The sequence below is a fragment of the Pongo pygmaeus genome, chromosome 22, assembly GCF_028885625.2.
Source record: "Pongo pygmaeus isolate AG05252 chromosome 22, NHGRI_mPonPyg2-v2.0_pri, whole genome shotgun sequence".
NCBI lineage: Eukaryota > Metazoa > Chordata > Mammalia > Primates > Hominidae > Pongo > Pongo pygmaeus.
In genome coordinates this window covers 21,542,553-21,614,641 of record NC_072395.2, presented here as the reverse complement: position 1 = coordinate 21,614,641, position 72,089 = coordinate 21,542,553, and the positions used below count along the sequence as shown (strand labels likewise).

The 72,089-nt window shown below is 40.3% G+C and overlaps 1 pseudogene; it reads right to left on the bottom strand.

The window, feature by feature from the left end:
- Positions 1 to 22,885: 22,885 nt before the first annotated feature.
- On the bottom strand, positions 22,886 to 55,393 carry LOC129027757 (protein FRG1-like; annotated as a pseudogene).
- Positions 55,394 to 72,089: the final 16,696 nt, after the last annotated feature.

Below are 72,089 nucleotides of genomic sequence, written 5' to 3'. Positions count from 1 at the left end.
GTTATTTTTATTGGTTTATTGTTTACTCTTTGTATCTGAGATTTTTGCACCCCATAATTACCACGTTATAATATTCAGTGTTTTTCCATATGCTATTGCTGGAGAGTTCTGTACATTCAGATGATTTCTTATTGCTCACTAACTTTTCTCTTTTAAGTTAAGATGTCCCTTTAGCATTTCTTGTAGGACAGGTCTGGTGTTAATGAAATCCCTCAGTTTTTGTTTGTCGGAAAATTCTTATTTTTCCGTCAAATTTAAAGGACGATTTGCCAGATACATTATTCTAAAGTAAAAGTCTTTTTTTCCTTCAGGTTTTTTAATATGTCATGCCAGTCTCCCAGCCTGTAATTTTTCCTCTGAAAAGTCTGCTGTCAGATGTATTGGAGTTCCACTGAATGTTATTTGTTTCTCTTCTCTCGATGCTTTTAGAATCATTTCTTTATCCTTAACCTTTGGGAGTTCAGTTAAGTGCCTTGAGGTGGTATTCTTTTGGTTAAATCTGCTTTATGTTCTGTAACTTTCTGTTACTCGAATGTTGATATCAAATGTTGAGGAATTGTTTAATATTATTTATTTAAATAAATGTTCAACTCATCTCTTTTTCAACATCCTCTTTGAGGCCAATAACTCTTAGATTTGCTATTTTGAGGCAATTTTTCAAATTCTATAGGCATGCTTTATTTTTTATTCTTTTTTGTCTCCTTTGACTTTGTATTTTTAAATAGTCTGGCTTCAAGTTCACTAAATCTATCTTCTCCTTGGTCATTTCTTTTAAGTAATTCTGATCCATTCTTCAGTATGACAATAGCATTTTAACTTCAGAATTTCTGATTTTTTCTTTTTATTTCAATCTCATTGTTAAATTTATCTGATAGAATTTTGAATTCTTTCTCTGTGTTATATTGTACATTTCTTTGAATTACCTCAACCAGCTATTTTGGATTTCCTGTATTAAATGTTACATATCTCTTTTTTTTTCCAGGATTTGTCCCTGGTGCTTTATTTAGCTTGTTTGGTGAGGTCATGTTTCCTGGATGGCCTTGATACTTGTAGATGTTCATCTGTATCTGGGCATTGACGAATTCAGTCTTTGTTGTAGTTTTCACAATCTGGGCTTGTTTGTGCCCATTATCTTTGGGAACACTTTCCAGGTATTGAAAGAGACTTAGATCCCAAACCCAATAGCACAGTAGTTTATGCAAACACGTAGAGGTACTGCCTTGGTGGCCTTGGGTTAACATCAAGAAAAATTCTCTTGATTTATCAAGTAGAGGCTCTTGTTCCCTTCCCTTACTTTCTCTCAAATCAGCAGTCTCTCTTTCTGTGTTGAGACGTGTGAAACTGTGGTTGGCGTAACATAAGCACTCCTGTGGCCACCACCACTGAGACTGTGCTCGTTCACACCTGAAGTAGGCACAGAACTTGGTCTCACCCAAGGCGCACTGCAACAACTACTTTGCTAACATATGAGTTTATTCAAAGCCCTAGGACTGTGATTAACAGGTGGCAATGCCAGCCAGGTTTGTGTCTCTGCCTATAGGGTGGCAAGTTCCCCTAGCCATGAGTGGGTCCACAGATGCTACCTGGGAGCCAGAGATTAAAGCATAGAATCTTCAAAATTTAGCTGCTCTTCTATTTTACTTTAGCTAACCTGGCACTTAGGGAATAAAACAAAGTATTTTCTACTCTTCCTTCCCCTGTCTGCAGCAGGCAGAAGAGCCTCTTCTATGACTGCCAACAGTACTAGCCCATGGGGGGTTTCCACCAAATCATCATCACTTTCTCACTTAAAGCCCAAGGACTCTTTATTTAGCTTGTGATAAATTCTGCCATGTCTGGGACTCGACCTTTGGCCCAGGGCAAGTGCAGAAATGCTGACCAAGAAAGACCTAGGCCTGGACTCAGGGACTCTAAGAATCTGCTTTGTGCTCTACCCCACTGTGTTTGAGCTGGTATATCAGGTGCAACGCAGAGTTTCCCTTACTATTCCCCCTGCTTTTTTCAAACAGAAGTCTTTCACCGTAGCTACCACAGCTAAAAATGTATTGTGTCACACCTGAAGTTAGCACTTCTCAGAGCCCAGTGCCCATGGGGTATTACCTGGTTGTCACTGTTTTTTATTCTGGGTACAGGGGTTCTTTAGTCAGCAGGTGATGAATTCTGCCAGGTCTTTACTGACATGGCAGCATTGAGTTTAATGTAAAGTCCTCCAGTCACTGTGCTCTCCCTCTCCCAAATTCACAGGTTTCTCTGTGTTGTGTGGCTGCTGCTAGGTGGGAGTGGGGGAGTGGTGTTGTGAGCACTCCCTTAGCTTCTCTGGCTGCTGTCTCAGTAGACCCCATTCTCCCCACCCTCCACATTCCACTGGCTCTGAGCCCAGCTCCGAATGTGCCTTGCCTAATAATTGAAGTCCTTGTGGCCTAGACTGCCCCTTAAGTTCTCTTAAAGTCCAATAGCACATCAACTCATGATGGCAAGACTTGTAAAACTCAAGCTCCCAACACTAGCATGGGAGGTTTTCCTCTTTCTCAGGCCAATACAAACGCACCCCCCATTGGCAGATGTCAGCTGATTACAGTCTGGTTCTGCTTTTCACTGTGACAGTGTAGTACTGAGTTTATTGCAAAGCCTCACAAACTATGCTCTCCCTCTCCCAAACTTACTATCTCTGCACCATGTAGCCACTACTGGTGGTTGAAAAAGAGGTGGCATCCGTGCTCCTAGGCCGTCTTTTATTTTCTTTGTCTCCTCTAATGTCTCTTTCAGTAATATGAAGTTAATACCAGGTATTGTGATTGCTCACACAATTTTTGGTCCCTTTGACAGTGCTTCTTGAATGTAGGGAGTTGTGGAAATTTGGTGTTTTGTGTGGGGGATGAGAGTGTAGGCTTCTATTCTGCCCTCTTACTCTGTCTCTGCCTTAAATTTTTTAGATTCAGGGAGTATATTTGCAGGTTTGTTACATGGATGTATTGTGTGATGCTGAGCTATGTGGGATATAATTGATCCCATCACCTAGGTAGTAAACATAGAACCCATAGTTTCTCACCCCCTGCCCTCCCACTTCCCTCCTTCATCTAATAGTTCTCAGTGTCTATTGTTGTCATCTTTATATTCATGAGTACGCCATGTTTAGATCCTACTTATAGGCAAGAACATGTGGGCATTTGGTTTTCTGTTGCTGTATTAAATTCCTTAGGATAATGGCCTCCAGACGTATGCATGTTGCTGCACAGGACATGATTTTATTCTTTTTAATGTGTGCATAGTATTTTATGGTGTATATGTGGCACATATTTCCATCCAATTTATTGATTCACACATAAGTTCATTCCATGCCTTCCCTATTGTGAATAGCAATATGACGAATATACAAGTGTGTGTGGGGTTTCTTTTTGTAGAATTTTTAATTTTCTTTTGGATATATACTCAGCAATGGAATTGCTGGTTGAATGGTACTTCTGTTTAAAATTCTTTGAAAAATCTCCAAACTGCTTTTCACAGTGGCTGAACAAATTTACATTCTCACCAACAGTGTATAAGCGTTTCATTTTTTCTGAAGTCTAACCAGAATTTATTTTCTAATTTTAATAGTAGCCATTCTGACTAATACGAGATGGTATCTCACATTGCTTTACATTTCTCTGATAATTAGTGATGTTGAACATTAGGAAAACAACCCCATTAAAACATTGACAAGGGACACAAGCAGACACTTCTCAAAAGAAGACGAGCCGGGCACAGTGGCTCACACCTGTAATCCCAGCACTTTGGGAGGCCATGGTGGGTGGATCACAATGTCAGGAGATTGAGACCATCCTGGCTAACACGGTGAAACCCCTTCTCTACAAAAAATCCAAAACAATTATCCAGGCATGGTGGCGGGCCCCCATAGTCCCAGCTACTCTGGAGGCTGAGGCAAGAGAATGGCGTGAACCCTGGAGGCAGAGCTTTCAGTGAGCCAAGATCGCACCACTGCACTCCAGCTCGGCCGACAGAGTGAGACTCCGTCTCAAAAAAAAAAAAAAATATATATATATATATATAGAAGTGGGATTCTAATTCTATCACAATAAGCTGCCTTTCCTTTGCAAATACAAAATCAAACCATTCGAAAAATCACTATAATTGTTGGGATTGACAGTATATTTCCCCTTCTCTATCTTCTTTCCTCTTTTGTGATTTTTTTTCTGATCACTATGAATCCACTCAGCAGAGTAACCTCCATTCTTAATCTGTGTGATTTGTGATGATGAGCTAGTCAGCTCACTTAAAATCACTAACCAAAAAGTTTTAAATTTCCGAGTTAGTAATACATTTTTAGCATGCCACAGGATACTCTTAGAACAAGGACTTCTGGTCCAGGCATTATGGATTATGATGATTAGTTCTCTGGATTTCTATAAGCTTTGAAATTAACAGGTAAAAATCTAAAATAAATTTGGGCTTCATACTATTTATACATTAATTGGGTTTGTTAATTATTCCATAGGAAAACAGATGAAAGACTTTTGTAGAATTCAATTCTGTTTCACCATATTGAGGGTTACAATAACGGAATTATATAGATGTAATTGACAGGCTGAATTAACCTCAGTAATCACATGTGATTTTTCTAGAGTTTTTTTAATGGTGCTGACATTCTCTTCAATATGTCCATGCCTAGCTTGGGTTTCTGGGGGAGAGATGAGTAGCTAGTACCACCCATCTAAAACATAATGTTCATTAGCTGGAATAATGGTGTGATATGATAGTCTTCAATATGTCCGTGCCTAGCTTGGGTTTCTGGGGGAGAGAAGAGTAGCTAGTACCACCCATTTGAAACATAATGTTCATTAGCTGGAATAATGGTGTGATATGATAGTCTTCAAGATGATGCCCTCAATTTCTTTCCTCCCTGCATGCACATGCTGCTCTCTACATTGACAGGTAGAGTCGAATCTCCCATTTCTTGAATCTGTGATCGTCACAATGACTTGCTTTACCAATAGGATGGAGCAGAAGTCGTATTCTAGGACTTCCAAGGCTAGGTCCTAAGAAGCTTTGTAGTATTTTCCTGTGTGTCTTGGGACCAACTACCACGTTGTGAGGACTCCAGGTAAAATGGAGAGGTCAGATAGGCATCACACTCAGCAGCCAATATGCACTGCCAGCCATGTGAGTGACCCCTCTAGGTTCTTTAGCCTAGTTGAGCTTTCAGGTGACCTCAGCAGCAGCCAACCAACCTCAAGTGCAAGAAAGACTCTGAAAGAGAACTTTTGTATTGCCCGTCAACCCACAAAACCATGAGAAATAACGTTATTTAAAATTACTTAACAAATAATAACAATAAACAATATTAAAAAATAAATAATTCCTTCAGTTTTGGAATGGCTTACTACTCAGCAAGAGATAGCTAGAACAAGTACTAAGTATTGCACAATACTGAATAAGTGTAAGTTTAGTTGTATAATATACTTCCATATTTTAAAGCCATTGACATTTCTGGAAAGAGTGAGAAAGTGAGGATTGATTAAATGATTCCCAAGAGAAGTTGTCTGTTGTATCTCAACATCATGATTTACCAATGGGAGCTGTATTTTGTTTTTGGAAAATATACATTTTAATGTTCATTTTAAAAAATATACTAACAATTGTTTAGAAAGGATTATACTATTTTGAAAAAAATTTGAGCGAAACAGAAAAGTGTAAACTTAAAGCTCTAATTATCTTTATATGCTATTTAACCCATAAATTCAAAGTCTGATGACAAATATGTTTATGTAATACTGATATTTGGATAAATAAGTTAAACTAACAGTTTTCTTTTTAAATGATAGGCCTTATAATTGGTGTGATGTTGAGATGGCTGCAGTGGATGGGCTCAACACCATAATAATATTTTATCTTTAATAATTTTTTATAACATTAAGTGACAACCAGAGAGTCTAAAACTGCATTACACAACAGTAATAAAATCAGAGTGACACTTACTTTGCAGCAGCAGGATTGGAATTCTTGCTATTGGGGTTGGTGGCAGCAAACGCAATTATGGGTGTCTTCTGCTTCATGCTTAGATGGTGTGTTGGAACATTTCCTGTTTAGAACTTTCTAACACTTCCTGACTAGAGCTGTTTAAAATAGAAACAAACCCCTCTGATTTTGAATTTATCCTATTTATTGTTATAATTTGTTCATATGTTTCTACTTTTTAGACTGTGGCTTTCTTGTAGACAGAAATTGCATCTTACACCTCTTTTTCTTCAGCAGCGATGTGCCTGGAACCTAGTTGAATTCTCGGGTTCGTTGAATAAGTAAAGTAAAATTATACTAGAAGTAAACTATTAAATTTATCAATTTTACTCAGAAAATATATAGCTAAGTATGACCTATGAATCAATTCACTCGCTGATTCAACAAACATTTTTAAATTGACTACAGTATGCTGTGAGCTAGGAATATGGCAGTAAACAAATCTCACCTTGTCTCAAACTTCAGTGGATCCAGGAGTCTCTACAAGTTTAATTCTTCCTCAATCAGCAATTCCTTTTCACTGAAGACTTGACAAGAAGGTTTGAGAAGGCAAGAGTGTGTGAACTCAGCAGATGTTTGTGATGCACCTATTGTGTGCCAGACCCTGCAGTGCCACAGGGTCTGCCTGTGTCTCCTAGGAAAGGTGAAAACTAAGGATAATATTTTAAACAACAAATAATGCCAAGTATGCCACATGATGGAGAAGGAAAGCACTGGGTCCCAAGAGTATAACAAGCACTGAGCCTAGCATGGGCTAGGCTTGGGGCAGCGAGGCGCCGCTGCTGGCGTCTAGGCCACACCACCCTGAACGCGTCCGCTCTCCTATGATCTGTTGAAGCTAAGCAGGGTCCGCCTGGTTAGTACTTGGATGGGATTCCGCCTGGTAATAGCGGGTACCATAGGCTTTTGGCTTCCCGCTCCCTCCCTCTTTCCCCCTTTTGTCTCCGTGCTTCCCAACCACCCCCGTCTCTGCTCCCCATTGACAGCCCCCGCTCCCCAGCCGAAGCCCAGGACCTCTTCCTGAAGATCCGCCACTGGAGCACCGCCAGGCAGAAGCATCCCACTTCTTCCAACTCGCAGCAGCCCCACCAGGAGACTGGCTACAAGCCGGGCTGGACGGGACCAACCCCGAGGGCGCAGGCGCGGGTTCCCTAAGGTCCCGGGTGTCTTCATGCTCCCCGGACTCCCAGGCTATTCTATTCATTCATCCAGCGACGCCGCAACCGTCCAAGCCAGCGGAAGGGGCGGTCAGGGGCAGCGGGTCCCACAGACCCCAGCCAATACCTCTGCTCCAGAATCCATGGGCTGCTTTCCCCAGGGGAAGGACATTGTCTTCGCCAGCCACTAGGAAATCCGTCCCTGTGCACCCGGTTTCCCAATTCCACTGACTTCGTGTGAACTCCAGTCCTGAAGACAGGAGACAGACCCAGGCCTCTTCCCGTGGACAGGCTCAGCGCTTTGGCTCCTGCCAGACAAACGAGCACACTCTACAAATCTCGGGGCCCACCGCACCAAGGTGACAGAAAGAAGCAAACAAAGGAAGGACCTTATGAAACGCACCCCCAAAGCAACCAACCAATTCAAGAAAAAAGAAAAACACATCTCAGGGCTCCGTTGGTTTTCCCGGGTGGGGGGCCCTGACCCCCTGTTCTAGCCCGGCTCAAGCACCCTCCACCCCACCCAGGCCTGCTGAAAGGTGCCCTGTCTACCTGAGCAGAGCCTCCCTCTCCAAGGCTCTGTCGCTGTCGCTGTCGCTTTACAACTCCGTCACCCTCTCCCTTTCTCTACTTCCCCCTCCACCTCGCGCTCTACTGTGGCTCTCTCTCTTCCCCCCTCCCTGTCTCTCCTCCCCCTTCTCTGTCTCTCTCTCTATTGCTGTCTCTCTCTCTCCCTCTGGTTCTATTTCTCCATCCCTCTCTCCCTTGCTCTCCTTCTGTAGCAGGAGGAGCTGCAGACAAAACCCCTCAGACACCGAGTTGTAGAAGGAAGGGCTTTATTCAGCTGGGAGCATCGGCAGACTCACGTCTCCAAAAACCTAGCTCTCTGAGCAATTCCTTTCCCTCTTATGGTCTTACAACTCTAAGGAGGTCCGCGTGAGAGGGTCGTGAGGGATTGAGGAAGCAGAGGTACCTGACTGTGGGCTGCATGCAGGGGTAATTAGATCAGAACAAAACACGACAGGGATTTTCACAGTGCTTTTCTATACAATGTCTGTAATCTATAGATAATATAACCGAGTAGGTCAGGGGTCGATCTTTAACTACCACGCCCAGGATGTGGCTCAGGGCTGTCTGCCTGTGGATTTCATTTCTGCCTTTTAGATTTTACTTCTTCTTTCTTTGGAGGCAGAAATTGGGCATAAGACAATATGAGGGGTGGTCTCCCTTCAAGCTATCTGTGTCTGTGTCTTTGTGTGTCTGTGTCTGTGTGCCTGGTGTGGTGTGTGTGTCCGTGTGTGTGTGTCTGCGCACGTGCACCCGTGTGTATCCGTGTGTGTGTCAAGGTGGGTTTGCTCGTGGTAGTGGTGGGGTGTGTCTGGGTGTCCGTCAGCCCCTCTTTCCCGGGATGAGGCTGCCGGGGCTCTAGTGCTAGCGCGGGGCAAACAGAGCCTTCCTACCCCATTGGCCACAGCATGTCCTCATCAGAACAAGCGACGATGGTGTGGGGGTTGTGAGAAAAAGCGCCCGCGTGGCTGGGCCGGCTGTTCGCCCCTGGGCAGCCCTGGTGGCTCTGGGTGTGTGGGGCAAGAGGGGGCCTTGCAGGAGGGGCGGCGAGGAATCCAAAATAATTTTTCCGTGGCAAGGCGGAGGACCGGAGCAGATCCCAGGACCGTGGGCCCTAGGCCCTGACGCCTCGGAGCACACCCAGTCCTGAGCGGGCCCCAGGTGTTGGAAGCTCTGGAGCTCAAGAGCCGGGGGAAGGCCTGGAGTGTCAGCGAGAGAGTAGCCACCTGGAGAGTCCAGAGCCCTGACAGGGGATGGAGACCTCTGGTGCTTGGGCGGTCTCGTGCTTGGTCTGGCCGCCAGCAACAGCGGGACGCTCTGGGAGGTCAGCGGAAAGCGCAGTGCGGCGACTGGTGGTGCTTGGGCGTAGAGGGGGAGAGCGGCCCGGCCATGGGCAAGAGGCTCCGGGGTGCCTGATCTCAGCCTCGCGGCCCCGGGTTGGTGGTGATGCCTGGAATCAGGCGGGCGTAGCTGGACCGGGCTCTTGGGCCAGCCAGGCGCCACTGCCATTGTCTATGGCTATACCACCCGGAAAACGAGAGAGACCCAAGCCGCGGTCCGTGGGCACGCTCAGCGCCACTGCTCCTGCCACAGTGAGGGGCGCACTCTACAACTTTCAGGGCCCACAGCACCAAAAGGACAGGGAGGAGCCAACAAAGGAATGACGCTACGCAACGTACCCCCAAAGCAACCAACCAATCAAAGTAAAAACACGTCTCAGGGCTCTGTTGGTTTTCCCGCGTGGGCGGCCCTGTCCCCCTGTTCCAGCCCAGCCCAGGCACCCTCCACCCTACCCTGGCCAAAGGGCCCCCTGTCTACCAGATAGAGCCTCCCTCTCCAAGGTTCTGTTGCTCTCCCTCTCTAGCTCCCTCACCCTTTCCCTTTCTCTTCTTCCCTCTCCACCTTGCTCGTTCTCTCTCTCAATCTCCCCGGTTCCTCTCTGTCTCTCTCCCGATCACTGTTTCTCTCTCCTTCCGTTTCTATCTCTCCATCCCTCTGTCCCTTGCTCTCCTTCAAGCTGTCTGTGTCTTTGTGTGTCTGTGTGTGTGCCTGTGTTCTCCCGCGTGCACCCGTGTGTGTCTGTGTGTTTGGGAGTGGGTTTGCTAATGATTGTGGTGGGGTGTGTCTGGATGTCCATCAGTACCTTTGTCCCGGGATCAGGCTGCCAACTCTATTGCCAGCGCGTGGGTGTCACAGTTGCCGTGATAGTCTCACACATGCAGGTGTGTGGATCTCGTTCATTTTCACGTAGACAACGAGAGCGAAACCACAGAGAAAAGAAACATCCCGTGCATCACGGCCAGATGATGGATTCCTGTTTCCTGAAAAATGGGTAGTCTCCAATATAGCCTGTTTGAAAACTGGAAAGGAGAGCACCGACATGATGCTGGTCTTCCACGCATTCCTGGAAGTTTCTGGGGCCCCACAGAGCTCGGGTAACAAACAGTCAACATGGTCAAGCTTTCGGGGGGCAGAAACTTGAGAAACAGGCACCTTTGCAGAGGGCAAAGAAATGTGGAATCCAGAATCACGCTTCAGTTGACCTGAGTGTGACTCCTGTGTGGATGGGACTATCCGCCTTGCGCTGTGTTGCAGGGCTCAAAGTGGGGATATGTCATCTGTGAACCATGTGGATGAAAAACAGACAACCACCTGAGTCTCGGCTCATTGCTCTCTGGGGAATTTGCTCATTCGTTCGGAAATGGAATTGGTCTGAATTGTTCCGGGATGAAGTAACCCAGGCTGGCGATCCAGAGGGCCGCTGAGCACCCCGCGGCCAAAGGGGCTGTGGGCCCAGCACTTAGCCTGCACTGAGCACCCAACATTTTCCCGGAGTGCTGGGTCCTGTTGGTTCTGGAGGCAGAAGACCGTTTTTCTCTCTGCCTTCCGTTCTCTGTTTCTTGCTCCTTTTGTACCTCGGTCCATCCTTCCCTGTGTTCTTCCTTCCCTCCTCCGGTTTTTTCCTCCCTTTTCCCTCCCTCCCTCTTTCTCTCCCTTCCGGGGTCCCTCCTTCCACCCATCCTTTCCTAGCTCCATCCTTCCATCTCACTCTGTCTCCGCTCCTGTCCTCATCTCTGCCTGCCTTCCCTCTTGCCTGGAAAGGGCAGCACCGCGGTTTGCACGGGGTCTCGGGTCTACATTTAGTTGCAAGGCCCTCCATGGTACTGGCAAGGAGGCTGGCGGGACAAGGGTTGGCAAATGATGGTTAGCGAAGAGGCAGAGGAGGACAGCCGCAGAAAGGATAACTGGCCTGGCTTCTGCCCCGGCCCAGTGTTTCGCGGACTAAGGTCTCCGTCAACCCGACTGAAGAACGCGGAGGAAAAAGGGATGAGAGCTCCGCCTGGGCTAGTTAGAAAACCTAGGCTGCTGCCAGGAAACCCGCGCATGCGCAGTAGACAGCCCACCTCACAGTACCTGGACCGGCCCTGGGATCCCCGGGATGCTCAGCAGTTCTGTCTTTTCATTCTTGACAGCCCTCCTCTGTGTGGAGTCTCTCCCTGGACCTGGAACTCAGGGATCCTAGGCAGGTCAGCTGGAAGGGAAGATACGCCTCTCCACACCAAGCCTGAGGTTCACCGCGAAAGAGAGGCCGCCACTCTGCCCCCACCCCGCCCAAACCCCGCCCCAACCTGCTCCTCCAGCAGAGCCCTGTGTTCTTCCTGGCTGAGTAGTGGTTCCAGCAAAGCGGGCTCTTCCAAGTCCTTCAGCTCCCCCAGTGGCGCCGGATCTAGGAAAGGTTGTGCCTTTTGCTGAAACTCTGGGGTTGACAGGAGCTCATCTAACAGGCTGGAGGTGAGTACAGATGAGCACGCCGGCTCCTGGAGCTGTTGTGAGGTGCCTGGATGGCTGGCATCTGTGCTTGACGCGGAGGCCTCCGGGGTTGAGAGCTCCGGAGGTGGAGGTGCCTCGTCTTCGGGTTCCTATGCCGCTCTGGTGACTTGGGGCTCCAGTCCCCCTACGGACTCCGGTGGGACGTGGGTGGCAGAAGCACACCTTGCCCCTGTGACTCAGCTTGAGGGGGCCTAAGCTATCCCACTGAGCACGCGCCCAGCAGGCCGTCACGCTGCGGGTTCTGGTCTTCCTGTCATTTGTTGGGGTGCGGAGGCCACCAGGGAGTCTGAGGATGGGAGAGCCCCAGTTCCGGAGAAGCCGGGGCAGCAAACACAAAGCCCTGCATGCCCAGGCAGGTTGGGAGAGTCCTTCTGCCTGCGCAGCCTGGCTGGGCTGGAGCAGGGGGATGTCCCTTGCTGCCTGGCTCACGAAAGCCCCCTGTGGGAGAGCCACAGGGAAGCAGGGCATGTGGGGTGTGGGAAGCGCCGTTCCCCACGCCCCAGTGTGAGTGAACTCCATAGAGGAGGCAGGAGGGTGACACCCACCGGGGTTGCTAATTAGTAACCACAGTGGCCTCAAAGAACTCAAATGAAAGGAAGACTTGCACGTCTCACTCTTTAAGTCCAGAGCTAGAAATGATTAAGCTTAGTGAAAATGTAGAATTTTCATAGCTAGAGAGAAGTCAACGCTTGGCTTCAAAACTTTAAAGGATGGGCTGACTCTCTGTGAGGACCACTGCAGCTGGTGACTTTAAGTTACAGCGAGTGCTCATTGACCACTCTGAAAATCTCAGGGCCTTTAAGAATTATGCAAAATCTATTCTTTCTGTGCTCTAGAAGTGGAACATCACTGTCTGGGTGACAGCACGTCTGTTAATAGCATGGTTTACTGAATATTTTAATCCCACTATCGAGACCTACTGCTCAGAAAAAAAAAAACCAATTCCTTTAAAAAGATTGTTGCTTGGCCAGGCATAGAGGCTCACACCGGTAATCCCTGCATTTTGGGAGGCCAAGGATCACCTGAGGTCAGGAGTTCAAGACCAGCCTGGCCAAAATGATGAAACCCCATCTCTAATAAAAATACAAAAAAACTAGCCGGGCATGGTGGTAGTACCTGTAATTTCAGCTACTTGGGAGACTGAGGCAGAAGAATGGCTTGAACCTTGGAGGCAGAGGTTGCAGTGAGCCGAGACTGCACCACTGCACTCCAGCCTGGGCAATAAGAGTGAAACTACAAAAAAAAATAAATAAATAAAATAAAAGAAAAGAAAAGAAAAGAAAAGGAAAAAAAGATTGCTGCTTATTGAGAATTCACCTAGCTACCCAGAAGCTTAGATGGAGATGTACTTGGAAATTAATGTTATTTTCATGGTTGCTAATACAATATTTACCTTCAGCCTGTGGATCAAGGAGTGGTTTTGACTTTCAAGTGTTTTCATTAATTAATAAATGCATTTTGTAAAGGTATAGCTCTCATAGATAGTGATTTCTTTGATGAATCTGGATAAACTGAATTGAAAACCTTTTGGAAAGGATTCACCATTAATCCTTTCATGATATTTGAACCTCCTCCCGTGAATCACAAATGTCCTTAATAGCAATCCTTAAATGCCATTAAGGACATTTGTGATTGATGGGAGGAGGATGAAATATTAACATTAACAGGACTTTGGAAGAAGTTGATTCCAGCCCTCATGGGTGACTTTGAGGGCTCAGGATGTCAGTGGAGGAAGTCCCTGCAGATGTGGTAGAAATTGCAAGACAACTAGAATTAGAATTAGAGCCTTAAGGTGAGATGAAATTGCTGTAAACTCATGATGAACCTTGAACAAATAGGGAGTTGCTTCTTATGGACGAGCAAAGAAAATATTTTCTTGAGATGGAATATAATCCAGGTGGAGATGCTACAAACATTGTTGAAATGACAACAAAGGATTTAGAATATTCCATAAACCTAGTTGATAAAGCAGCAGCAGGGTTTGAGAGGGTTTACTTCAATTTTGAAAGACGTTCTACTGTTGATAAAATGCTGTCAAACAGCATCACATGCTACAAGGAATCCTTTTGTGAAAGGAACAAACTTCATTGTTTTAAGAAATTGACAAAGCCACCCAACCTTCAGCAGCTCCCACACTGATTAGCCAGCAGTCATCAATATAGAGGCAAGATCCTCACCAGCAAAAAGGTTATGACTTGGTAAGGCTTAGATATTCATTAGCATTTTTTAGCACTGACGAATTTTAATTTAAGGTATGTACACAGTTTTTTAGACATGCTATTAATTACTAATTAATAATTATTAAATAATCATTAGACTACCATATAGTTTAAGCATAACTTTTATAAGCACTGGGAAACAAAATGTTTATGCAACTAACTTGATTGTAACATTTGCCTTATTGCAGTGGTCTGGAACCAAACCCACACTATCTCTGAGGTGTGCTTGTAGGTTTTTGGTTGTAACATTTGCCTTATTGCAGTGGTCTGGAACCAAACCCACACTAACTCTGAGATGTGCTTGTAGGTTTTTGGTTGTAACATTTGCCTTATTGCAGTTGTCTGGAACCAAACCCACAATATCTCTGAGTATGCTTGTAGGTTTTTCGTTGTTCTTTGTTTTGAGATGGGGTTTTGCTGTGTCACCCAGGCCAGAGGGCAGTGGCATGATCATAGCTCACTGCAGTCTCAAACTGCTGGGTCGAGTGATTTTTCTACCACAGCCTCCTGAGTAGCTGGGACTACAGGCATGCAGCACTATGCCTGGCTATTATTTTAATACTTTTTTTGTAGAGACGGGATCTCACTATGTTGCCCAGCTGGTCTTGAACTCCGGGGCTCAAGCAATCCAGCCACTTCGGCCTCCCAAAATGCAGCCATTACAGGCTTGAGCCACTGCACCCAGCTTGTCTGCAGTTCTTAAAACAAAAACGGCCAGGTGCGGTGTCTGACGCCTGTAATCCCAGCTCTTTGCGAGGCCAAGGCAGGTGGATCACAAGGTCAGGAGTTTGAGACCAGACTGGCTAAGATGGTGAACCCACTCTCTACTAAAAATACAAAAATTAGCCAGGTGCAGTGGTGGGCACCTGTAGTCCCAACTACTCGGGAGGCTGAGGCAGAAGAATCGCATGAATCCAGGAGGCGAAGGTTGCAGTAAGCCGAGATCGTGCCACTGCATTCCTGCCTTGCAACAGAGCAAGACTCCATCAAAAAAAAAAAAGTAATTTAAAAGATTAAAAGTTAAGATAGATTTTTACAAATGTATATATCTACCATTACAGTATCATACAGAATGGTTTTACTGCCGTGAAGGTTCTCTGTGCTGTGTGTATCCATCTCTTCCTTCCCTTTGGTCCATGGCAACCACTGATCTTTCTACTGTTCCCATAGTTTCACCGTTTCCAGAACGTCACATAATTAGAATCGAACAGTATGTAGACTTTGGATTGGCTTCTTTTAGCAACATGCATTTAAGTTTCCTCCATATTTTTTTGTGGCTTCATAGATCATCTCCTGTTAGCAGTGAATAATATCCCATTGCCAATGTACTTTTGTCAAGACTCAGAAAGTACAATGTGAAGAGTAAACATGAATGTGCACTGTAAGTTTTGAGTGATAATGAAGGGTCAATGTAGGTTCTTGGTTTTCACAGGTGTGATCCTGTAAGGCAGGAAGCTGTAGAGGGGAGGCTGTGTGTGGGGAAAGAGACATATGAGAAGTCTGTACTCTCTGTTCCGTTTAGCTGTGAACCTGCACTCCTCTAAGAAATAAAATTAGTTAAAATTAAAAGCAAAAAATTAGAAAAATTAAAACCTTACAATGTGTCATATAGTTTTCAAATCACAAGACAGAAAAAGACATAATAAAAGAAACTATAGAAAACAACAAGGATAGGAATAAAACATCAGTGATAGAAGGCAGAAGACAGAAAAGTGGAGCCAAACACATTAATTTATTTTAATCATTAGTTATGCTCATTTATACTAATTTATATTGATTTAACATATTAATTTTGACTAAATGGCATTAAAGGAGGTTTGAGGAATTTGCATGTCACATTCTGGATGAGAGCACTCAATAATATTAACTCTTTAGTTTGCTGTAAATAATTTAAAAATATGCTCAAATTCCAATAAAAATTCCAAGAAAAATATTTTCGAAAAAGAAAATGTGATTTTAAATCCACATATTGAACACACACGAGAGCCAATTTTATAAAATTTACTATAAGATATTTAAGATTGTTATTACTATTCAAAATTAAACAAATTTGAAATGGCACAAAAATAAACACATTAATGAAAGAGAATCAAAAACACAGAAATTGAGTGTAGTTTTATCTAGTAATGGTAATATTTTAAACCCACAAAACAGAGTGATTTTTCCATTTATGGTATTAAAATATTAGGTAATGGTTTGAGAATATAAAATGATAGAATTGAATCATGGTCCTACACCTTACATAAAATTCCAATATTAAATGTAAAAAAAAGAGGAGAGGGAGAAAAGAAAATAAAATTAGATGTGTGTGTGCTTTATGACCTTGAGAATGAATGAATATCTTCTAAAATCAAAATTGCAAACAGAAACCATATAAAAAGGAATAAACCTAACGTACCTAGAATGTAAATTCTTACACATTTCAACACCAGGTAAATAGCACAAAACAAACTGGGGACATTTTAACAATTATGTTACATGAAAGTTAAAATCCTTATGACATATACAATGTATAAAACAGTATTATTACCACTATTATTAATACTATTATGATTACCTGGTCTTCCCAAGCACCAGTCTTCTTCTGGTTCCCTGTAGTGAAACAGAGCCCTCCCTCTCTGGCCACAGTGAGGGATCCAGCAGGAACCCTGCCTAAGCCCTCAGAGGGTGTGAGCCAAGCCAGGACATCACATTCCCCCCTGCAATGACGCAGATACCCACTCACGACAGAGATTTCGTCCCTCTCTGGAAAAGTTGTGTAACAATTATTGCAGAAAATTGTTTCTTATGTTCCCAGACACATGGAGAAAGCTGGTCTGGAAGACTGATGTCCACATGCTAACAGAAGCAGTCACTCATAACACACACACTGCACACACCACACCATGAGCACACACACACACCCCCCACACACAGGCACCACACAAACAGCACACACACCATGTGCACACGTCAAGGGGTGTCCTGCCCCTTCACACTTGTGGGCGTTTCTCGTCGAGTGGAACAAGAGACTTGAGAAAAGAAAGAGACACAGAGACAAAGTATAGAGAAAGAAAAGTGGGCCCAGGGGAACGGCGCTCAGCATACGGAGGACCCACGCTGGCACCAGTCCCTCAGTTCCCTTAGTATTTATTGATCATTATCGGGCGTTTCTCAGAGAGGGGGATGTGGCAGGACAATAGGGTAATAGTGGAGAGAAGGTCAGCAGGAAAACATATGAACAAATGTCTCTGCATCATAAATAAAGAAAAAAGTGCTGTGCTTTTGATGTTCATATACATAAACATCTCAATGACTTAAAGAGCAGTATTGTTGTCAGCATGTCCCACCTCCAGGCCTAAGGCAGTTTTCCCCATCTCAGTAGATGGAATATACAATTGGGCTTTAACATCTGACATTCCATTGCCCAGGGACGAGCAGGAGACAGATGCCTTCCTCTTATCTCAACTGCAAAGAGGCCTTCCTCTTTTACTAATCCTCCCCAGCACAGACCCTTTATCGGTGTCAGGCTGGGGGTCGGTCAGGTCTTTCCCTTCCCACGAGGCCATATTTCAGACTATCACATGGGAAGAAACCTTGGTCAATACCTGGCTTTCCTAGGCAGAGGTCCCTGTGGCCTTCCGCAGTGTTTTGTGTCTCTGGGTACTTGAGAGTAGGCGGTGGTGATGGCTCTTAACAAGCATGCTGCCTTCAAGCATTTGTTTAACAAAGCACATCCTGCACAGCCCTTAATCCATTTAACCTTGACTTGACACAGCACATGTCTCAGGGAGCACAGGGTTGAGGGTACGGTTACAGATTAACAGCTTCTCAAGGCAGAAGAATTTTTCTTAGTACAGAACAAAATTGAGTCTCTTATGTCTACTTCTTTCTACATAGACACAGAAACAGTCTGATCTCTTTCTTTTCCCCACACACGCATACACACCCCACACACAGACACCACACACACTGCATACACACCCCAGACACCACACACTATGCACACACCACACCATGTGCACACGCACACACACCCGACACCACACACACTGCACACACACCACACACACTGCACACACCATGTGCACCTGCACACACCAGACATCACAAACGCTGCACACACACCATGTGCACATGCACACCCCACACACACACCACGCCCACTCCACACACACCATGTGCACATGCACACACTCCAGACACCACACTACACACACCACACCATGTGCACACACACCCCAGACACCACACTGCACACACACCATGTGCACACACACACACCACACACAGACACCACACACACTACACATAGCCATCTGCACATGCACACACCCCAGACACCACACACTTTGCACACACCACACCCTGTGCACACGCACACACACTCGACACCACACACACTGCACACACACCATGTGCACAGGCACACACACACCCCACATTGCACACACACCTCACCCACTGCACACACCATGTGCACATGCACACCCCAGACACCACACACCACGCACACACCACACCATGTGCACACGCACACACACCCGACACCACACACACTGCACACACACCATGTGCACATGTACACACACACCCCACACTGCACACACACCACACCCACTGCACACACCATGTGCACCTGCACACACCAGACATCACAAACTCTGCACACACACCATGTGCACATGCACACCCCACAAACACACCACGCCCACTCCACACACACCATGTGCACATGCACACATCCCAGACACCACACTACACACACCACACCATGTGCACACACACCCCAGACACCACACTGCACACACATCATGTGCACACACACACACACACACCACACAGACACCACACACACTACACATAGCCATCTGCACATGCACACACCCCAGACACCACACACTTTGCACACACCACACCATGTGCACACGCACACACACCCGACACCACACACACTGCACACTCACCATGTGCACATGCACACACACACCCCACACTGCACACACACCTCACCCACTGCACACACCATGTGCACATGCACACACCAGACACCACACACGCTGCACACACACCATGTGCACATGCACACCCCACACACACACCACACCCACTCCACACACCATGGGCACATGCACACACCCCAGACACCACACTACACACACCACACCATGTGCACACACACACCCCAGACACCACACTGCACACTGCACACACACCATGTGCACACAATCACACACAGACACCACACACACTACACATAACCATCTGCACATGCACACACCCCAGACACCACACACACTGCACACACCACGCCATGTGTGCAGGCACACACTCCATACAGACACCACACACAATGCACATACACACACCACACAGACACCACACCTACTGCGCACACCACACCCACTTTACACACCACACCATGTGCACACACATGCAACCCAGACACCATACACACTGCACATACACCATGACACACATCACACAGACACCACACACTGCATACATACAATATGCACAAACACACCACACACTGCACACACATGTGCACATGCACACACCACAGACACCACACTGCACACACACCATGTGCACGCATACACACCCCAGACACCACACTGCACACACACACCATGTGCATATGCACACAACCCACAGACACCACGCACTGCACACACACCATGTGCACACACACCCCACACACAGACACCACAAAATGCACACACACCCCACCACAGTGCACATGCCACACCATGTGTACATGCACATACCACATACACACCACACACACTGTGTACACAAGCACACATGCCCCACACATGCACCACACAGACACCACACACACTACACACAGCACACCATGCATACACTCACACACACCCCCACACACCACACACACTGCACACACCACGCGCACATGCACACACACCACACACACTGCACACAGACCAGGTGCACACGCGCACACCCCTGATACACCACACACACCACATCATGTGCACATACACACCCCAGACACCACACACACACTGCACACACACCATGTGAAAATGCACACATCCCCATACCACACACTGCACAATGTGCACACAAGCATACACTGCACACACTACACCACACGAATCTACTACACCACAACGTACACATACAGCACCACACACACCCCATACTCCCCACACACATCAAACACACACCCCACACATACACCCCACACACTGCACACGTATATATAGCACCACAGACCCAGAGCACACACATCACATACACACACCACACACACTGTGCACACACACCACACATTCTACACTCATCACACATCAAACACTGCACACAGTGCACACAAACCCAGCACCATACACACACACATCACATACTCCACACATTGCACCGACACATATCACACGCACACCACACCACACATAGTACACACACACACCACACACATACACCACAAACACAGCACATATACACACCATGCACCACCCACAAACTACACACAGTATGCACGCATAACACCCATAATACACACCACACACACATACACATACCCCATGAACCTACTACACACACAGACCAAACACACACACCATACATACACATCACACACATACTCCTGCGCACACCTCACAGCATACATACAATCCTAACTTTTATAAATTAATTTGGCTTTTAAGGGGCCTGGATAGTAAAGTATCTTATTGGCGTTTGAATGAACCAAGAAAATGCGTATAAATACACATGTGTAACTATAAGGGCAAAAGTAGTACTTTTGAAATCACAACATTAGATTAAACCATGTAAATTTTTTATTGTTTTTAAAAAATCAAGTCTTTCTCATCTTAATAGAAACTACCAGAGTAAATAAGCTTCTTCCCGAGGTCAAAAGACTTTCTGGAAAAGCTTCTCCTTGATGAAATTGCACTTAAAACATCAATTCCATCGTGAAGAATTTAAGATGTTCTTGGTCCTTTTCCTGTTATGTGGAGTCGTCAATTCAAATTTTAAAAGTGACTTTGAGATGTTTTTCATCTATTATTTTAAAAATGTTGATGGCGTCTTTAATTCTGCCTTCAACAGAGATCGACATACCTCTGATTATGATGTAAAATTGAACACGTTACTCTGATAGGCTTTCTTTTCTGCAGCGCAGCTACCATCATTATTAATAAGGACTGAATGCTTTTACTCCATGCACAATCTGTATTCCCTGCTTTATAAAGAATAGAAATCTAATTCTCACTATGAAGGCAGATAAAAGTAATCCGTTCAACCTATAGAAGAATCATTTACCAAAGCACTCAGACTTTAAATAGCATTTATCAAATGTGTCTATATTTCTATGCAGATTCATAGAAAGAACATGTAGTTTAAATCATTGCACATTTTATGCTTTTAATGAGTTGTGATGGTCATTAGTATTTTTATCACATTTCCACAAAGGTAGGCTAATTACTGTTATTATTTTCAGCTAGAAATATAAAATGAATTTTCTATTTTTGAAGACTTTAAGACATAATACGTGGAATATAATATCTGTGTATAATATCTTTGGAAAGCATGAAAGTAATATTCAAACAGTGTGCATTTTTTCCAGAATGAAAATTTCCTCTACAATAACATTCATCTTTTTTTCCTGATGGGCACACAAAAGTCAACATTTCTAACATTGTTGGACGTTATTTACATTAAACTTGCCTCATCTTCAGGTGCTGTAGAAACTGGACTAGAGGCCACAAGGTACACAATACACACATACACACACACACACACAAAGCTTGTATTATTATACTTACCTAAGTGTCTAAAGAGGTGGATAAATAGATTCCTCCAGAACAAGGATTTTTATGGGGCCTATTGGAAAGTATGACTGCAGTTTGAGTGAGATGCCTGTAAGAGATTCAATTTGGCCACTAATAGGGTATCCCATTTTAAAAATACTGACAGAAGGCTCATGAGATAGAAATTTTCACCTAGATCTATTGGAAATATGCCACTAGATTCTGTAGTAAAAACACTGGTGCAGTAACTGTAAAACATATCTGCTATCTAAACCTTTGTTTATTTTTTACCTGAAATCCTTATGGGGGTGATTGTATATGTCAATTTGAATCTTCCCATCAACAAGATAAATAAATACATAAATAAATAGTCGGCCTGCCTGGATAAATTAGTTCACCTTTTCTATATTTTGAGGGCAGTGCTTCTCCTCCTTTGACAGCCACAAGATTCACCTGGGGATCCTTTATAATGCAAAACCATAGACCACACTTTGACTAGCTTGGGTAAGGGACCAGAGCATTGAAATTAGTGTGTAGGTGACTGTGCTAAGATTGTACTGCTCATTTGGGCACTGGCTCACCACATAAACAAAGCTTAGGATTTCTGGTCCTTGCTGGAAAAGAAATAAAAATACATAGGATGTGACTGTGAATATGGAAGATCTGTTGTGTTCTGGACATTGTGCTAGACAACAGAGATAAGAAGTCAAATAATCCCTTGTCTCTAGCTGAAAAGAATTTCCTACACACTGGCTTCTGTGGTCTTTGAAACTAGATTCATTTTCAGATTTGATTATTATATTTATGATTTGATGTTTTCACTGAATCCCATGATATAAGTTTTCTAGAACCTTCTAGAATAATTGACTTTGCTCTTAGAATTATGAAGCCACTGGGGCACATAAGTAATTCATTTATGTTTCTATTTAACCAGACAGGAACAACTTGAACTACTTTTCTAGCCACTTTCGTTTAGAGCTGCTTTTGCTTGTTATTTTTGTTTGTTTGTTTTTGAGACGGGTCTCACTCTGTCACCTAGGCTGGAATGCAGTGGCGCGATCAGAGCTCACTGCAGCCTCTACCTTCTGGGCTCAAGCAATCCTCTCACCTCAGCCTCCTGAAATGCTGGGACCACAGGCTCATACCACCATACTCAGCTAATTATTTTTTTTTTGTAGAGACGGTTTTTCCATGTTTCCTAGACTTGTCTCCAACTCTTGAACTTAAGCAATCTGCCTGCCTCAGCCTCCTAAAGTGTAGAGCTGTGTTTTCAATCTTTTTCGAGCTTTTTTACAATCCAGTTTTGAATTGGTAAGTTTGGATTCATTCTGACATTTACAGATTTAACATCCTACTTCACAAGATGCTCATAGCCTTAATCCATTACAGCCGCTGCCTCATCCATCTCTGCTCATAGCCTTGATCCATTACAGTAGCCACCTCGTCCATCTCTGCTCATAGCCTAAATAGAAGCCAGAGGGAAGAAATGGAAGCCAACGTGAGTCCAGAACAAACATTTTATAAGAGTGTAAGAAATTTAAAAACGGCAAAGTATATCATGAAGTTTGTAATAGACGTGCATGGCTAAAATTTATTCTTAATCAATATAGTCTATAAATTGGGAGAAAATATTAAACACATGAAAAGTAAGGAACTTGGGCTGGGTGTGGTGGCTCATGCCTGTAATCCCAGCACTTTGGGAGGCTTGCGGATCACAAGGTCAGGAGATCAAGACCATCCTGGCTAACATGGTGAAACCTCGTCTCTACTAAAAATACAAAAAAATTAGCCAGGTGTGGTGGTGGGTGCCTGTAGTCCCAGCTACACGGAAGGCTGAGGCAGGAGAATGACTTGAACCCGGGAGGCGGAGCTTGCAGGGAACAGAGATCGCACCACTGCACTCCAGCCTGGGGACAGAGCGAGACTCCGTCGCAAAAAAAAAAAAAAGAAAGAAAAGTAAGGAACTTTCATCATTAATATATAACTAATATGACAAGAATGTGGTTTATGTTTTTATCTTTGCAAGATTTAGGAACATTTAGTGGAAGGAGGCAGAATTTATAATTATGGGGAGCGTGTATGATACTGGAAGGAGCCTTTTGACAAGGGGAAAATGGCATCACAAGATATGCTATGGTCATACCTATGTGGGAGCACAGCTAGCCATGGTCTCTCCCGTCAAACCCACTGGGCAGTGTTCAGTTACCAACATTGAGATAGAGCTCACCCACCCACGACAGAAGAGAAAATATACAATGCAGTCAGAAGCCACTGTGTAGGAAGCTCCTTTCAGAAAGAGGAAAGGGATATTTGACTTTTTATCCCTAGTGTCTAGTACAATGTCGAGAACACAACAGACATTCCATATGCACAGTCACATCCTATGTATCTGCATTTCTTTTCCAGCAGGGACTGGAGGTCCTAAGCTTCGTTAATATGGTGAGCCAGTGCCCATATGAACAGTAGGATCTTAGCACTGTCACCTGGACATCCATTTAAATGCTCTTGTCTTAGCTAGTCAAAGTGTGGTCTATGAGTTTGCATTTTAATAAGATTCCAGGGTGAATCTTGTGCATGTTACAGGGAAGCACTCTCCTGCCTCATATGTCACAGGCTCTCATAGTCACCATCCTCACGGGAATCTTGCACACGTTACAGGGAAGCACTGTCCAATATCATATGTGACAGGCTTTCACAGTCACCATCATCATGGGAATCTTGGGCATGTTAAAGGGAAGCACTGTCCTAAATCTTATGGGACAGGCTCTCATAGTCACCATCATCACGGGACTCTTGCGCATGTTACAGGGAAGCACTGTTTTACATCATATGTGACAGGCTTTCAGTCACCGTCATCACGGGAATCTTGCGCATGTTACAGGGAAGCACTATTCTACATAATATGTGACAGGCTCTCATAGTCACCACCATCACGGGAATTTTGTGCATGTTAAAGAAAGCACTGTCCTACATAGTACCTGACAGGTTTTCATAGTCACCATCATCACAGGAATCCTCTGCATGTTACAGGGAAGCACTGTCCTACATCATATGTGACAGGCTCTCATAGTCATCGTCATCACGGGAATCTTTTGCATGTTACAGGGAAGCACTGTCCTACATCTTATATGACAGGCTGTCACAGTCAGCATCATCACGGGAATCTCGCTCATGTTACAGGGAAGCACGGTCCTACATCGTATGTGACAGGCTCTCATAGTCACCATCACCACGGGAATCTTGCGCATGTTACAGGGAGGCACTCTCCTACCTCGTATGTGACAGGCTCTCATAGTCACCATCATCACGGGAATCTTGTGCATGTTACACGGAAGCACTGTCCTACATCATATGTAACAGGCTCTCATAGTCACCATCATGATGGGAATCTTGTGCATGTTAAAGGGAAGGACTGTCCAACATCATATGTAACAGGCTGTCATAGTCACCATCATCACGGGAATCTTGCACACGTTACAGGGAATCACTGGCATACATCATATGTGACAGGCCCTCATAGTTATCATCATCATGGCAATCTTGTGCATGTTACAGGGAAACACTGTCCTACATCATATGTGACAGGCTCAAATAGTCATCATCATCACGGAAATCTTGTGCATGTTACTGGGAAACACTGACCTACATCATATGTGACAGGCTCTAATAGTCACTATCATCACGGGAATCTTGTGCATGTTAAAGGGAAGCACTGTGCTACATAGTATCCGACAGGCTCTCATAGTCACCATCATCACGGTAATCTTGCACATGTTACAGGGAAGCACTGTCCTACATCATATGTGACAGACTCTCATAGTCACCATCATCACGGGAATCGTGTGTATGTTACAGGGAAGCACTGCCCTACATCGTATCTGAGAGGCTGTCATAGTCACCATCATCATGGGAATCTTGTGCATGTTACAGGGAAGCATTGTCCTACATCATATCTGACAGGCTTTCATAGTCACCATCAGCAGGGGAATGTTGCGCATGTTACAGGAAAGCACTGTCCTACATCATATGTGACAGGCTGTCATAATCACTATCATCACGGGAATCTTGTGCATGTTACAGGAAAGAACTGTCCTTCATCATATCTGACAGGGTCTCATAGTCACCATCATCACGTTACAGGGAAGCACTGGCCTACACAATATGTGACAGTCTCTCATAGTCACCGTCATCACGGGAATCCTGTGTGCGTTACAGGGAAGCACTGTCCTACTTCATATGTGACAGGCTCTCACAGTCACCATCATCACGGGAATCTTGCACACGTTACAGGGAAGCACTGGCATACATCATGTGACAGGCTCTAATAGTCACCATCACCATGGGAAGCTGCATTTAGAGCATTTAACTATATGGGCTCTGAAATCAGATGACTTAGGTTTAGACTTACTTCTGCTTCTTACTAAGCAGAGAACTGTGGGGTGAAAACTTTACGATATCCAGTTTTATCATGTCCAAATTGGAGGCATGGGGAAATTATAGCATTATGCATAGAATGTTGTTTTGAGTATAAAATGAAATAGTACCTAGTAAGCTTCTGCCATACACTGACTGCACAATAAATATTAGTTAATAGTAACTCATTTAATCCTAAGGTCTATAAATTTGTACACAATATTTTTTTATGACTACCCAAATTTTCATAATTAGTCTAGATTTAAAATCAAGGAATGTTCTTACGTGTAGTTGGCAATCAATATGTCATGCCAAAATTATATGTAAGTATTTTATTGTTGGTGGGGATATAAGAAATTTACCATCAAAAGAGAGACGATAATCTATGTTTGCAGACTCCAGAAAGCTGTCTCTCACATAAGAATTTGCAATTTCTGGGGGAAAAGAAAAAGTTGATTGTGCAAATAAAGATTACCATGGAGTCTTCTCTATGGCAACATCAAAAATGAAAGCTGATTCTCATCTTCCTAACAATCTGAAAAGACGAGTGAAACACAACCTACTGAGCATCAAGTTAAAGCAGAGAATTTGAGTGGCACAGGAGGAAATCATGTCACCGCTAGCGAAATCAATATATCCAGTGCTCCTCTGCTCTCCTCCGAGGCTAAAGATGGGTTAAATATCAGTGGCTGACCTCAGGTAATGGAGTGACAAAAAAGCTATAAAAATGCATGCATTACATAATTAAGAGGGTGGGAAGGGGTTTTTTTTAAAAAGGCAATTCCTACTTGGGTTCCTTCCTGTTAACCCCATTGGTGAAGAAGCTAGTCTTTCCCTAGAATTCTGGGAATGGCTGCAGACAAAACAAACACTGAGCAGACGAAATTCCCAGTAATTTACTCGTCACACATACTCAGCCCAGCGGGGGATGACACTGCATTTATGCAGGTATACCCAGGGTTGCACTCTGGAACATAGGGTGTGGTAGGCAGGCTTGGTAGAAATCACAGGGTGGGGTAACCCCTGGTCCCTTCAGGGATGTGCTTGACTAATTCAGAGTTTTGCAGTCTGGTGGGGGTATGAAAGCCATTAGGCTGAGGACATGGTGGGGTGCTGCATGAAATTTTGGGTGTCACAATACAATTGACCCCTGATGCTTTAACATTAGACATTTATTTTCATGATGACTAATATTTTGAGAGGCTGAGAGAAAGCAGCTGAGACATTGTAATAAGTGCTTAGGGACATGAGAGATTAGGAAGGCCACAGTTATGAGTAATGTAATGTGGAAGCCGATGCAAAGCTACTGCCCCCATTTATTTAGCAGGAGGCAGGAAAAGTGATCCGGGATCTCTGGCAGCACAAGCGTGTTCGTAAATATTTGGGTGACTTCATGCATTCCCCATGCATTGGTTTAGAGTTCTGGGGTCTCTGGCAGCACAAGCGTGTTCATAAATATTTGGGTGATGTCATGCACCCCCCATGCATTGGTTTTCATGTCTCCAGTGAGTTGTTGGGCAAGTCTGATATTACTGATCCACAAGCAGCAGGTAGCTTCCTGTATGGAGCTACCTCCACCCCTTGGACAGTCCAGGACTGAATGGTTGTCAAAAATGTGAACTCCTTGATGTCCAGTAAAGGCAACTGAGGGAACTGTGTAGCATTGGTGTAAAAAGTGCACTTTCCTAAGAAGCAGGAACTTAGAGTAATCAAAGCCTGTGGCAACAGTGGAACCCAGCAGGGCATCCACTCGCTGCTTTGTAACTTAAAGAGGAATTCTTTGAGGAGCTCAGTCTATCTCTCAACTAAAGCAGCTGCCTGCAGCCTATAGGGGCAGTGGAAGCCCTATTGGACACTTTCACGAGCCTATCACTGTGTTTTCTGATGAAATGTTGCCTTGTCCACCATCAGTAGTGTCTGGAACTCTGCAGGGGATAAGGAGTGTCCCTGTGAGATCCGTACTGTGTCCTTGAGTAAAAAAAAGGCGTCTGTTACCTTGATTGTATTCTGAGTATCCATGAGGCAAGAAGTTTCTTTAATTCAATGGGGAGTGAAGGTGGACAATTCTTGGCAATTGCAAAAAATTTGTAAACATGTAAAAATGGGAATAATTGTTGGCCCAGCATCAGTGCTGAGATGACCACCTCAACTTTGGCCAGTTGTGCTGAGGCTTGGGTGTCATCCTTTATCAAGGACATCGTAGCTAAGGGAGGGAAGGCAGCAGAATCCCACTGAGCTCCATCACATCAGATGATGGCATCCACTAAGAAGGTGGACGAACTTGACTGCTGGTCATTCAGTCGATCCCAAGGGGCCTCAGAGACAGGTGACTTCCAGCAACACCACCTGAGGATGAAGGAGGCCAGTGTTCCTGCAGATGAGAATGGCAGGAGGTCCAGGTTTGACTCCATCCTGAGGCAAGGAGGTCTCTGCAGCTGTGCCAAGGCTGTGTGGTGCTGCTTCCCAAGGCCTGTTGGCCAAATGGGCATGAAAGCTCGTGGATATGGATGCAAAGCCCTCTGTTTCCAGAGGGTCCAGTATGTGGTCAGCAATCACTTCCCTGGGGCTGTACTGAATAGGGTCAAGAGGGGCAGGTTTGTTTTTTACATCAGAAGCCCATGGACTACTTATGGCCACCATATGCAACCAAGATACTTCAGGAGGCATGGGAAGAGGTTGCTAAAGCATCCACAGTGTGTTCTCTGAGGGAATTCATAGGAGCACCTGTTAATTTAAATTCGGACAGATTCAAGACTTGTTGCAGGAGGCTTCATTCAAGGTGGGTCAGTTTGCGAATGACAGCATCAGTGACATTAAGTAAAATTTGTAAATAAGAAATATGTTGTCACCTGAACCCCAAGTAAAGAATTAAAGGACTGTGCGCAGTCGCTCACACCTGTAATTCCAGAATTTTGGGAGGCTGAGGCAAGAGGATCGCTTCAGCCCAGGAGTTTGAGAACAGCCTGGGTAACATAGTGAGACCTTTCCTCTTCAAAAAAATAAACAAAATTAGCTGAGTGTGGTGGCACACACCTGCAGTCCTAGCTACTTGGAAGGCCGAGATGGGAGAATTGCTTGAGCTCAGGAAGTCGAGGCTGCAGTGAGTTGAAATCGTGCCACTTCATACCAGCCTGGGTGACAGAGCAAGACTGTGCCTCCAAAAAACAAAACACAAATTAAGGAATATTAGGCTTGTATTAACATTGTGGACGCTGAGAGGATGAATAACTATTTTTTGAAAGTGTCAGGAATAGAGCAGCCACATGTTTACCAAGGAATTTTCAGGAATTGAAGCAAAGTGGCAGGGCCTTGCATTACTGTGTTGGGGAAAGGTCCATTCCCTTTGTGTAAGCCTCCTTGTCTCTGAGTGTCCTTAGTGTGTAAAATGAATTTTCTCTGAGAATGATGTCATCAGTATAATGTCACACCTGTGCTCCTGTAGAAAGGTGGCTGCAGTGAGATCTTGTCTGTGAAGATTGCATGCAATGACAAGGCTGCCGAGGCACTCCGTGGGTCACTTGGTCCCTTCAGAGATGAAGGCAGCCTATGACTGGGACTGTTAAAACAAGCACAAAAAGAACATGGTAGTCAAATCTGTAACAACAAAATATTTATCAGTTGCATCTATATATATATATATATAGGTTTATCGTAAGGAATTGGCTCATGTGGTTATGGAGGCTAAGAAGTCCCAGGACCTGCAGTCAGCAAGCTGGAGAACCAGGACTGCCAATGTTGGAGTTCCAGTCCAAGCCTAAAGTCCTGAGAACCAGGAAAGCTGCTGGCATAAGTTACAGTCCACATCTGACTTCAAAGGCGAGAGAAGATCTACGTCACAGCTCTGAAATCATCAAAGACAGTGAATTCTCTCTTCCTCTACCCTTGTGTTTTATTTGGGATTTAATGGATTGGATGAGGCCCACTCACACTGGGGAGGGCAACTACTTTACTAAGTCTACATATTCAAATGTTCGTCTCATCAAGGAACACCCTCACAGACACATCCAGAGTGTTTACCCAAATATCTAGGCAACCAAACTTCGCAAATAAAATTAACCATCATAAGGTGAAAGATGTATACGATCTGAAGAGAAACCAGGGATGCAGGATGGTTAAACATCTGCAAGTCAATAAATGTGATACACCATATAAACAGAATTAAAAACAAAAATCACATGATCATCTCAGTACATGCAGAAAAAGGATTTGACAAAATCCAGCATCCCTTTATGCCTAAAACCCTCAGCAAAATAGACATAGAAAAAGCATTTGACAAAATCTGGAATCCCTTTATGATTAAAGCCCTCAGCAAAATCAGCAGTGAAGGGACATACCTTAAGGTAATAAAAGCCATATATGACAAACACACAGCCAAAAATATATGGAATGGGGAAAAGTTGAAATAATTCGCCCTGAGAACTGGAACAAGACAGTGATGCCAACATTCACCATTTCTATTCAACACAGTACTAGAAGTCCTTGCCAGAGCAATCAGATAAGAGAAATAAAGGGCATCCAAATCGGTAAAGAGGAAGTCGAACTGTCACTCTTTGCTGATGACATGATTGTATACCTAGAAAACCCTAAAGACACATCCCAAAAGCTACTAGAACTGGTAAATGAATTCAGCAAAGTTTCAGGTTACAAAATTAATGTACACAAGTCAGAGGCTCTGCTATACAGTAATAGTGAACAAGCTGAGAATTAAATAAAAAACTCACCCCCTTTTACAATAGCTGCAATAAAAACCTTAGGAATATTATAATTCCTATAATTATAATAGCATATTCCTATAATTGTCAATTGCGTGCAATCTTTGCAGACAAAGTCTTAATTATATCCGGAATACTTAACCAAAGAGACAAAAGACCTCTACAAGGAAAACTACAAAACACTGCTGATACAAATCATAGATACAAACAAATGGAAACATATCCCATGCTCACGGATGGGTAAAATCAATATTGTGAAAATACCATACTGCCAAAAGCAATCTACAAACTCAATGCAATCCCCATTAAAGTACAAACATCAGTCTTCACAGAATTACAAAAATTCACATGGAACTAAAAAAGACATAGAGGGGACATACCTTAAGGTAATAAAAGCCTGGAACCAAAAAAGAGTCTGTATAGCCAAAGAAAGACTAAGCAAAAAGAACAAATCTAGAAGCTGACTTCAAACTATAGTAGAAGGCCATAGTCAATAAAACAGCATGGTACTGGTATAAAAATAGCCATTTAGATCAATGGAACATAATAGAGAACCCAGAAATAAAGCCAAATACTTACAGTAATCTAATCTTCAACAAAACAAACAAAAACATAAAGCAGAGAAAGAATACCCTACTTGGGGAGGAGACAAGATGGCCGAATAGAAAGAGCTCCGGTCTACAGCTCCCAGCATGAGCGACACAGAAGACTGGTGATCTCTGCATTTCCATCTGAAGTACCATGTTCATCTCACTTGGGAGTGCCAGACATTGGGCGTAGGTCAGTGGGTGAGTGCACCGTGCACCAGCCGAAGGGGGGAAAGGCATTGCCTCACTAGGGAAATGCAAGGGGTCAGGGAGTTCCCTTTCCAGGGGTGACAGAGGGCACCTGGAAAATCCGGCCACTCCCACCCGATTACTGGGCTTTTCCGACGGGCTTAGGAAACGGTGCACCAGGAGATTGTGGCCCGCACCTGGATTAGAGGGTCCTAAGCCCACGGAGTCTCGCTGATTGTTAGCACAGCAGTCTGAGATCAAACAGTAAGTCAGCAGCGAGGCTGGGAAGGGGCGCCCGCCATTGCCCAGGCTCGCTTAGGTAAACAAAGCAGCCGGGAAGCTTGAACTTGGTGGAGCCCACCACAGCTCAAGGAGGCCTGCCTGCCTCTATAGGCTCCACCTCTGGGGGCAGGGCACAGACAAACAAAAAGACAGCAGTAACCTCTGCAGACTTTAATGTCCCTGTCTGACAGCTTTGAGGAGAGCAGTGGTTCTCCCAGCACGCAGCTGGAGATCTGAGAAACGGCAGACTGCCTCCTCAAGTGGGTCCCTGACCCCTGACCCCCAAGCAGCCTAACTGGGAGGCACCCCCCAGCAGGGGCAGACTGACACCTCAAACGGCCAGCCAGGTACTCCAACAGACCTGCAGCTGAGGCTCCTGTACGTTAGAAGGAAAACTAACAGAAAGTACATCCACACCAAAAGCCCATCTGTACATCACCATCATCAAAGACCAAAAGTAGATAAAACCACAAAGATGGGGAAAAAACAGGGCAGAAAAACTGGAAACTCTAAAAAGTAGAGTACCTCTCCCCCTCCAAAGGAAAGCAGTTCGTCACCAGCAATGGGACAAAGCTGGATGGAGAATCACTTTGACAAGCTGAGAGAAGAAGGCTTCAGACGATCAAATTACTCCGAGCTACGGGAGGATATTCAAACCAAAGGCAAAGAAGTTGAAAACTTTGAAAAAAATTTAGAAGAATGTATAACTAGAATAACCAATACAGAGAAGTGCTTAAAGGAGCTGATGGAGCTGAAAACCAAGGCTCGAGAACTACGTGATAAATGCAGAAGCCTCAGGAGCTGATGCGATCAAATGGAAGAATGGGTATCAGCCCTGGAAGATGAAATGAATGAAATGAAGCGAGAAGGGAAGTTTGGAGAAAAAGAATAAAAAGAAACGAGCAAAGCCTACAAGAAATGTGGGACTATGTGAAAAGACCAAATCTACGTCTGATTGGTGTACCTGAAAGTGACGGGGAGAATGGAACCAAGCTGGAAAACACTCTGCAGAATATTACCCAGGAGAACTTCCCCAATTTAGCAAGGCTGGCTAACATTCAGATTCAGGAAATACAGAGAACACCACAAAGATACTCCTCGAGAAGAGCAACTCCAAGACACATAATTGTCAGATTCACCAAAGTTGAAATGAAGGAAAAAATGTTAAGGGCAGCCAGAGAGAAAGGTTGGGTTACCATCAAAGGGAAGCCCATCAGACTAACAGCGGGTCTCTCGGCAGAAACCCTACAAGCCAGAAGACAGTGGGGGCCAATATTCAACATTCTTAAGGAAAAGAATTTTCAACCCAGAATTTCATATCCAGCCAAATTAAGCTTCATAAGTGAAGGAGAAATAAAATACTTTACAGACAAGCAAATGGTGAGAGATTTTGTCACCACCAGGCCTGCCTTAAAAGAGCTCCTGAAGGAAGTGCTAAATATGGAAAGGCACAACCGGTACCAGCCACTGCAAAATCATGCCAAAATGTAAAGACCATCGAGACTAGGAAGAGACTGCATCAACTAACGAGCAAAATAACCAGCTAACATCATAATGACAGGATCAAATTCACACAAAACAGTATTAACTTTAAATGTAAATGGACTAAATGCTCCAATTAAAAGACACAGACTGGCAAATTGGATAAAGACTCAAGACCCATCAGTGTGCTGTATTCAGGAAACCCATCTCACGTGCAGAGACACACATAGGCTGAAAATAAAAGGATGGAGGAAGATCTACCAAGCAAATGGAAAACAAAAAAGGCAGGGGTTGCAATCCTAGTCTCTGATAAAGCAGACTTTAAACCAATGAAGATCAAAAGAGACAAAGAAGGCCATTACATTACGGTAAAGGGATTAATTCAACAAGAAGAGCTAACTGTCCTAAATATATATGCACCCAATACAGGAGCACACAGATTCATAAAGCAAGTCCTGAGTGACCTACAAAGAGACTTAGACTCCCACACATTAATAATGGGAGACTTTAACACCCCACTGTCAACATTAGACAGATCAACGAGACAGAAAGTCAACAAGGATACCCAGGAATTGAACACAGCTCTGCACCAAGCGGACCTAATAGACATCCACAGAACTCTCCACCCCAAATCAACAGAATATATATTTTTTTCAGCACCACACCACAACTTTTCCAAAATTGACTACCATACTTGGAAGTAAAGCTCTCCTCAGCAAATGTAAAAGAACAGAAATTATAACAAACTATCTCTCAGATCACAGTGCAATCAAGCTAGAACTCAGGATTAAGAATCTCACTCAAAACTGCTCAACTACGTGGAAACTGAAAAACCTGCTCCTGAATGACTACTGGGTACATAACGAAATGAAGGCAGAAATAAAGATCTTCTTTGAAACCAATGAGAACTAAGACACAACATACCAGAATCTCTGGGACACATTCAAAGCAGTGTGTAGAGGGAAATTTATAGCACTAAATGCTCATAAGAGAAAGCCAGAAAGATCCAAAATTGACACCCTAACATCACAATTAAAAGAAGTAGAAAAGCAAGAGCAAACACATTCAAAAGCTAGCAGAAGGCAAGAAATAACTAAAATCAGAGCAGAACTGAAGGAAATAGAGACACAAAAAACCCTTCAAAAAATTAATGAATCCAGGAGCTGGTTTTTTGAAAGGATCAACAAAATTGATAGACTGCTAGCAAGATTAATAAAGAATAAAAGAGAGAAGAATCAAATAGATGCAATAAAAAATCATAAAGAGGATATCACCACCGATCCCACAGAAATACGAACTACCATGAGAGAATCTTACAAACAACTCTACGCAAATAAACGAGAAAATCTAGAAGAAATGGATGAATTCCTCAACACATACACCCTCCCAAGACTAAACCAGGAAGAATTTGAATCTCTGAATAGACCAATAACAGGAGCTGAAATTGTGGCGATAATCAACAGCTTACCAACTAAAAAAAGTCCAGGACCAGATGGATTCACAGCCGGATTCTACCAGAGGTACAAGGAGGAACTGGTACCATTCCTTCTGAAACTATTCCAATCAACAGAAAAAGAGGGAATCCTCCCTAACTCATTTTATGAGGCCAGCATCATCCTGATACCAAAGCCTGGCAGAGACACAACAAAAAAAGAGAATTTTAGACCAATATCCTTGATGAACATTGATGAAAAAATCCTCAATGAAATACTGGCAAACAGAATCCAACAGCACAACAAAAAGCTTATCCACCATGATCAAGTGGGTTTCATCCCTGAGATGCAAGGCTGGTTCAATATATGGAAATCAATAAATGTAATCTAGCTTATAAACAGAACCAAAGACAAAAACCACTTGATTATCTCAATAGATGCAGAAAAGGCCTTTGACAAAATTCAACCACCCTTCATGCTAAAAACTTTCAATAAATTAGGTATTGATGGGACGTATCTCAAAATAATAAGAGCTATCTATTACAAACCCACAGCCAATATCATAATGAATGGGTAAAAACTGGAAGCATTCTCTTTGAAAACTGGCACAAGACAGGGATGCCCTCTTCCACCACTTCTATTCAACATAGTGTTGGAAGTTCTGGCCAGGGCAATTAGGCAGGAGAAGGAAATAAAGAGTATTCAATTAAAAAAATAGGAAGTCAAATTGTCCCTGTTTGCAGATGACATGATTGTGTATCTAGAAAACCCCATCTTCTCAGCCCAAAATCTCCTTAAGCTGATAAGCAACTTCAGCAAAGTCTCAGGATACAAAATCAATGTACAAAAATCACAAGCATTCTTATACACCAATAACAGACAAACAGAGAGCCAAATCATGAGTGAACTCCCATTCACAATTGCTTCAAAGAGAATAAAATACCTAGGAATCCAACTTACAAGGGATGTGAAGGATCTCTTCAAGGAGAACTACAAACCACTGCTCAAGGAAATAAAAGAGGATACAAACAAATGGCAGAACATTCCATGCTCATGGGTACGAAGAATCAATATCGTGAAAATGGCCATACTTCCCAAGGTAATTTAAGATTCAATGCCATCCCCATCAAGCTACCAATGACTTTCTTCGCAGAATTGGAAAAAACTACTTTAAAGTTCATATGGAACCAAAAAAGAGCCCGCATCACAAAGTCAATCTTAAGCCAAAAGAAAAAAGTTGGAGGCATCACACTATCTGACTTCAAACTATACTACAAGGCTACAGTAACCAAAACAGCATGGTACTGGTACCAAAACAGAGATATAGAACAATGGAACAGAACAGAGCCGTCAGATATAATGCCACATATCTACAACTATCTAATGTTTGAAAAACCTGAGAAAAACCAGAAGTGGGGAAAGGATTCCCTATTTAATAAATGGTGCTGGGAAAACTGGCTAGTCATATGGAGAAAGCTGAAACTGGATCCCTTCCTTACACCTTATACAAAAATCAATTCAAGATGGATTAAAGACTTAACCGTTAGACCTAAAACCATAAAAACCCTAGAAGAAAACCTAGGCATTACCATTCAGGACATAGGCATGGGCAAGGACTTCATATCTAAAACACCAAAAGCAATGACAACAAAAGAGAAAAGTTACAAATGAGATCTAATTAAACTAAAGAGCTTCTACACAGCAAAAGAAACTACCAGCAGAGTGCATAGGAAACCTACAGAATGGGGGGAAAATTTTCCAATCTACTCAGCTGACAAAAGGCTAATATCCAGAATCTACAATGAACTCAAACAAATTGACAAGAAAAACCCAAACAACCCCATTAAAAAGTGGGTGAAGGACATGAACAGACACTTCTCAAAAGAAGTTTTTTTTGATGGGGTTGTTTGTCTTTTTCTTGTACATTTGTTTGAGTTAATTGTAGATTCTGGATATTAGCCCTTTGTCAGATGAGTAGGTTGCGAAAATTTTCTCCCATTCTGCAGGTTGCCTGTTCACTCTGATGGTAGTTTCTTTTGACTTGCAGAAGCTCTTTAGTTTAATTAGATCCCATTTGTCAATTTTGGCTTTTGTTGCCATTGCTTTTTCTGTTTCAGACATGAAGTCCTTGCCCATGCCTATGTCCTGAGTGGCAATGCTGTGGATTTCTTCTAGGGTTTTTATGGTTTTAGATCTAACATGTAAGTCTTTAATCCATCTTGAATTAATTTTTGTATAAGGTGTAAGGAAGGGATCCAGTTTCAGCTTTCTCCATACAGCTAGCCAGTTTTCCCAGCACCATTTATTAAATAGGGAATCATTTACCCATTGCTTGTTTTTGTCAGGTTTGTCAAAGATCAGATGGTTGTAGATATGTGGCATTATTTCTGAGGGCTCTGTTCTGTCCCATTGATCTGTATCTCTGTTTTGGTAGCAGTACCATGCTGTTTTCATTACTGTAGCATTGTAGTATAGTTTGAAGTCAGGTAGCGTAATGCCTCCAGCTTTGTTCTTTTGGCTTAGGATTGACTTGGGGATGCGGGCTCTTTTTTGGTTCCATATGAACTTTAAAGTAGTTTTTTCCATTTCTGTGAAGAAAGACTTTGGTATCTTGATGGGGATGACATTGAATCTATAAATTGCCTTGGGTAGTGTGGCCATTTTCATGATATTGATTCTTCCTACACATGAGCATGGAATGTTCTTCCATTTGTTTGTAACCTGTTTTACTTCATTGAGCAATGATTTGTACTTCTCCTTGAAGAGGTCTTTCACATCCTTTTTAAGTTGGATTCCTAGGTATTTTATTCTCTTTGAAGCAATTTTGAATGGGAATTCCCTCATGATTTGGCTCTCTGTTTGTCTGTTATTGGTGTATAAGAATGCTTGTGATTTTTGTACATTGATTTTGTATCCTGAGACTTTGCTGAAGTTGCTTATCAGCTTAAGGAGATTTTTGTGTGAGACGATGGGGTTTTCTAGATACACAATCATGTCATCTGCAAACAGGGACAATTTGACTTCCTCTTTTCCTAATTGAATACCCTTTATTCCCTTCTCCTGCCTGATTGCCCTGGCCAGAACTCCCAACACTATGTTGAATAGGAGTGAGGAGGGAGGGTATCCCTGTGTTGTGCCAGTTTTCAAAGCGAATGCTTTCAGTTTTTCCCCATTCATTATGATATTGGCTGTGGGTTTGTCAAAGACAGCTCTTATTATTATGAGATATGTCCCATCAATACCTAATTTATTGAGCGTTTTTAGCATGAAGGGTTGTTGAAATTTGTCAAAGTCCTTTTCTGCATCTATTGAGATAATCATGTGCTTTTTGTCTTTGGATTTGTTTATATGCTGGAATACGTTTATTCATTTGTGTATGATGGACCAGCCTTGCATCTCAGGGATGAAGCCCAGTTGATCATGGTGGATTAGCTTTTTGATGTGCTGCTGAATTCTGTTTGCCAGTATTTTATTGAGGATTTTTGCATCAATATTCATCAGGGATATTGGTCTAAAATTATCGTTTTTGGTTGTGTCTCTGCCAGGCTTCGGTATCAGGATGATGCTGGCCTCATAAAATGAGTTAGGGAGGATTCCCTCTTTTTCTATTGATTAGAATAGTTTCATAGTGAATGGTACCATCTCCTCCCTGTACCTCCGGTAGAATTCAGCATGAATCCATCTGGTTCTGGACCTTTTTTAAATGGTAAGCTATTGATTATTGCCACAATTCCAAAGCGTGTTATTGGTCTATTCAGAGATTCAACTTCTTTCTTGTTTAGTCTTGGGAGGATGTGTCAAGGAATTTATTCTTTTATTCTAGATTGTATAGTTTATTTGCGTAGAGGTGTTCATAGTATTCTCTGATTGAAGTTTGTATTTCTGTGGGATCAGTGGTGATATCCCCTTTATCATTTTTTATTGCACCTATTTGATTCTTGTCTCTATTTGATTCTTGTCTCTTTTGTTATTAGTCTTGCTAGCTGTCAATCGAATTTGTTGATTTTTTCAAAAAAACAGCTCCTGGAATCATTAATTTTCTGAAGGGTGTTTTTTGTCTCTATTTCCTTCAGTTCTTCTTTGATTTTAGTTATTTCTTGCCTTCTGCTAGCTTTTGAATGTGTTTGCTCTTGCTTTTCTAGTTCTTTTAATTGTTATGTTAGGGTGTCAATTTTGGATCTTTCTTGCTTTCTCTTGTGGGCAATTAGTGCTATAAATTTCCCTCTACAAACTGCTTTGAATGTGTCCCACAGATTCTGTTATGTTGTGTATTTTTTTTTTTTTAAGTTAGAGTCTTGCTCTGTCACCCAGGCTGGAGTACAGTGGCTTGATCTCAGTTCACTGTAACCTCCACCTCACGGGTTCAAGTGATTCTCCTGCCTCAGCCTCCTGATTAGCTGGGATTACAGGAGCCTGCCACCACACCCAGCTAATTTTTGTATTTTTAGTAGAGATGAGGTTTCCCCATGTTGGCCAGGCTTGTCTCAAACTCCTGACCTCAAGTGTTCCACCTCAGCCTCCCAAAGAGCTGGGATTACATGTGTGAGCCAGTGTGCCCTGCCCGTTTCTTGTATTTGATGATGAAAATCTGTTATTGACCGGCATCCGGCCTGTTTCTTGTATTTTATGATGAAAATTTGTTATTGACGGTAAGAGGATGGCGGCTCAGGTTAACAACAGAGTGTTAGAGAAACAGCAGTAAAATTTTGGTTCTCAAAACATTTGATGTCTTATTCCTTTTTCTGAACATGGGTTTTTCTAAAAAGGCCAGCCATTTTGAAACTTGATTTTATTGTCATGTACTCCTTTTGAAATTCATCTTATTGTTTGTACGAATTGGCAGCTGTTTGCGGGAAATTTCAGTTTTGCATGTTTTCAGATTATTTTCATTTTTATATCGGAAATTTTGAACAGATGCTATACAAAAATATTCATTTATTTATTCAACACAATTTAGTGCTGGTTATGTTGCAAGCACTTAGTGAACTTCATGCTGTACGTGTACGTGCCTCAGATACTTTTGTGAATGTAATGGAAACATCAAAAACTTTGCCCTTATGCACCTTATAAACCTTTAATTTCAAGGCATGTTGATGAGGGAGCATCTGCTGTTACTTACTTTCATTGTCATTTAATTCACCATTATTTGAGTATACCTTATATTGAAACTGATTTTTAAAAACAGGAAAATATTTAACACATCTTCATCTTGACTTTTTCCTTAACATTTGTAGAACAAGGGAGTCACTGAGAATCAATTTTAGGGATAGTTATAAAAATCTTAACTTTAAAACTATAACTTTGTCCTCAATGTAATAACTGAAAAAAATAATTTACGTTTCAAAGGCTTTAATCTTTGTATTTTTTTGAAAAGGAGCCTTCACCAAGATTCTTTTTTAAAATTCTTGCTCTGTCCTACAGTAGAGACTGACTCATGAATATCGTCCTCTAATGGATCTGTACCACCTCAGTTCTCTGATTGTCGCTCTCCTGTGGTGAAAATTAAAGCTTATTTTCATTTGATGTCTACGATGTAGTATGATCTTGTTGGGAAAAAATGATGTTTCTTGAGAAATAAGTGCCTTCAGTATCACTGTGTGTCACTTAATAAATATGACTAATATCTACTTTTAACAATTGCTGCAATTTGATCCTTATACAGCCATCCTTAAATTATACTTTTTGATTGGTTAAAGAAATTATAATAGGCATTAATTATTTTTACATAATTTTCTTATGTGGACAGCCATTCTTAGAACTAAAACTTTCAGATGTTTATATTAGAAGTACAATTATTATTTATTATTATTAATGTCAGTAGCCAAATGTAATCAACTCTCTTCCTTTTACTTCCTTTTTTGAATCAAAATGTTGCACTTATATAAGCGAGAGCAACAGCTCTATATCTGGATCACTGCAGTGCCTAGAAGATACAACAGCACAATTTACAAATCCAAATTTCCAGAAAGTCTCTGCACATACCTCTAGTACAAAAGATGCTTCAGAGACTAGAGGGAAAAGAGAGGAAATATTCAACTCCCAGTTCAGGCCAAAAGGGAAGAAAGCCTGGTGTTGAAAGAAATCCAAGAATGACTGTGTCTGCAACTCGCTCCTTTCTGTAAAGTATTCATGGTGTTTTACTTAAAATATTTGCTCTTATGATGGTCAATAATATTAATAGTTATGCTTTGTAAAAGAATTTATTCTTTACTTATAATTAATGGATCATTCTAAATTATTATATGTTTAGTTGCTATAGTAAGATGATGTGAAAGATTTGTTGCCTGTTAAATATTTCTGGGATCTTTGCTTTATTTTTATATTATGATCTCTGTTTCCAAAGTTGAGCTGTAATTTTATTGTTTATACAAATGTAGAATAAAGCTTAAATTTAGGGAGAAAAATAAAAGCTAGAGTTTTCCTTTCAGCTATAGAACAGTCATTTATTTCTATAAATGTTCTTTATGTAGCTTTCCTAGATTCACATTTAAAAAGATAAATATGGGGATCTACACAGGTCTCAGTAAATAATAGTTCTTGATTAATAATGCATTTATTATAAAGCTTGAAGTTTTAAGTAGAATTTTGATCAGCCTACATATCTTTTATGGTCAGGCTGCTCTAATTATGTAATACCCAGTTAAATTTCAATTTCAGATATACAAAGAATAATATTTTAGTATAAGCATGTTCCAAATATTGCATGGGATATACTTACACTGAAAAAAGTATTTATTTATCTGAAATTTAAAATTAACTGGGCATGCTATATTTTCTGTGGCAACCTGTTTTATACAGAACAGCATAAGTCAGCTAAATTTTAGAATACTTAACCCTAACCTGGTGTTCTAGGTCTTTCCTTTTTGTAATTATAATTATTATTTTGGGTCAGGGTCGTGCTCCATCACCCAGGCTGGAGTGCAGTGGCACAATCACAGTGCCCTGCAGCCTTGAGCTTCTGGGCTCAAGTGATTCTGGCACCTCTGCCTTTGACTCCCATGTATCTAGTAAGACAGGTACACGGGCCCAGCTAATTTTTGTTTTTTCTCATAGAGACAGGGTCTAAGGCTTGTCTGGAAGTCCTGGGCTTATGCAATCCTCCCACCTCTGCCTTCACTTCCTAAATAGCTGAGACCACCGGCAGAGGCCACCATAGCCAGCTTATTTTTTATCAGGTTGGTGCAAGAATAATTGCGGTTTTTGCCATTGAAAGTAATGGCAAAACCCGCAATTACTTTTTGCACCACCCTAATAATTATTTGTGGAGACAGGGTCTTGCCCTGTTGTCTAGGCTGGTTTCCAACTCCTGGGCTCGAGTGACTCTCCTGCCTTGGCCTCTAAAAATTCTGGGATTACAGATGGGAGTCAGTGCATCAAGCTACTTTGACTAATTTTTAACATAAACATAAATATGTTGAGAAATGGAAATGTTAAAATCATTGGAGGAAAATATATTGTAAAGTATAAAATAGAAAAAAAAATCAAACAAAATAGTACAACAAAAAATTATCAAAATTTACAGAGGAACAAAACAAAATTTGTTTTAAAATCTTTAGAATTCATTCTCATTATATCAAACACATAAAGAAACATATTCAAAGAAAAAGGCAATCAATAGCGACTGATCTCGAGATGACCCAGATGTTGGAATTAGTGTGGATTTTTAAAGTAGTTATTGTAATTCTTACTAAAATCAAAACCCCAAAAACCCTTAAAATAAATGGATAGGAAATCACAGCAGAGAAGAAGAAACTACAATAATAACAAAGGCTAAAGTAGAAATTCTAGAAGTGAGAAAGTTTTCAAAATTAAAAAATAATAATCAGTTGTGTTCAGGAGCAGCTTGGAGGTGGTAAAGAGTCAATGAACCTAAAAATACAATTGAAATGATTCAATCTGAAAAATGTGAGCAGTCATAGGTTGGGGCGAAGGAGCTTTTCCTTTGGTTAGTGCTTTTAGGTAATCTTGGTTTTGACAAGATTACTAGACTGATCTGTCAGGGGCATGCTAAGCCAGAGTTTATGTTGGTTTCAGCGGTGCTTTAAACAAAACTCATGATATTCTTGTGTACAAGATGGAAGAAGAGTGGACCAGATGACAATATTTAGATGCAGTCATTCTTAACCTCCGTTGCTCTCCCAGTGGTCTAGCTGGGGTTTGTATAAAGTGGAATGGGAGGAATAGGGAAGGAGCCCCCACCTACCCTCTCCCCTTGTCCACTTGTCCTCCTTCACTAGTGGATAAAGTCCACGGGAACAGGCAAGTTATTTTAAATCTGTATCTTCTGTTGTGAAGATCTGTAATAAGTTCTGCTCACTGTACTGGGGACAGGAACCAAGGGAACATGAGGGTGAATGGGTTGACATGGAGTCCAGGAACACACTGTGCCTACATGAAGAACGTTTGTGCCAGGAAAGCCAGTCAGCAGGCAGATTGTCTCAGATAGGAAGCTAGTGTTGGGAAGCAAGATTTAGTCTCTTGAAGGCGGTGTTCCTCATTGTGTGGTTTGTATCACTTGCTTCAGAATGACCTGGAGTACTTGTTAAAATGCAAATTTTGAGCCCAATCCTAGACCTCCTAAGCCTGCATCTCTACGGATGGGTCTCAGTAGTCGATATTGGAAACGTTCAGGTCCCTAGGAGATGCTTATGCATATAGATTTGAACTGTTGTGTTTAAGGGTTAGGGGGCTGGCAAAAGCAAGGAATAGACCAAGCCCTTGGGTGGGAAGGCTCCATAAACTTGGCACTGTTAGCATTCTGGGCGTAACAGGATTCTGCCACATGCTTTGCAGCATCCCTAGCCTCTACCCTCTAACAACATATTCCAGTGTGAAAAGCAAAAATGTCCCCTGGGAGGCAAAATAGTCACCAGTTGGGAACCAGAAACACTGCTTTGTGGGATCAGAGTGGTTACTTTGTTCCCAATCCAAGGATCAAAACACACGATGAGAGAAAGTCCAGCTATTGGAACTGGAGTTCCAAGTTGAAGCTAGACCTACAACAAAAGCTCCAAAAGCTCCTTTATAGGGCTGATCCCATGCCTCAGCTACCTAGCTTGTACAGATGCCATGTAACTCTAGATTTGGTGACAGAACGAATTTAAAGGCTAGAACTAGATAGGGTCTTTCAGGTTTGGCCAACACACAACGTGGACTTTTGACATCATCCAGATGCTTGAACCAACCTCAGTCCTGAGGCAGAATTTCCCGTGGCATCTGATACACAGCCTAGATTTGGAGCTCTCACTAGCGTTAGATGCCACAGGAATATTGTGTTTAGAAACTCTGAAAGAGACAGGCTACAACAAAGCAGACCTAAGCAAAACGTAGCATCTGAACTTCTTTATCAGCTTCCATTCCAGTCCACGAGGACAAAAGCATCACATACATATCCACTGTGGCAAACCTCTCCTCAGTAGGGAGTTTCCCCAGTACTACTCTCGCCTCTTTTCTGAGCCTACTTGCTCCTTTATAGTGTTTCCACTTTCTGTCCCACTCCCTAATAGATGACTTGTCCTCTCTGCCCAGCCACCTAGTTCTGATATTTGGATTGTCTGTGATCTGGGTAGTACTTAGGAGGTAGAATCAAAGACTTGTTGATTGGATTTGGAGTTTCTAACTTCCCATTAAAGGCACTGATTAAGCATCTATTGTATAAAGTAAAGTAAGAATACGGTCCAGTAAGAAAGATTCAACAAGTAGCGCAGAAAGAATTGGTTTCTAGTACAGTTCATTCTTCAGGACAGGAAATCCAAAAAAAAAAAATTCTATGGTAGGTTAAGTGTGTACTGTAAGGTTCATTTCCATGTGAAAAACTGTAGTTAGCTAAAAAGTACATCCATGAAGAATCCTGATTAAACTTGTTTAATCCTGGTTAAACTAGCTACTAGCTAAACAATAATTTCACAACAATTCAAGAACTCTGTAAAAGCATTCCCTCTGAATATTTTACTCAGAAAAAAAAAACAAAAAGATAAGGCAGAAACAAAAATCCCAGTCATTTGCAGTATCTGTCGGCTTTCAATTTGGTTCTCTTGTTTAAACAAAGAAAAATAGTAAAATTAATCTATGTAAAACATGCCATATATATTCAACTACTAATAAATATAAAAAGCTTTAATACTCTGTGTTTGATTTTGATTATTGTTTTACCAAAACACTTATGTTAAAATATGTATACTTTTAAATTTGGTTTCTATAAAAAATTGATTCTAATCTTATAAAAGTTATTTTCTAATATTCAATAAATGTTGACTAAGGGCTTTTTCAATCCAAATAGCAATTTTAATTATTCCGGAATTTAAGGGTGCTCTAAATTTCCATTTAACAGGGTGAGAATGCTGTATTATTACAAGCGAAAAACGTTACAGGACATAGAGCTTATTCCATTTTAGAGTCCACACCCTGATTATATTTTATATCCTCTTCTTGATTTCTTACAACTAGATTCATATTCATTTGCTCAGCTGGAAAAAATTCTTAACATTATTTACTGACTGTAGGTATGAATTCTACCAGCTAGTTAACAGGAAATATGTAATTAAACATTGCATTTATCAAGTAATGTAAAAAAAGGGTAGGAGTAATTTTTCAACATAGGACTTGAATGAGCGGCTGGTGATTATCAAAATCTGGCAATTAATGGATTTATACTTGTACACTCACAGCTAAACGTCTCTACCTGTTTTTCTATATTGTAAATCTAGGACATTACTTGTCTACATAGGAAGAGTAATAAGTATTAATAATGTGCTATGATAAACACCCTGCACTCTTCCAAATCTTACAATAAAACTGCTTCTATTTCACTTGTTTAGCTTTTATACTTAGTTTTTTAGTTGATCTATACTTATTTTAAGGAACCTGAACTACACTAACAGAATCCACATACTTTTTTTATTAGTCAAACTGCTTTTTTCTAACTCTGGTTCTAATAATTATAAAAAGATAATGATAAATTTATGAAGTAGATACAGTCAAACCTCAATTTCTTAAAATACATACTTAGAATCGGTTATAATTTTTAGATATTCTTTCTTGACAGTCTTTTCCCAAACTCATGATGTCCTCTCTAGGTAATATTGCCACATTCATAAATCAGAAATAAAGACAAAAATGTGGAAACTACAGTAATTTAAGAGAATATAGGTTTTCTACATGCCATTTCTATTGGCTACTGAAAATAGTGAAAATAAGTAAATAAATAGCTAGCTGTCCAGAAGCGTCTCATGCAAAAATCCATCTTTCTGAGCGTTTTTAAGAATTTTAATGTCTTCTTTACTTATTTTAAGTTTGTGGGTTTGGAAGCTCTGAAATTTCTTTCTGCAAAGAAAATGTCTTCATTGAAAAATACCTCAAACTCTGAATATACATATTTACTATTAAATTTATAAATACTGTTAATTTCTTTTTCACTTAGTAAAAAAGTCTAATAGTAGGCCAGGTGCAGTGGCTCACACCTGCAATCCCAGCACTTTGGGAGGCCAAGGCAGGCTGATCACTCGATGTCAGGAGTTCGAGAACAGCCTGGCCAACATGGTGAAACCCCGTCTCTACTAAAAATACAAAAATTAGCTGAGCGTAGTGGCGTGTGCCTGTAGTCCCAGCTACTCGTGAGGCTGAGAAAGGAGAATCACATGAACCTGGGAGGTGGAGGTGGCGATGAGCCGAGATCGTGGCACTGCACTCCAGTCTTCGGGACAGAGCGAGACTCCATCTTGGGGGAGAAAAAAATGTCTAATTGTATTTTTTTTAATAAGCTGGAGATTTTGAACAACAAAGATGACCTTCGTGACCTCTCAAGAGGAGGGCTACTCATTGATTGGGTAGCAGAAGGCCCCACTTCTATTAGGGCATGCTGGCTGGAGTCCTCTGTGTCCTGGCCATAGCACAGCATTTGACTAGCATCACCCCCATTCTATGAATGAATAGAGAGATTGACTAACCCGAGTGACTAGCTTTGGGAGCTGGTAAGATGATTAGTTAAACTGAACCCTCAAGAAAAGAAAAGCATTTAGCTCAGTGCTCTATCCAAGAGCTACATTGTGTTGCCTCTTCTTGTCCATCAGTTTTCACTTTTTCAGACAGGGACTTGCTCTGTCACCCAAGCTGGAGTGCAGTGTTGATCAGAGCTCACTGCAACCTTGAACTCCTGGGCTCAAACAATCCTCCTGTCTCAGCCTCCCGGGTAGCTGAGCCTACAGACATGCACCACCATCCGCAGCTAATCAGGTAATTTATTTTGAAAGCACTTTGAGAAGAACTTCAATATCAAATCTGTAGGTCTAAAAGGAAAAGCATACATACAAATAATTGATTTCATATTGTTTTACATTTCCTTTGTCTTCTTCTGGAATGTCATTGTTTTTCTTGGTTTCTCTTTCAGCACAGGATCTAATCTAGTTATTGGAAAAGAGAATCCAATGGGTTATATGTTTATCTTCTCCCTTCCCCACTTTACCTATCACATAAGAACATTCGAGATGATTTCTTAAGCAGAAGCAAAAATTAACTGAGCAACTATAATCAGAAAAAGACTGGTTCTGGCTATGTGTTTTTACTTCATATATATAATCTATATGAGTAAGTGCTATTACATACTTCCTCCACAGCCCTTGTGTCAGAAACACTACAGACAAAATTATTTCAGAAACATTTTACACATCAGATCCTGCTAGGCAATAAAACAATCATTAATTTAACTTTGTCCTCCAAGTGAATACACTAGGATCAAATTATCCCTAGTAGACAAGTGTTTATTTGATTAGATTGAAAGCGTAATAGCTATTTTACATTGCACAGACTATTACCAAAGTATTAAAATTTTTAACATTACCAACTTGTTTTTAATTAATTGGAACCCACCTCTTTTACTAGCTTCTTATATCCTCTTAAGTTTGGATAGATGTTTACTATCACATGTCATAAGTTAATTGATCTGCATTCATCAATTAGGATCACCCGCAGAACAAGCAACTGGCAATGGCAAGGACTCATGTCTCCTAAGGGATCTCTGTGGCCAGAGTCCAGTTCCAGTGCTGCTTAGAAAGTGATGACAAATAACGTGTTTGTGCCAATGACATCTTTGTGACAGCTTTGATTAGGGGGGTCCCAGACCTGAAAACATTCCCTGCTAGGGTCTGTAGCACAATGCTACCTTTAGTAAGAGGGATCTGTGTTCTGGTAGACAAGGCAAGGTCATAAAGGTGAAAGGCTGACAGAGAGTAGGACAGCCTGTAATCAAATGGTACGAAAAGAGTCCTAAATAATCACTGTTCAGAGCTTCCAAGTACTTGACTAACCAAAGAGACCCAGAAAACTTTGTATTTCATCTGAAAATTTCTTTAAATAGTGAAAAACACAATCTTTGTGTAAGTATCTTTGTATCTTTGTATAAGTGCCAAGCACTGCACATATATTTGCAACTGCCTTCAATAATCCTTTTGTGATGATATCCAGATGAAAAATAATTTAAACATGATACAATAAAATATAAATAAGTAAAGATAAATGTAAGTCACAAACCCATCTGCATTTCCTCAATGACCTGTTTCCTGAGAAGCAATGTGCTATGAAATACTGAGAGTGGCCTCTGGAGTCAGCTGGGGTGGGTACACATCCTATCTTACCATACCTTGAAATCACTGTGATTTCCATGAACTGACTGACAAAAACCACGAGGATGTAAGGAGGGTCAGGGGCTGTCTTCCTGTCTGTAAGGCTGAGCTCACATCCACCTCACAGGAGCATTATGGAAATTCAAGACTACAACGCATGTGCCGGATGCATGCAATGAAAAAATATAACATTTCACTTCTCTAATTGTAGGAAAACACCTACATTTTAGATTGAAACTGTTTGAGCTTTAGATTTGAAATTATCTGAAATCAAGAGTATTCTAAAAATAAAATCAAACATATGATCGGATATCTAACATGTAGCACGTACAGAGAATTTCTAGATGCTTTTAAATTGCCTGGTAGTAGAGAAAAATGTAACATAAATTTTTATGCTCTAATTATAAGAACGAAGGGCATTTTAGAAAAGGTATTTGCCCCCTCTCTTAGAGCCTTCCACTCTGGCCCCCACAATGCCTTACAGAGCAAATATGGGTCAGACTGGATGCAACCTGTGATTCTCAACAGAGACAAACAAAGCAAGGTTCACGATGGTCAGTATAGTGATGGAATCCCAAGACACAGAAAAACCATGTGTCAAGAAGTGGGGAGTTATTCTTTAGACACATCCTGGTATATGTTTATCATTAAAGATCAGTGGCATTTGTGAGACTAAAAAATTAAGCCTTAAATGTTTTCATCAAATTCCAGTTAACTACCTGATTTATATAGGTTATATTAACAGTATTATTTAGAATTTCACCTTGATATGAAGATGTCTGTGTAACTTTTACAATGATGTAAACAAAGAGTAGGATTAAGGAGGGCACAGGCCACTGGTGCAATGGATAATGCATCTGACTACGGATGAGGGAATTTAGCCTGGAATAAGCAACTTTTATTTTCAGCTTAGTGAGGCACACAAATTTTAAAAATAAAATAAAAATCATGTTTTATGTGATTCATATTTCTCCTAATGCAAAGAAGACGGGTACTATTAGTAAAAATATTTTTAAAATGTAAGGGATAAGGCCCCAGAAGTTCTGCTATGATTTTTTATGTTTCATAGCGTGATTATCATCACAGAAGCTCAAGCATTACATAAATACAAACAGGTATACCCCAACCTGGTAAAGCTGCTTCTGGAAATTTATCTTCAGGTCCACCCGCACATCTACAAATTGATGCATATTCAATGTTATGTACTGCAGCACTGTTCATAAGAGCAAAAGACTGGAAACAGCCTAAATTTCCATCTATAAAAGGCTAAATAAATTAAGGTATATCCCTAAAATGGAATATTATGTGGCTGTTAAAAAAGAGAGAGAAAGAGAGGAAAAGCAAGAAAAAGAGAAAACTTTCTACATTCAAACTAATAGTAGAAAACTCTCCAAGATACAATTTTAAGGAAAAAAAATCAAAGTCAAGAAGACTATAGAGGAGGCTTCCTTTAGTGTAAAACAGTTGAAAATTATGAATATATTCATATGTTTATAAAGAAATTTTAGGAGGCTATAAAAAACAAAACAAAGGAAAGAGGAACAGGAGCTGGGACACACGTGAGTAAGATGTATGGCAGGCATTTGTCTTCATCTTACTTCATATGCTTTAAAAATGTTGGACCACGTGTACATGTTATCTATTTTAAAAATTAGATTTTAAAATAGAAGAAATAAGAAAATGAAAGCTTAAAAAGAGCATGTGGAACTACCAGTAAAACGATACTAATCCATGGAGATAATGGCAAGGTAGCTCCTTGATGCACTGATTTCTCTACCACATTGTATAAACAATCCATCAGCTATGAGATTTATAATTAAAAATAAGTCTATTTGAAACACCACATTATAAAAAGCTATTAACTAAATCTTTAAAGTGACAGTAAATGATGACAACATTTTGAAGAGATACAGTCACATCGCATGTGTGAATGCAGTCATCTTTATAAAATGTCATCATTACCTTGATCATTTCTTCTTCTCCTGCTGTTTTACTTTTTGCTTCTATGTCCCCTGCTTCATTGCATCTAATAAAGCAGCTATTTGAGGCCAACAAAGCCATTTACCCCTAAGTGAAACAAAATAACAAAATAGCCATGAGGATACTTCTTGTAGAACAAACATTAAGTGTTTAGACTGAATTAATTTTTCCTCCCTGATTTAAAAATCACAGAAAAGAACTTAGAGAAAAACCTGAAAAATGTAATACAAAACATATAGAAAAGGAAACCAAAATCACCTTTCATTTTACTATTCAAAGATTACCACAATAAACATTTGTAGTGTATCTTCCTAGTAGGACTAAATTCTAATTAGATGAGGTAGGATTGCTTCCTTTCTAAAAGATCTACTGAAGATAAAACTGATTTAGTTCTATTTCAAAAATTAACTTTAAAGACAAGAACATAATTATGAATGCATAGTTTATTCAAATATTAGCATTTTAAGTAAAATTTATTTTCTTCACAATTAGAAAACATGAAAAGGTATATACAATGCCTTTGGTGTTCTGAATTTAAGAATCAATGTCTGGGGGACTTTTGTGTGTGAAAATAAATATTCTTATACATTTTTAGTTGTTTAATGTTTGATGTATTACACTGCTTTCTATTAAACAAAACTTTAAAAACTGATTTTCTTGTGTATCTAAATCTGGGTTATAAATTTGGTTAGCTTAACTCCTGTAACAAATATAACATTTATTTATAACCTGTATTTGGTTGATTCTTTTGGAAAACTTGGAATACCATAACATTTAGACAAAATATTTATAAATACAATGATTTCAAAATGTGGTAAATTTGTATCACATCCAGTTAAAAACGTGCTGATAACACGTATTTAATTTCTTAGTCAAGTCACAAGGGCTGGGTGGTCTCTGATCTGGATGGCTCCTGGTGAGCCCTGGAACATGGCGGCGTGGTCCAAGGTGATTTAAACCTGTGCCACAGATTATTCAGCTGAGTCCTTTTTGCAATAGAGTTTTAAGACCCTCTTTCATTTAAATTTAAATTTTTGAAACTTAGTGTCCTTCCTAAAAATAAAATGAAATGAACTTTCCTAAAGTGTTGTATTATTAGTTCTATCTAAGTTATCATCTTGGTCTTATGAAATATTGGCATTTTCTACTGGTGTAACTTTTATTAGAAGCATCTCATCATAACTAGTAGGATCATGTCAAAGGGGTTGCAACACATTAGCAGGTAATGAAATCAATGCAGTGTTTACTGAACAGTATTGGGTGGGTGGGGAGGAAAAGGAATACACACAGACACACAGAGGAAGGGGTAAAAGAGAATAAGAAATATCAAGGTGCATAACACATGGATAAGTAAGTATTGTTAAGTGCAACTCTTGCTTCAGTTACACATATGTATGTGCTGGGCTGCAATGTAAAAATGCATTTATCAATGGATTGGGTCAAAATAGTTTTCAAGTCATTGACTTAAGATTTTATCCTAGGAGATGAGGAAATTAGTCTAAGTGATTACCTCTTTCTGGTGGGATGTTTGTTTAATCTGTCATCTTAGAAAACACTGCTGAGTTCCTATTTTCAGTTCACTATTGTATACTACCAAAGCTGCTACTCAAAAGCTGAGCTTATCTTCTATTTGCTTGTTCTGCGTGGTGCCCACTGGTCCTTACTGTTTTTGATATAGTTATCTACTTTTTAAAGACAGTTTAACACTCGCATATTTTTGTTCAATCTTTACTTGTCACACAAACAGAAAAAGGAAATTATGTATTCTGTATCAACAAAGATTTAACAAAACATCCATACGCTACAACTGTCTACTTACTAAAATTAAGAATTAGTATATTATCTTTTTTCTTCTTATATTAAAACTATCTTTTCATAAACTATTTTAAGCTTATGAACTGAAAGTGTTTTAGAGATAATTTACTTTAATGAATTATTACTATTTATATTTTATACGCAAATTGTCACAACTTGGTCTTAGCTAGCTCCACTGTTCACTTACAGTCTGTAATGTTTCTGAAAGCATCCATGATTTCTGCTACAAAGAAGATACTTAGAAACTATTCTGTTTTCCTACTCTGTGACCTAAAATTGACTGGTTCTTCAATGGAAATGAGATCCACATCTAGGCACTAAGGGTATACAGAAATAATTGTGGGGAAAAGTACTAATGCTATTTTTGTTGCACTCTATTTTGAGATCTCTTTAAGGCTCTATGTTCTTACTGATTTATTCCAGTTTAATGTATTATATTATTACATCCTAGTTTTTCTTTTTAAATATATTATGATTGACTGTTACAGACTTTCTGTTAAACTGACAGGAAGTTTTTATAAACCATAACAGCACTTACATTTTGAAAGACTGGTTCCCATTGTTCTCTTGGTACAATTGCATCTGAACGCTCAACAAGTTCATCTGAATTTATACCAAGATATTTTTCATAGCCAGATTTCAAGGCAATTGTGTACATTTATAAGATAGATGAAAGTTAAAAACTGAGAGAAAATTAATTATAGGACATCAAAACATGATATGTGTATGTGTGTGGGTGTGTACATATCAAAAATTTCAGACTGGACATATTCCAAGTGTTCAAAAGATGCATGTGGCTGAGTGGTGACTCACTCCTGTAATCTCTGTGTTTTGGGAAGGCAATGGGAGAATTGCTTGAGGCAAGAAGTTCAAGATCAGCCTTGACAACATAGTGAGACCCCATCTCTACACAAAATTTAAAAAGTTAGCTGGGCATGGTGGTGTGCACATGTAATACCAGCTACTTGGGAGGCTGATGCAGGAGGAGTGCTTGAGCCCAGAAATTTTAGGTTATAGTGAGCTATGATCACACCACTGCCCTCCAGCCTGGGTGACAGAGTGAGACTCTGTGCCTTCCAAAAAAAAAAAGCTACATGTGACTAGTTGTTGCCATATTGGACAGTGCAGTTTTAAATTTAGTTTTATATTTTGCTTTTTTAATATAAACATTGTACGTTATATATTACATAACAAATATTTTCAAAATTCATCATTCTTCAATTATATCTCTTTAGTTATAAACTTCAATAATAAATTAATAAAACTTTATGTCACCAAACTGTTTTGAAGAAAATGCTGCTTCCATTTACATTCTTACCTCAAATTACCAGAGTATGTTTTGTATCATGGATTTTTTTTTAAATATTATGACTCCAAAAAAATACTTGAAAACCTGATATGGAAAAAGCAGTATTCTATTAATTTGCATTTTAGTAATTAACAAGAATAACAACTGTTTTTTTTTTTCCTTTCCTTTTTAGTTTTTAGATTATCTGGTAATGTCCTTTGTCCATTTTTCTATTCAGATCTGATTGTTCGCAATTTTTCTACTGGGGTCTTCAGTGCTATGGATTCTATACAAGATACATGTGAAGAGTAAGAACTCACTGCCTATTAAGATTGTTGCAAATATTTTCCTCATTTGTCAGTTAATTTTCTTTATAATCCTTTTTGTTTATAATTGTAAAGCAGTTTAAAACTATTGAATTTTTTCTTCCTCTGCTTTTATTCTTTGTCTTTCACCCTACTCATCAGACTTTCAAAGAAAGTATAGAAATAATCATCTTAATGTGATTTTTTAAAATTATGATTTCTTTTACCTTACCAAGAATCTCCTTGGATGCCAGAATCAACTTTTACTCCTTTATACGTTAATGATTATATAACAGAAATCATTATCATGTTGATGTAACCAATTACTAAAATATGTAAATTCACTTTCAGTATCTTTTATCCAAAGAATCATTCTATACTTCTGCACAAGGTGAGAATAAAATGGCTACTTTATAAAATACTGTAAAAATAGTGAGTAAAAATATTCTTTCGTTCGTTATGATGCTGTAACATTCTCTGCTGGTTTCAACAATATTCCTTTTTTGAGTCTTCCTGTTTGTCTTTAGACTTCCAAACAGTGAGTTTAAATATCATAGCAACAGTGAAACAGGTTTTGTACTATTTGATTTTTTTTAATCTATCTTATTTGGTGTGTGAAATTACTAATCTTCATTTTTTAACTTACATATCTTTTTTCCAGCCTAGCATTATATATTGATAGGAAATCCACTAAATGTAGATCATAAAATCTACTTTTCAAAAAAGCTATTTCATTTTTTATATCAAAATTACCATGGGCTTAAGACAGATACTAAAATTTTTAATGAATAAAATTAAATTTTTAAAATAACTGGTTACTAATTATATTACAACATAAGCTCACCTGGAATCAGATAATTTGACAGCCATAAACTGCTCTGGAGGACTAGGGCCCTCATCAACTATTGGAGAAAAAACATTTGAAAATAAATTTGACATTTGCTATAAATAGGAAGACATTATTTTCTTTAAAAAAGTGGCTATTTTCTTCTGCAATTAAAAGTAAGAATATTCAGATATACTGACGTCACTGTAATACTGTATCTTTGGAATCAAGATCTATTTTACCTTTTAACTACAGTGCTAATTTTATACACTGAGTAAGACAGGGTGATATAATGCTTATTTAATAACTTTTGAGATAGCTTCTCTTTATGTTTTAAAATACAGTCATAAAGAAGCACTTATTTAAAAAAGCTAAATGCTTTCATTTATTCAATGGATGGCCTTGCTGATGAAATGATCCTGCTTTTTATCTTCTAATTATTTTGTATCTCATTAGTGCTTCCTCTAATGGGCTAAAGAAAATGAGGACACTTCAAATTGTTAAATGCACGCAGGTTAGTTTTGGTAATAGGTCTGAATAAAAAAGAAATTCAAACATGTTTGACACAAATAGACTTTCTTTTTTCTTTCCACTTACTATATTAATTATTCATATTGTTTTGATTTCCAAAGATATTCTTCTGGAACTATACGGAATGTTTTGAAACGCTTATATTAGAAAGAGGGACTTGCCAATGGCTGGTAAATATTAAGGAATTAAAAAAAAATGGAATAATCAAAAGCAATGGTTCCATTCCTTTGGAAAACGTTTGAGACTAGTTAGAGTTTGGCCTAAGTGAATGAATGTCCTAAAATCTACACTTGCGGCAAGATTTTCCCTTCCAGACACAAACCTTCTTGTGTGGAGCTCCCAGGGTAAAAAGACCATTGTGGAGTGCTTTTATATAGGTTCCCTCATCCATTTCAATGGCTGGGGTTCCTGAAATTTCACCAAAGTTTGTTACTATCCACCAGATTCCTAAAAAATAAAATTGACATTTCAACTTTATATTTTAGTTTTGACACAGAGTTCTTTGTTATTATAACTTAGTTTTAAAAACTTTTTATTTTTCAGTCATAAGAAATACTATGAAGATCTCACATATCCTTTACTCGCTTTGTCTCAATGATGACATCTTGCATAAGTATCATACATTGTTAGATTCAGGAAACTGACATTGATATAATCCAAGAAGCTTATTCAGATTTCACTAGTTTTACATGTACTTGTTTGCATGTATGTGCACAGATTCATGCGACTAACAGCACAGTCAGGATTAGGTTTTTAAGATACAAAATAGCAACATAGAGCCAGGCATGGGGGTGTATGACTGTAATCGCTACTCGGGGAGCTGGGAAAGAGGATCACCTGAGCCCAGGATTTCAAGGTTATAATGAGCTATGGTCACACCACTGCACTCTTGCCTGAGGGACAGAGCAAGGTCCTGTCTCAAAAAAAGACCAAAACAAAAGGCAACATGTGAAGGTACAAAGTGATATAGGAAGAATGGTCTCTCTCATGATAGATCCCAGGCATCTATTCACGCCTGCTTTCCACAGGCAATGCCTATCATAATGCTTCTTAAAAATGTCTCTACAGGAAGACTTTCTAGCATAGTATTCTTTTTTTTTTTTTTTTTGAGACGGAGTCTCGCTCTGTCACCCAGGCTGGAGTGCAGTGGCGTGATCTTGGCTCACTGCCACCTCCGCCTCCTGGGTTCAAACAATTCTCTACCTCAGCTTCGCGAGTAGCTGGGGTTACAAGAGCCTGCCACCATGCCCGAATAGTTTTTTTTTGTATTTTTAGTAGAGACGGGGTTTCACCACATTGGCCAGGCTGGTCTAGAACTCCTGACCTCGTGATCCACCAACCACTGCCTCCCAAAGTGCTGGGATTACAGGTGTGAACCTTAGATTGAAAGCAAAATGAGCAGAATCTATGTCTATGTATACTAATTTCCAATTTAACAATAGAAATGTTAGACTCTAGCAACAATTATTTTACCAGTTGTTATAAAAGTTTATATCTTAATGTTAAAAAATATCCTCAAACCTCCTCCTAAATTGTACTTCAACTGGAGTAGAAATGAGTCAGTCATTAACTGGATATGACATATTAAGGAATTCTTGTTAATTTTACAAGGTCTGATAATGACATAGTATAATGTATAAAAGTAAAGAACAAAACAGGTGATGAGAGAAAGACATACCACGTTAAGAAATGTACATTTATGTACTTATGGGTAAAATGACATAATATCTGTGATTTTACTTAAAATTTTCTAGGAAAAAACGTGTGTGGGGGTGTGTATGTAAATGAAACGAGATTGGCAAAATATTGATAATTAATGCTGGGGACTGGGCACATGGGGGACTCATTATATTCTTCTATGTGTGGATTAGTTTAGATATTTCCATAATAAAAAGGTTTTAAAGATTCAGTTAATTCCACTGCACAAAATTTTCTATTCAACTAAACATTTCATGCTTTTCATAATCAATTTTAAAATACATAAAATTTTAGCTAAAATGAAGTTGGACCCTTATCTAACACCAAATACAAAAAGTAACTTAAAATAGACTAAAGACCTAAATGTAAGAGCTAAAGTTAGAAAACTTTTAGAAGAAAATGGGAAAAGCTTCACGACAATGAATTTGGCAATGATTTCTTATATAGAACATCAAAGGCACAGGCAACAAAAGAAAACATAGACAAACTGGACTTCATCAGAATTAAAACCTTTTGTGCATCAAGAACCACTGTCAACAGAGTAAAAGGCAACCCAGAGAATGGAGAAAATATTTGTAAACTACATACATTATAAGGAATTAATATCAAGACTATAAAGAGAACTCCAAAAAGACAAATACCACAATTCAAAACTGGGCAAAGCATATACACGGACATTGCTCCAAAGATGATATACAAATGGCCAATAAGCACTAGAAAAGACGCTCAACATCACTAGTCACTAGGGAAATATAAATCAAAACCATAATGCAATACCACTTCACACCCATTAGAATGCTATTATCAAAACAAACAAAAAACAGAAACCAAGAAAACCAGAAAAACAAATATTGGGCAGGATGTGGAGAAACTGAAACCCTGTGCAATGCTGGTGGTAAGGTAAAATGTTACACGTACTTAAATGCCACTGAAGTATACACGTAAAAATAGAAAAACTGGCAAGTTCTATATTCTGAATATTTTACCTCCACACACACACAAAACCAATGGAGAAAAAGAAAATTAATCAAAATTAAAGTTTCAGCTAAAGAGGATTAGAAAGCAATAAAACTAATGACAATTTAGATGATTGAGTTATAGCTACAATTGTTTTCAGTAAAAGAAATAATGCTTTATTCAGAATCATTATGAACAGTGGTATGATTAGCAAGACTTTCTTATAAATGTAATAGTTAATAATTTTAAATTAGTTTTATTTTCTATGTTCTATGCCACGTTCACCAAGTACACTTATTATTAAATAAAATCATTTAAATATAATATCTCATTAATGTGTTGCAAATGAAGACATTTCTGTCAGAAAAGCTCCTCAAAATTTTCACACTCTGTCCAAGTAGGGAAATGATACAATAAAATTACTAATAATATTGTAAACTGAAAATGAAATTACTTTGTGCAGATGCCAGTATTTTTTCTCACTGACATTTCAAAGAATAAGAAAGCTAAACACAGTATCATCAAGAATTAAATATGAGCATTCTGCCTACTTTCTGCAAGTGGCCTACATTCAACCTTTGGAGGTATGCTTATATGTTTAACGACTAAAGTAACATAATACTTAACAGTGCCACTCGGGGGTTTTAGCTGTGAAAAAGCAGTGGATCCTAAGAACAGTGGGCACTGAAGTTGCCTGTCTCTACATCAGGTTACAGCTCAAGCTGTGTATATGCTGCAGATGCCCAAGCTGAATTTAAGAGAATCCACTCTGAAACATTACTTGCTATTTAGACAAATGCTTAAAGTTATTTCCTTTTAAACCTGAGGAAGATGGTGAAATATTCCCGCTGTGTTGTCTCACAATGCATAACAAAGCTTTTCACATATTTTCATATAGTTTAGAATGTTTACATATGTCAGGCATGCCTGTATTCCAGCACTTGGAGAGGAGGAAGCAGGAGAATCACTTAAGCCCAGGAGTTCAAAATCAGCCTAGGTAACAAAAGGAGACCCCCATCTCTACTAAAAAAATAAGAAATTAGCTGGGTATGGTGGTACAAGACTGTGGTCCCAGCTACTCAGGAGTCCAAGGTGAGAGGATTGCTTGAGCCTACGAGGTTGAGCGTGCACTGAGTCATGATCATGTCACTGCACTCCAGCCTGAGCAACAAAGCAAGAGCCTGTCTCAAAAAAAAAAGTTCCCATGCACCAGTGTCATGGCTGATAAGATACTACCAGGGCACCCTCATTCTAGCATCAAGGCTGTGTGACAGCTCACCTCGCCTTCTCACTAACCCAGTGCTTCTGTGCTAAGGGCCCCCTTAAATATCTGCCTTCATTATGTGCTTGGCACAAAGGAATGATATATCTTAGATTTGGAAATGGAATTTTCTTCCCCAATCTTATTGTAGTCTAAGTACCATTCACAGACCTTCTATTAACCCATAGCTTACTTAACTTTAGTTCCTGGGTAAATCAAATCTGTGTTTTGCAAACTACGATGTTGTAAGTTCAAGTGCTTCTGAATCTAGCAGAGCTCAGTGAAACTACTTGCTTACAGACATGCTCATTTTTATTAATGTCACACATGGTAGTCTCCATGTGAAAGACAGAATTTCTTTCATCCTACTTACCAATCCCTTCAGATCCTTGTGAGCAACCAACAGAACAGCTTTAAAAAATTAAAAGGTTTTTTTCTTTCCCTTCACAAATAGGCACATGCTTACTTATACGGCAAGTTTAGAAAATCCACATTGCCAAAGAAGGTGGAAGGACAAAGAGAAAAAGACGCAGAAGGACCTCGTCTTCCAGCCAAGATGGACTTGACCTCCCACCATGACCAACAAGAAAACTGAAACTGGATAGAATATTTGAGAAAACTGTTTTCGGTGATTGGAACACAGGCAGAGCAGGACTGTGATATTAGAGAACAGGAAAACACAGAAGGCAAATCTCACACACACTTCTGTTTTCTGCCCAATGGCTGTTTCTTGACCACCCAGAGAGAGGTAGAGACCTCCAAAAATGAGGCAATGTCACTGTCACTAAGCTGAGTCTTGCAGTACTAACATGTTTGAAGCTTACAGAATAAGGTACTGGAGAAGAGGGAACTACATACAGGTGAGGCCTCAAAAGAGTATGCAAAAGTTCTCTGCAGATCTCGGGCCAAGGGCTGGGGGGAGTGCTTACAGCAGGCAGGCTCCACAAGGCCTCTGCAGAGTGGCTGGCACTTCTGAGGGCTGACTGGAGATGCCAGAGATCACACAAATTTGGGACATAGCAGAGTGGAGAGAACTCATCAAGTATACCTAGAACATGTCGCTGAGGCCCATGAGGATGAACCTTTCCTAGAGTAAGAGTCACTGTCTAAGTCTACAGGCAAAAACCTAACAAATAAGAACAAACTAACAAAGGCCCAGGCTTGACAGGAGCAAAAGTGTGGTCAAACAATTTCACTAGGCATCAACACATTTAACAGAAATAAAGGTTAAAATGTTATGAAAATGAAAGACTGAATTTATAAGGAAGACTTAACTATCCTAAATGTGTACACATGAAAGCTTCAAAATACTTTAAGAAAAAACTGCTTAAGTAGACAGATCTAGAATTACAGCTGGAGATTTTAACATAACTCTCAATACATTGTAGGATGAGTAAAAAATCAGTAAGAACACAGAAGATGTGCATAGTCACAAGCTCCACCAGTTTATCTAACTGACATCTAAAGAACACTGAATCACCGGACGCCATGGCTCACGTCAGTAATCCCAGCACTTTGGGAGGCTGAGGTGGGTGGATCACCTGAGGTCAGGAGTTTGAGACCAGCTTGGCCAACGTGGTTAAACGCCGCCTCTATTAAAAATATTAAAAAAATTAGCCAGGCCTGGTGGCAGGTGTCTGTAATTCCAGCTCCTCCGGAGGCTGAGGCAGGAGAATCACTTGAACCTGGGAGGCGGAGTCTGCAGTGAGCCAAGATCGTGCCACTGCACTCCAGCCTGCTGGGCAACAGAGCACAACTAAATCTCCAAAAAAAATAAAAATAGAAATAAAAAAAACCCTGAACCAACATCTGCAGAACACACATTCTTTTCAAGTGTACATGGAAATTCACTAAGAAAGTATGTTCTCCAACTATACTATAAATGAATTAGAAATCAGCAACAATAACATACCTACAATATCTCTATGTAGTACAAATTAAAAACAATACACTTTTAAATAACTCAAGTGTCCATGAAAAGAAAAATCACAAGGAAAACTTGGAGATATTTTGAATGGAATCAAAATGAAACAAAATGTGTTGACTATAACTAAAACTAAAGTGGAATGAAGAGATCTAACTCCCTTCTTAAGAAGCAATAAAACAAGAGCGAAATAAACTGAAAATAAGTTAAAGGGAGAAAAAAAAGACGGAAAATAAATGAAATAGAAAATGAAAAAAAGAGAAAATAAGTAACATTGAAACAGGCTTGTCCAACCTGAGGGCTGCCTGTGGCCCAGGCCAGCTTTGAATGCAGCCCAACACAAATTCATAAACTTTCTTGAAACATGATGAGATTTTTTTCCTTTTTTTTTTTTTTTGGTTCATCAGCTTATCATTAGTGTATTCTATGTGTGGCCCAAGACAATTCTTCTCCTTCCATTGTGGCCCAGGGAAGCTAAAAGATTGAATACCCCTATACTAAAAGATCATTAATGATCTAAAATAAGTGATCTTATAAAGAATTGATAAACCTCCAGCTAGACTGACTGATCCAGGGAAAAACACTAAAAACACAAATTACCAATATGAAGAGACTGCAATACAGATTAGATTCTATAGACATTAAAAGGATATTAAAGGAATATTTTGAACAATTTTATGCCAATAAATCCAACAACTTGGATGAAATGAAATTTTCCTAAAAGACACAAATTATCAAAACTGACAACCGAAAAATCTGAAAATATCTCTTAAAAAATCTTAATTCTCCCACAAAAAATTTAAACCAAACCAAACAAAACCCTCTAGGTTCAGATGACTTCACTGGTAAATCCTGTCAAACATGTAAAGAAGAAATCATACTGATCTCACAGAGCTATTTCCAAAAAACAGGGAAGGAGACAGCACTTCCCATCTAATTTTATGACACCCAATATCACCTTGACACCAAAATCAAAAAAAGACATTACAAGAAAAGGACACAAAAGTCCAATATCTCCCATCAACACCAATATAGAAATCTTAAAAAAAAAAAAAAAACCTACAAATCAACTCTAGCAATATCCCAAAGGAGAACGCACCACAACCAGGTGGGGTTTATCTCAGGGATGTAAAGTTAGTTTAAAAGTTGAAAATGAAACCAATGTAATTCATTGGCAGAATGAAGAAAGTTGTATAATCATCTCAACAGATACAGAAAGACACATTTGACAGCATTAAACATCGTTATGATAAAAACTCCCAAGAAACAAAGTTTAAAAGGAATGTCCTCATTTTGATAAAGGTTTTCTCTGCAGATCCTACAGACATCATACCATATGGTGGACTACTGAAAGCTTTCTACCTAAGCCTGAAAACAGTGCAATTATGCCCATTCTCCTGACTTCTGTTCAACACCGTGGAAGTCCTGGTCAGTATAATAAACCAATAAAAAGCAAGACAAGACATAAGGATTAAAAAAAAAGAAGTAAAACGATAGTCACAGGAAACATAATTGCAAATTCCTTCGTTTCCTATATAAACAAACCACTAGAAGTAATAAGTGAAACAGACTTATCAGACTACAAAGTCACTATCCAAAATCAACTGTATATCTATATACTGACAGCAAACAACTGGAAAATCAAATTCAGAACTTCTATTGACAGTAGTGTAAAATTATAAAATAGTTAAGAATAAATTTTTAAACAGGCATGCAAGACTGCTACATTGAAAATTATGAAATATTGAGGCTCAATATTAAGATGTTGATTCTCCCCCAAATGTTCTGGACTCAATACAATTCTCCGAGAAAATCCAACAGGCTTCATGGTAGAAATTAATAAACTAATAGTAAGTACAAAGTTGGAGGACACACACTACCTGATCTCAAGACTTCATGAAATTATAGCAATCAAGAGAAATATACCAAAAGAAAAACAGACAATCGATAGAACAGAGTCCAGAAATAGACCAATACATAGAAAGTTAATTGACTTTTTATGAAGATACGAAACTGGATTAATGGAAAAAGGAAACATCAGTGGTGCTGGCACAAATGGCTATCAAGATGTTTTAAAAAAAAAAAAAGTAAATCTTGAAACCAAACTCACACCATGCCAAAAATTAATTTGAGATTAATGACAGATTTAATGTAAAAACTAAAACTGTGATGCCTCTAAAAGACAATGTAGAATATTTTCCTGACTTTGGGGTAAGCAAAGATCTCTTAGATCAAAGAGATAAGGCAGTAACCATAAAATAAAAAAATAAACTAAGCTTTATAAAAATTAAAAGATTCTGACCATCCTGGCTAACATGGTGAAACCCTGTCACTACTAAAAACACAAAACATTAGCTGGGCATGGTGGCAGGCGCCTGTAGTCCCAGCTACTTGGGAGGCTGAGGCAGGAGAATGGTGTGAACCTGGGAGGTGGATCTTGCAGTGAACCGAGATCGCGCCATTGCCCTCCAGCCTGGGTGACAGAGCGAGACACCATCTCAAAAAAAAAAAAAAAAAAAAAAGCTGTCCATCCAAAAACCACCATTAAGAAACTGAAAATGTAAACCTAAGACTGGGAGAAAAGACTGATAACACCATCAACTCTTGGCAAGGATGTAAGTGGAGAACTAATTCATTCTTGGTGGGAGGCTAAAATAGCACAACTATTTTAGAAAATTTTTGGCAATTTCTTATATAGTTAAACATTCACCTATCCTTTGACACAGCAATTCCACATCTACATATCCACCCTAGATATTTACCTTAATTTTAGAATTGTTGATTTGCAATTTCAAAAGCAATGATTCTTCCAGAACATTAGCTTTATACCATTCCATATTTTATATATTTTTAAAGCTCCCATAATTTATGAAGATTCAAAATACAACTTGCCAAGTTTTAAAAGGGAGAGAAAAAAAAGTATGGAAACAGCTAAATGGAAAACAGGATGGTTAAGTGAGTTTGGGTCAGTTTATTTCTAGTATCATTTACAGGCTACCCTGATATTGTATTTAAAATTTTCATTCATTTCAGAGTTCACAAAATAATGACTTTTCCTGTGAAGATACTTTGTTTAAGAGGCAACTGACTTCTACAACTAAAATGTATATATATTCAAAGAAAATAACTTGTAAAATATATTTGGTTGAATAACATTTACATTAAGCCTTTAAAATTATGTATCAGAATCTGCAGCTATTAAGCAGTCTAATGGTGCCTACTAAGTCAGAGAGTTGTAATTCTTCTCTCGCGTGCTCTGTTCTGACAATGAAGGAAAGGCATCAGTAGCATCTACTGTGCTAAAGAATAAATGCAATTTGCAACTGTAGGTAATATTTAAGCACTTTAAGACAAATATGAATACATCATAAATTTCTAACTAGGAAAATATTTTCAATGAGATCTCAAGAAATGTTAACTTTTTTGAGAATAAAACACTGAAAACTGACTCACCAACATATCAAGCTGGGTTTCTTCATCTTCTTCTCTTTTTCTCTTCTTATCTTTGCTCTTTTTCTTCTTACTACAGGACATAATTTATATAGATGAGTTCAGGTATATTGATTTGTGTGATAAATAAATATCGTAAGATTGAAACTTGGAAGTCTTTAAGCTGTTTCATTTATAAATTATTGATTTAGGGAGACTTACATTGCTATGCCCTCTTAAATACAGTACTGAGAATTGGCTTCATGCTTTGTACATATTATGTTAAAGTTCAAAGCAGATTGTAGAGCCAAACTGCCAGATTTTAAATCCTGATTCTGTCACTTCTTAGCTCTGTAATTTTTGGAAAAGGTACCGAATCTCTCTGTGAGTCAGTTTCCCCACTTAGAAAATTAGGATAATAACTTAACTCTTAAGGCTATTGTGAGGATTAAGAGATAATATGTATCTTCACACATTGCTGGTGGAAATGTAAAATGATGCAGCATCTACAGGAAACAGTTTGTGATTCCTCAAAAAGTTAAAGGGTTACCATATGACTTTTTTTATTTTACTCTTAAGTATGTATATTTTACTCTTAAGCAATTTTACTCTTAAGTATGTATACCCAAGGGAAATGAAAACATATACCCACAAAAATACTTACGTAAGAATATTCACACTAGCATTATTCACAATAGTCAAAAAGGGGAAACAACCTAAATGTTCATCAACTGATGAATGGATGAACAAAATGTTACATCCATACAATGGAATACTATGCAGCCATAAAAAGGAACAAGCGCTACAACAATGATGAACCTGAAGAATGTTAAAAGTGAAAGACGCCAGATACAAAAGGCCACATGTTGCATGATTTCTTAGGAAATATTCAGAATAGGCAATTTCACATAGATAGCAGACTAGTGGTTTCCAAGGACTAGGAGAGGGGGAGGATGGGATGTGACTGCTTTAATGGGTAGGAAGAGATTTCCTTCTGAGATGATGAAAATGCTGATCAACTAGACAGTGGTGAACATCTTGAATATATACTAAAAACCACTGACTGTACAAAACGGTGAATTTTATAATTATGAATTACATCGCAATAAAAAATAAAAACCCAAGAGCGATTTCAAAAAAGTTAATGTGCAAAGTGCCTACAATTTCTTGGCGCATTGAAAGCGCTATATAAGCATTAATTATGATTATTACGATAATCTTAAGACACTCTTGCCTGCATTTTCATCATAAAGTTTTCAGAAGATAACTCACCATTCCTCACAGGAAATTCACAGAGTAAAAATCTCACATTCATTCAGGATATACCTGCATTTGTTCTGGCATCTTCATGAGGCCAGACTCCTTGAAAGGGCTCTCAAGGGCAGTGGCTTCAGCTCACTCCTTGATACTTCCTTTCCATCTCGCCTACCAATATCAAAACCTCTATTTATCACGGAGGCCAGGAGGAAATGCTCAATATTTGTATGTACAGTCAGCCTCAGGCAAATCTGCCAGTTAAAAAAGAAGTGGGGATATGAATGCACAGGTACTTTTCTCCCAAAGAGCTAATAAATTACCACTACGACCTCCTCCTCACATTTGGCTCAATTTATTTACTGCATGTATGTTCTCTCATTTAATCCTCACAGTCTTCTAAAGGTACAAAAAATTGTCTGAAAGTATAAATGTGTAAACGGAGGTTCAAAGATACTTGATCTCTTAATGAGTAAATGGAAGTTCAGACATATTAAGCAATTTGCCACAAATTACAAAATTAGTAAATGACAGAATGCAGGTTCCATCCCATATCCCTATCAAAGCCCATATACACCTCAACCACTGGGTGATTCATCCTGGTTTCACTCTACATCTTAGCTTAGAAAAAATTAATCAATAATTTTTCCAAGAAGAGACAATGGAGAAAAGAATAATCCCTAATAAAGGAAGTTATTATCATGAAGTACAAGATCAGACTAATGCAGACCCACCAGGCAGAGGCCTGGAGAGATGCCTCAGGGGACCCAAACTCGTGGGTACAGGTCCACGGATCACCCGACCATCTATCCTGTTTCCAGGGTCGTCCGCGCGGGAGGCTGCACCTGTCTGCACAGGCGCCAGGAACTGCGATCTGGCCTCCGTCCAGCCCAGAAAGGGTCAGGGCGAAGCCTGGGAGGCCACGAAGCCGGCTCTCCAGACCACGGCTTCCACCGGATTCGCGGGGATGGAGTGCATCCGAAAAGAACTGAGGAGGCTCCCGCCGGAGCTGCAGGACCCACCTCTTCGCCTTGGTTCCCTTGAGCACAAGCTTGGTAGACTTCACATAAGAGTACTAGGCCATGGCTCCGGAAGACTTCTGCGCAGAGAGGCTGAAGCTGGCCCAGGACGAGAATGTGACCCGGAGCAGCACCAGGGCGGGGAGGAACAGAAGTGGAGTTGAAGTAAACACTCCCTGAAAGCGTACGTCTGCCCAGAACCCCCTTTCGTCTTCACCCAAACGCTGAATGGCTGACATTTCCACTTCCGGATTTCTGGCCGGGGGGGGGGGGGATGGGGGGAGGGGGAGGCTACAGCGGCTGCAGAGGGCTGAAAGGTGTCCGCACGCATCTGCTCCCTGGCGCCCTCTCGAGGAGCCCCTGAGGATTCGTGCCTCCCAGAGGTGGGGAAAGCCCGCCCCAGGCGCCGGTGCTGATGGTTTTGGGGCTGCCATGCGCGCTGTGGAACCGCCTCCCGCTAGAGCTGCGGGCTGGCTACGGTCCCCGCGGGGGCGGGAAGCGGCTCAGGTTACCCTCGCTGTCTCGCAGCCGCGCTTCTGGAAGCGTGGGCCACTTGTGCGCGGGTCACTCGGGGCTGTGCCTCGCGCGACTCTGTGTGCAGGAAACAAGCAGGAAATACCCTAATATAGAATGAAGCACCATGTTGAGGGCCGCGGACGTCGCGAGTGCTGTGGGAAAGTGGGCTAAGTTGGAGAGTTATGGTGGCGCGTGTTACAGGCTCAGGGGTCAGGAAGAAGCCTAATCACAGAGGCAGCATCTGAGGAGGGTCTTGAGAGCTGGGCAGGCTTTTACCCGATAGAGATGGAGGAAGCTAGTCCTGTCTGTTGGCGGAAACAGGGCAGAGGCGTGGAGGGAGCCGTGCAGCGCTGGTGTGAGGAGCCGCGAGCAGGCCAGGCCTGTAAAGCAGTGATGGGATCCAGGATAGAGAAGGCAAGTCGGGGTCCTGTGGTCGCTGAAGAATTTGAATGAAATCAGTAAACAGGTGAGAGGGATCCATCACAAGAGCATGGGATGAAACGAGGAGTACTCCACCGTGATTCCTCTGCAGCGGGGGGTATTATTAATCGCGTATGTGAGGCCAAAACGTTGGGTATTATTGATAGCGTATGTGACACCAAAACCACCCCACTCAAGCTGTGGCTCTTTCCCTAAAGTAGAAAACAGAGACCAGTTGGGTTCCAAGCATCCACGTAGATCTTATTAAATTCGTGATCTCTGGTGGCACCATGGATTTAGGATTGGCTCATCTCAAACTTGACTCAGAAACAAAACCATCTCAATGTGTAGAGATGAGCGTCCTTACCCGCTATCATATTTTCTGGTGTTTTCAGAGTGCTGTGCTTCCTAATCCTCATTCCACCTCAATCCACATGCCATGATGCCCAGAGGCATTAACAAAGGAGACACACAGGCGCTCCTCACGTTGGCTTTCCATGGTTTTGATGAAAATCTCAGTTTCCTCATCTCATACAATGTGGTTAGTAATAGTATCATTTAGGGTTGAAGAATTAAATGGTAGGAATTATGTAGGGGGCTTATTATAACCTATATGGAAAATGCCTAGGATATGTTAGCTATGCTCATCACCAACATCGTTATATGATGGTAATAATCAGATAGTCAGGAAGGCCGACACCAAGAAAATGGATTCATGCTCTGAGGGAATGAATGTGGAGAGATCAGAAGGTCAAGAACAAAGCCTTAAAACATGTCTGCAGTAAAGGGATAGAGAAAAGAAAGGCTATAAAAGAAGGAATGAACAGAGTTAGAGTAAAATTATAAAATCAAAGCTAAGGAGAATTTCCAGAAAGGGTAATATTTAATATCATAGAAGTTTAGGAGCACAAGATGGAAAAAAGGCCTCTGGGTAACTGACATTGAGGCAGTCTTTAGGGAAGCTCCATTTCCGATAGAGAAGTAGACAGAAAGTCAGCTTGAAGCAGGGACTAGGTGAAGAAGCTGTTGGCTGGTCGCATGGGAAAATAAATAAGGGATGGCATATGCCATATTTCTGGATTTCTTTCTTTCTTGCCCAGCCTCTATATATGCGTAGAGTTTGGCGAAAACTTACAAAAAATAAAAATGAAACCAATTTCGTTTGTAGACTCAAATACAATGCTTTGTGTTAGAATCAAGATAAATTCATGCTTCTCCCTTCTATTGTCACCATCAGTTTTGAAATTAAACATCAGCTTTTCTTCATTAAAATCATTTTCAACTCCTTCCAGGTGTAGGTGGTTTGGGGGCGTTACATAAGCAGTCAGGTCTTGATGAGTAGAGGAGGAGGGAACAAACACTTTCAGCAAAGGCAGAATTCTGAAATTCTGCTCATATTTCTCTCCAGTAACTTTCCTATGTTTGTGAGGTTATTCAGTCATAAAGATCCTAGTGAAATTTTTTTCAAGTTTTACTAATCGTAATCACTGTGGACGTTTGTTTAAAATGTGTTTTCCCGGGCCTCTCACCTGCTGATTCTGATTCAGGAGATCATTGATGGGACTCAGAATACATGTGTTTGACAAGTACCACAAGTGGTTATTAGGGTCAGGCATACTTGGGAATCTAACCAGGAATTTATATTTTTATGACTGGCAGCTAGAAAAGATTCCTAGAGTCTTTGCTTTTTGAAAATAAAATATTTATTTTTTTAAGTGAAAATTGTATGACTAGATACAACATTTATATATGTGGGACATGTACTATGCTGTGTGCTTTTGTCATATTTACAGTTAAAGATGTGTAAGAACACTCTGAGAAAAATTATGTATTAAATACAAAGAGGGGTAAGTCAGGGTGGGGGAGAAATGGGAAGGATGTGCTTATTGTTGCTAAAAGGTAGAAAAGCCAGAATGATAGCCATCTAAGGTTGCAAATAACAAATTGTAAGTTGAGGGAACTTCACAATCATGTCTGAAACCTTTGATATACTGAGTTGTAAACAGTGGCTTTGGACAAGATTTGAGGGAGAAACCAACTATGCTTTAAAGTGTTCATTTAAAAGACTTTAATTAAAGGAAAGTCTTTGTATTTACTTGAGCTAATTTAACTTCAGGACTTTAACAAATTGCTAGCTCCTAACCTCTTAAAAATTGTCTTTCATTTCAAATGAAAGTTTAAGGTGGCCTTTATGTTCGATTGGTATACTTGTGCGAAGACTTAACAGCAAGGTACTGTACATTTCTAAATGTTTACTTCTTAATTTTGCTGGAAGACATATACTACTCAATTGATTATTTTTAAGTTAAAGTAAAAATTTATTTTGGCAAGCGACACTGTATTTTCCCAGTTTTCTGGTGGCAAAGATTAGGCTTAACATCAGTAATCATGAGAGAAATGCAAATCAAAACCAAAACGAGATACTATCCTACCCCAGTCAGAATAGCTACTATTAAAAATTCGAAAAACAACAGATCTTGGGAGGCTGTGGAGAAAAGGGAACATTTACACATAATTGGTGCGAATGCAAATTAGTTCAGCCACTGTTGAAAGCAGTTTGGACATTTCTCAAAGAATTTAAAATAGAATTACCGTTCAAGCCAACAATTCCATTACTGGTATATGACCCAAAGAAAGTCAGTTATTCTACCAAAAAGACATACGCACTTGCATGTTCATAGCAGCACTATTCACAATAGCAAAGACATGGAGTCAGCCTAGGTGCCCATCAACAGTGGATTGGATCAATAAAATGTGGTGCATCCACACAGTATTATTAGGCCATTCTTGCATTGCTATGAAGAAATACCTGAGACTGGGTAATTTATAAGGAAAAGAGATTTTATTGGCTCATAGCTCTGCAGGCTGTACAGGAAGCATGGTGACGGCATCTGCTTGGCGCCTGTGGAGTCTCCAGGGAACTTTTGCTCATGATGGAAGGCGAAGAGGGAGTAGGCTCATCACATGGCCAGAGCAGGAGCAAGACAGAATGGGAGTGGGGGTTAGTACCACACACCCTTAAACAACCAGATCTTGAAAGAATTCGCTACCACAAGTACGATATCAGGCCATGAGAGATCCACCCCCGTGACACAAACACCTCCTACCAGGCCCCACCTCCAACACTCAGGATTACATTTCACCATGAGATTTATAGGGGCCACCTTCCAAACACCGGGACTACTAGAGGGGAGAAGGAGGAAGGCAAGGTTTGACAAACTAACTATTGGGTATCATGATCATGTATTAATCTGTTCTCACACTGCTATATAGAACTACCTGAGACTGCGTAATTTATAAAGAAAACAGGTTTAACTGACTCACAGTTCCACAGGCTGTACAGGAAGCATGGCTGGGAGGCTTCAGGAAACTTATAATCATGGCAGAAAGTGAAGGGGGAAGCAAGGCACGTTCTACCATGGTGGCAGGAGACTAACTGAGCCAGGGGGGATGTGCCATATGTTTAACCCATCAGATCTCATGAGAACTCACTTACCATCTAAGAACAGCAAGGGGGAAATCTGCCCTCATGAGCTAATCACCTCCCACCAGGTCATTCCCCCTACATTGGGAATTATAATTCAACATGAGATTTGGGTGGGTACACAGAGTCAAACCATACCAAATCAGCATCTGGATGATGGGATCATTCATACCCCAAAACTCAGCATTATGAGATATAGCCATGTAACAAACTGGCACATGTACCACTGAATGTAAAATACAAGTTAAAATTATTTTCAAAATAATTAATGAATAAATAAATATGATTAAATGAAATTAAAATTTTGAATTAAAAAATTTAAGAGTGATTTCAGCTTGACAGTTATGTAAGTTATGTAAATGGAAACAGTGAGTTCTGTAGGGTTCGGTTCAATTGCACTATCTGTACTAAGTTGATGTCCAGTTGTTTTGATGAAAAGAAAAGATGAGAAACATATAGATCTAACAGGAAAAAAATGGACAAGTTTTTATGATAGCAAAAAGAAGAATGGAGGAAATAGGACTGAGGTTATAGTGATTGATAGATATTAGTAGACGACTAAGTCAAAAGCCACTGGTTGTAGAAAATATTGATTAATTTTGTTTTATTCCAGTCAGACAACAAAATCCTATAACCTGCCTCTAGAGAAAACCCTTTTAGCCCTGTGATTATCTTTATTCCAAGCACCATTCCATTCATTAAGTAGTATACAGGGTGATTAATAAGTGAATTATTCACAGAATTAGGACAGAATTTTTGAGTATTTCAGGATATTAATACTATAGTCAATGAACTAAAATAAAATTTGACTAGAGATGTGATCACCATGAATGCCATGTTGGTATCTTGTTAGATTTGGCAACCTAAAGTTGACAAATTTATTAATAAAATAAACGTTCCTTGATGATTAATTTACATTTAGTAAACATGCTCTTTCTTCTTCCTTCCCTTTCTTATTCATTCCTTCATTCATTCCTACAGAGCAGTGACTTTCATTCTAAGATTCCCAGAATCCTAAGGAATTCTTCAATGTCATCATAGGGAGATAGGGAGCCAGGTGTGAGGATTCCCAAAAGTTGTATTTAATACTTGAAAAATCTCGAAAAGTTATATACTTACACCAGA